Source organism: Ptiloglossa arizonensis, chromosome 8 (assembly GCF_051014685.1).
Source record: "Ptiloglossa arizonensis isolate GNS036 chromosome 8, iyPtiAriz1_principal, whole genome shotgun sequence".
Classification (NCBI taxonomy): domain Eukaryota; kingdom Metazoa; phylum Arthropoda; class Insecta; order Hymenoptera; family Colletidae; genus Ptiloglossa; species Ptiloglossa arizonensis.
Window position 1 is genome coordinate 4,462,391 of NC_135055.1, and position 72,089 is coordinate 4,534,479.

Below are 72,089 nucleotides of genomic sequence, written 5' to 3' on the forward strand. Positions count from 1 at the left end.
CCGTTTCTTTCTTCACTTCTCCGTTTCTTTCTTCGTTTCTCCGTTTCTTTCTTCGATTCTCCGTTTCTTCCTTCGTTTCTCCGTTTCTTTGTTCGTTTCTCCATTTCTTTCTTCGTTTCTTCGTTTCTTTCTTCATTACTCCGTTTCTTTCTTCGTTTCTCTGTTTCTTTGTTCGTCTCTCCGTTTCTATGTTCGTTTCTCCGTTTCTTTGGTCGTTTCTCCTTTTCTTTGTTCGTTTCTCCGTTTCTTTGTTCGCTTCTCCGTTTCTTTCTCCGTTTCTCGGTTTATTTCTTCGTTTCTTTGTTCGTCTGACCGTTTATTTCTTCGTTTCTTTGTTCGTTTCTCCGTTTCTTTCTTCGTTTCTTTTTTCATTTCTCTGTTTCTTTCTTCGTTTCTCCGTTTCTTTCTCCGTTTCTCGGTTTTTTCTTCATTTCTCCGTTTCTTTCTTCGTTTCTTCGATTCTTTCTTCACTTCTCCGTTTCTTTCTTCGTTTCTCCGTTTCTTCCTTCGTTTCATCGTTTCTCCGTTTCTCCGTTTCTTCGTTTCGATTAAATGATTATGATATTTATAATTTCTATTATAAGTCATTCGATCTATAGTTAAATTAGACACTTATACTCTAAATACATATTTAATATATTTTTTAATCTCTTTAGCCTCCAGAAGAATTTTATTTATACTATTTACTATATATAATAATTTACACAGAATCGGAAATAAATCTAATCATTTATTTATAATAATTGTTTTTTTTTCACTTATCTTAAAGATGGGGATGTACTCTTTAAATGTTCGATTCATTTCTTTAATTTATTCATTAAATTGAATTAATCTATTCTTTATAATAACTTTAATAAAATTAATTCCTATAATTATTGTAGAATTCATATTAAAATTTAATAATGAAATTTATTTTATTTGCCTAATTAATGTAATTATTGCCCCTATCATTTGCTTAAACAAAAAAATCAATCATAATAATTATAGGATATTCATTTGTTATACAAACATCTATTATAGATACTTTATTAATAATTAACAAAGATATATTTTTAACATATTTCATTTTATATTCAATAATTTCTTTAATTTTAATTTTTATATTTTTAGATAATAAATATTAACTCTTCCTCCTTATTTAATATATTAATCTCTTATAAAAGAAATATTAATTTATACTGAATGATTATTATGTACACAAATTTCCCACCTATAGCACTCTTTATACAGAAATAAATCGTCCTAGAAACATTAATAAATTCAAGAATAAAATTTACCGTGGAAGGTTTAATTTTACATTTATTCGAAAGATGAAACATACAAAAGTTTGTACAAAAGTATTTATTTATTTTATCGCACGGTAGGGAATATCATACAAATGGATATACTTATCCTTAATGTCGGTAAATTGTACTTGTCGCGCCATCTAGTTGTGGAAATTAGAACAATTCCACGACAAACTTGAGCGTTTCTCCACCAGGTGTTTTCACCCATTAAGTGTAGTTTAACCCTTTATCCAAGAGATGGCAACCCATGTAATTACCACGTTACAGGGATTTGTAATTGCGGGTTCAGAATATATTTGCATACATACAAACTATAATTCCGATATGTAGAGAAATATTCATTTATTTTATCCCACGGCTTCTTCGATCGTATTTGTTCGATCTAACCAAATATTTCAAGAAATTGATGGCTTTTTATACCGACACATTGTCAAAAATTGTTTAATGTACGTTCCAACGATGGTTGTTAATAATTATGATAAATAAATGTCAAGATATTGCGAAGTCTGCGAAGGCGAACGGTTTCAGTGAATGTTTGTCCATTTCAGCGATTGTTATTAACATTTACGCATGTTCCATATATTGATCGAACAATGTGCATCTTATTTATGTATTGCAATTAATTAAGAAACTTATCGAAATTGATTTTGATCGAGACTCCACGTTAAAACGTGTTTCGTAAAGTTTTAAAGCACGGAAAGTTACAATTGTTCATTAGATACATTAATTTAACATTTGTTTAATTCTTATAATTTACACAATACGCGTAGAAGTGGTATTTTTTACACAAAGGTGCCAAAATTCAATTAATCGCTTTTTCAGATAGAAAAATCACCGCGAAGTATACTTGTGAATCGATAATCGATACGTGTAGCCTTGAGAATGTCAGTTGGATCTGAAGGAAAAATTCCTTCCCGAACAAGGAATATTTCAACGAAATGATATTTTAAGCCATTATTTATAATAGGACATTGGTAATAATTGTCTGATGTATGATCCTACGACGGTTGTTAATAATTATGATAAACAAACATCATGATATTGCGAAATCTTCGTGGGCGAATGGTTTCGGTGAATGTTTGTTCATTTCAGCGATTGTTATTAACATTTACGCATGTTCCCTATATTGATCGAACAATGTGCATCTTATTTATGCATTAAAAATGATTGATTCGCCTGTAACAATTGATTTTGATCGAACTTCAATGTAAAGAGATGTTTAAAGTTTTAAAACATGGAAAGTAATAATTGTCTATGAGATATATCAATTTAACATTTGATTAATACACGAAGAATGGAAATTTTTGGTAAAATAAGTGAATAAAAAATAATTATTATAAATAAATAATTAGATTTATTTCCGATTCTGTGTAAATTATTATATACAGTAAATAGTATAAATAAAATTCTTCTGGAGGCTAAAGAGATTAAAAAATACATTAAATATGTATCTAGAGTATTTGTGTATAATTTAACTATAGCTCAAATGATTTATAATAGAAATTATAACTATTATAATCATTTAATCGAAACGGAGAAACAGAGAAACGAAGGAAGAAACGGAGAAACGAAGAATGAAACGGAGAAACGGAGAAACGAAGACACGAAGGAAGAAACGGAGAAACGAACAAAGAAACGGAGAAACGAACAAAGAAACGGAGAAACGAACAAAGAAACGGAGAAACGAACAAAGAAACGGAGAAACGAACAAAGAAACGGAGAAACGAACAAAGAAACGGAGAAACGAACAAAGACACGGCGAAACGAACAAAGAAACGGAGAAACGAACAAAGGAACGGAGAAACGAACAAAGGAGCGGAGAAACGAGCAAAGAAACGGAGAAACGGAGAAATAAATGGAGAAACGAAGAAACAAACAGAGAAACGAAGAAAGAAACGGAGAAACAAAGAAAGAGACGGAGAGATGGAGAAGTAAATGGTGGAACGAAGAAATAAACGGAGAAACGAAGAAAGGAACGGAGAAGCGAACGAAGAAACGGAGAAACGGAGAAACGGACAAAGAAACGGAGAAAATGAGAAATAAATGGAGAAACCAACACATAAACAGAGAATCGAAGAATGAAACGGAGAATCGGAGAAATAAATGGAGAAATGAAGAAATAAACGGAGAAAGGAACAAAGAAACGGAGAAACGAAGAAAGGAACGGAGAAACGAAAAAAGAAACGGAGAAACGATGAAAGAAACGGAGAAACGAACAAAGAAACAAAGAAACTAACAAAGAAACGGAGAAACGAACAAAGAAATAGAGAAACGAACAAAGAAACGGAGAATCGAACAAAGAAACGGAGAAACGAAAAAAGAAATAGAGAAACGAACAAAGAAACGGAGAATCGAACAAAGAAACGGAGAAACGAACAAAGAAACGGAGAAACGACGAAAAAACGGAGAACCGAACAAAGAAACGGAGAAACGAAGAAAGAAACGGAGAGATGGAGAAGTAAATGGAGGAACGAAGGAATAAACGGAGAAACGAAGAAAGGAACGGAGAAACGAAGAATGAAACGGAGAAATGAAGAAAGAAACGGAGAAACGAAGCAAGAAACGGAGAAACGAAGAAAGAAACGGAGGAACGAAGAAAGAAACGGAGAAACGAAGAAAGAATCGGCGAAACGGAGAAATAAATGGGGAAACGAAGAAAGAAATGGAGAAACGAAGAAAGAAACGGAGAAACGAAGAAAGAAACGGAAAAACGTAGAAATAACTGGAAAAACGATGAAATAAACGGAGAAACGAAGAAAGGAGCGGAGAAACGAACAAAGAAGCGGAGAAACGAGCAAAGAAACGGAGAATCGAACAAAGAAACGGAGAAACGAAAAAAGAAATAGAGAAACGAACAAAGAGACGGAGAATCGAACAAAGAAACGGAGAAACGAACAAAGAAACGGAGAAACGACGAAAAAACGGAGAACCGAACAAAGAAACGGAGAAACGAAGAAAGAAACGGAGAGATGGAGAAGTAAATGGTGGAACGAAGAAATAAACGGAGAAACGAAGAAAGGAACGGAGAAGCGAACGAAGAAACGGAGAAACGGAGAAACGGACAAAGAAACGGAGAAAATGAGAAATAAATGGAGAAACCAACACATAAACAGAGAATCGAAGAATGAAACGGAGAATCGGAGAAATAAATGGAGAAATGAAGAAATAAACGGAGAAAGGAACAAAGAAACGGAGAAACAAAGAAAGAAACGGAGAAACAAAGAAAGAAACGGAGAATCGGAGAAATAAATGGAGAAACGAACAAAAAACGGTGAAACGGAGAAACAGAGAAACGGAGAATCGGAGAAATAAATGGAGAAACGAACAAAAAACGGTGAAACGGAGAAACAGAGAAACGGATAAACCGAGAAGCAGAGAAACGGAGAAACGGAGAAACCGAGAAACGGGGAAACGGAGAAACCGTGAAACGGAGAAACCGAGCAGCGGAGAAACGGAGAAACGGAGAAACCGAGAAACGGAGAAACGGAGAAACGGAGAAACCGAGAAACGGAGAAACGGAGAAAACGAGAAACGGAGAAACCGAGAAACGGAGAAACCGAGAAACGGAGAAACCGAGAAACGGAGAAACCGTGGATCGGAGAAACCGAGAAACCGAGAAACGGAGAAACCGAGAAACGGAGAAACGGGGAAACCGATAAACGGAGAAACGTTTCTCCGTTACTTTGTTCGTTTCTCCGTTTCTTTCTTCGTTTCTCCGTTTCTTTCTTCGTTTCTGCATTCATTTCTCCGTTTCTCCGTTTCTTTCTTCGTTTCTCCGTTTCCTTCTTCGTTTCTCCGTTTCTTTCTTCGTTTCTCCGTTTAGTTCTTCGTATCTCTATAAATTTCTCCGTTTCTCGGTTTCTTTCTTCGTTTCTCCGTTTCTTTGTTCGTTTCTCCGTTTCTTTGTTCAATTGTCCGTTTCATTCTTGGTTTCATTCTTCGTTTCTCCGTTTCTTTGTTCGTTTCTCCGTTTCTTTCTCCGTTTCTCGGTTTATTTCTTAGTTTCTCCATTTATTTCTCCGATTCTCCGTTTCTTTCTTCGTTTCTCCGTTTCTTTGTTCAATTCTCCGTTTCTTTCTTCGTTTCTCCGTTTCTTTGTTCGTTTCTCCGTTTCTTTCTCCGTTTCTCGGTTTATTTCTTCGTTTCTCCATTTATTTCTCCGATTCTCCGTTTCTTTCTTCGTTTCTTCGTTTCTTTCTTCGTTACTCCGTTTCTTTCTTCGTTTCTCCGTTTCTTTCTTCGTTTTTCCGTTTCTTTCTTCGTTTCTCCGTTTCTTTCATCGTTTCTTCGTTTCTCCGTTTGTTTCTTCGTTTCTCCGTTTCTTTCATCGTTTCACCGTTTCTTTCTACGTTTCTCCGTTTCTTTGTTCGTTTCTCCGTTTCTTTGTTCGTTTCTCCGTTTCTTTCTTCGTTTCTTCGTTTCTTTCTTCGTTACTCCGTTTCTTTCTTCGTTTCTCCGTTTCTTTCATCGTTTCTCCGTTTCTCCGTTTATTTCTTCGCTTCTCCATTTATTTCTCCGTTTCTCCGTTACTTTCTTCGTTTCTCCGTTTCTTTGTTCGTTTCTCCGTTTCTTTGTTCGTTTCTCCGTTTCTTTCCTCATTTCTCCGTTTCTCTCCTCGTTTCTTCGTTTCTTTGTTCGTTTCTCGGTTTATTTCTTCGTTTCTCCATTTATTTCCCCGTATCTCTGTTTCTTTCTTCGTTTCTCCGTTTCTTTGTTCGTTTCTCCGTTTCATTCTTCGTATCTCCGTTTCTTTCTCCGTTTCTCCGTTTCTTTCTTCGTTTCCCGTTTCTTTCTTCGTTTCTCCGTTTCCTTCATCGTATCTCGGTTTCTTTGTTCGTTTCTCCGTTTCTTTCTTCGTTTCTCCGTTTCTTTCTTCGTTTCTCAGTTTCTTTCTTCGTTTCTCCGTTTATTTCTTCGTTTCTCCATTTATTTCTCCGTTTCTCCGTTTCTTTCTTCGTTTCTTCGTTTCTTTCTTCGTTACTCAGTTTCTTTCTTCGTTTCTCCGTTTCTTTCTTCGTTTCTCCGTTTCTTTCCCCGATTCTCCGTTTCTTTCTTCGTTTCTCCGTTTATTTCTTCGTTTCTCCATTTATTTCTCCGTTTCTCCGTTTCTTTGTTCGTTTCTCCGTTTCTTTGTTCGTTTCTCCGTTTCCTTCTTCGTTTCTCCGTTTCTTTCTTCGTTTCTGCGTTTCTTTGTTCGTTTCTCCGTTTCTTTCTTCGTATCTCCGTTTCTTTCTTCCTTTCTCCGTTTCTTTCTTCGTTTCTCCGTTTCTCTCTTCGTTTCTCCGTTTCTTTCTTCGTTTCTTTCTCCGTTTCTCCGTTTCTTTGTTCGTTTCTCCGTTTCTTTCTTCGTTTCTTTCTCCGTTTCTTCGTTTCTTTCTCCGTTTCTCCGTTTCTTTCTACGTTTCTCCGTTTCTTTGTTCGTTTCTCCTTTTCTTTGTTCGTTTCTCCGTTTCTTTGTTCGTTTCTCCATTTCTTTCTTTGTTTCTCCGTTTCATTCTTCGTTTCTTCGTTTATTTCTTCGTTTCTCCATTTCTTTCTCCGTTTCTCCGTTTGTTTCTTCGTTTCTCCGTTGCTTTCTTCGTTTCTCCGTTGCTTTCTTCGTTTCTCCGTTAATATATCCGTTTCTCCTATTCTTTCTTCGTTTCTCCGTTTCTTTCTTCGTTTCTCCGTTTCTTTCATCGTTTCTCCGTTTCTTTCTTCGTTTCTCCGTTTCATTCTTCGTTTCTCCGTTTATTTCTTCGTTTCTCCGTTTCATTCTTCGTTTCTGCGTTTCTTTGTTCGTTTTACTGTTTCTTTCTTCGTTTCTCCGTTTCTTTCTCCGTTTCTCGGTTTATTTCTTCGTTTCTCAGGTTCTTTCTTCGTTTCTTCGTTTCTTTCTTCATTTCTCCGTTTCTTTCTTCGATTCTCCGTTTCTTCCTTCGTTTAATCGTTTCTCCGTTTCTCCGTTTCTCTGTCTCGATTAAATGATTGTAATATTTATAATATCTATTATAAATCATTTGATCTATAGTTAAATTAGACACTAGTACTATTTAATATATTTTTTATACTCTTTAGCCTCCAGAAGAATTTTATTTATACTATTTACTATGTATAATAATTTACACAGAGTCGGAAATAAATCTAATTATTTATTTATAATAATTATTTTTTTTTCACTTATCTTAAAAATTGGGATGTACTCTTTAAATGTTCGATCCATTTCTTTAATTTATTCATTAAATTGAATTAATCTATTCTTTATAATAACTTTAATAAAATTAATAACCTGAATTATTATAGAACTCATATTAAAATTTAATAATGAAATTTATTTTATTTGCCTAATCAATGTAATTATTGCCCCTATCATTTGCTTAAACAAAAAAATCAATCATAATAATTATAGGATATTCATTTGTTATACAAACATCTATTATAGATACTTTATTAATAATTAACAAAAATACATTTTCAACATATTTCATTTTATATTCAATAATTTCTTTAATTTTAATTTTCATATTTAAAATAATAAAGATTAAGTCTTCATCCTTATTTAATATATTAACCTCTAATAAAAGAAAAACTATTTTATACTCAATAATTATGATGTACACAAATTTCCCACCTATAGCACTCTTTATACTAAAATAAATCGTCCTAGAAACATTAATAAATTCAAGAATAAAATTTACCGTGGAAGGTTTAATTTTACATTTATTCGAAAGATGAAACATACAAAAGTTTGTACAAAGGTGTTTATTTATTTTATCGCACGGTAGGGAATATCATACAAATGGAAATAGTTATCTCTAATGTCGGTAAATTGTACTTGTCGCGCCATCTATTTGTGGAAATTAGAACAATTCCTCGACAAACTTGAGCTTTTCTCCGCCAGGTGTTTTCACCCCTTAAGTGTAGTTTAACCCTTTCTCCAATAGATGGCAACCCATGTAATTACCACGTTACAGGGATTTGTAATTACGGGTTCAGAACATATTTGCATACATACAAACTATAATTCCGATATGTAGAGAAATATTCATTTATTTTATCCCACGGCTTCTTCGATCGTATTTGTTCGCTCTAACCAAATATTTCAAGAAATTGATGGCTTTTTATACCGAAACATTGTCAAAAATTGTTTAATCTACGGTGCAACGACGGTTCTTAATAATTATGATAAATAAATGTCAAGATATTGCGAAGTCTGCGAAGGCGAACGGTTTCAGTGAATGTTTGTTCATTTCAGCGATTGATATTAACATTCACGCATGTTCCCTATATTGATCGAACAATGTGCATCTTATTTATGTATTTCAAGTAATTAAGAAACTTATCGAAATTGATATTGATCGAGACTACACGTTATAAACATGTTTCGTAAAGTTTTAAAGCACGGAAAGTAACAATTGTTCATTACATACATTAATTTAACATTTGTTTAATTCTTATAATTTACACAATACGCGTAGAAGTGGTATTTTTTACACAAAAGTGCCAAAATTCAATTAGACGCTTTTTTAGATAGAAAAATCACCGCGATAAATACTTGTGAATCGATAATCGATACGTGTAGCTTTGAGAATGTCAGTCGGATCTCAAGGAAAAATTCCTTCGCGAACAAGGAATATTTCAACGAAATGATATTTTAAGCCATTATTTAGACTAGGACATTGTTAATAATAGTCTAATGTATGATTCTACGACGGCTGTTAATAATTATAATAAACAAACATCAAGATATTGCGAAATCTTCGAGGGTGAATTGATTCGGTGAATATTTGTTCATTTCAGCAATTGTTATTAACATTTACGCATGTTCCCTATATTGATCGAACAATGTGCATCTTATTTATGCATTAAAAATGATTTATTCGCCTCTAGCAATTGATTTTGATCGAACTCCAAAGTAAAGAAATGTTTCTTAAAGTTTTAAAACATGGAAAGTAATAATTGTCTATGAGATATTCCATTTTAACATTTGATTAATACATGAAGAATCGAAATTTTTGGTGAAATAAGTGAATAAAAAATAATTATTATAAATAAATAATTAGATTTCTTCCCGATTCTGTGTAAATTATTATATACAGTATATAGTATAAATAAAATTATTCTGGAGGCTAAAGAGATTAAACAATATATTAAATACGTATTTAGAGTATTAGTGTATAATTTAACTATAGCTCAAATGATTTATAATAGAAATTATAACCATTATAATCATTTAATCGAAACGGAGAAACGGAGAAACGGAGAAACGGAGAAAGAAACGGAGAAACGAAGAAAGAAACGGAGAAACGAAGAAAGAAACGGCGAAACGGAGAAATAAATGGGGAATCGAACAAAGAAATGGAGAAACGAAGAAAGAAACGGAGAAACGAAGAAATAAATGGAGAAACGAAGAAATAAACGGGGAAACGAAGACAGAAACGGAGAAACGAAGAAACGAAGAAAGAAACGAAGAAACGAAGAAAGAAACGGAGAAACGAAGAATGAAACGGAGAAACGGAGAAAGAAACGGAGAAACGAAAAAAGAAACGGAGAAACGCACAAAGAAACGGAGAAACGGAGAAATAAATGAAGGAACGAAGAAATAAACGGGGAAACGAAGAAAGAAACGGAGAAACGAAGAAATAAATGGAGAAACGAAGAAAGAAACGGAGAAACGAAGAATGAAACGGTGAAACGGAGAAAAAAATGGAGAAACGAAGAAAGAAACGGAGAAACGAACAAAGAAACGGAGAAACGGAGAAATAAATGAAGAAACGAAGAAATAAACGGGGAAACGAAGAAAGAAACGGAGAAACGAAGAAATAAATGGAGAAACGAAGAAAGAAACGGAGAAACGAAGGAAGAAACGGAGAAACGAGGAAAGAAACGGAGAAACGGAGAAATAAATGGAGAAACGAAGAAATAAACGGAGAAACGAAGAAAGAAACGGAGAAACGAAGAATGAAACGGAGAAACCAAGAAAGAAACGGAGAAACGAAGAAAGAAACGGAGAAACGAAGAAAGAAACGGAGATACGAAGAAAGAAACGGAGAAACGAAGAAATAAATGGAGAAACGAAGAAAAAAACGGAGAAACGAAGAAAGAAACGGAGAAATGAAGAAAGAAACGAAGAAACGGAGAAATAAATGGAGAAACGAAGAAACGAACGGAGAAACGGAGAAACGAACAATGAAACGAAGAAACGAAGAAACAAACGGAGGAACGAAGAAAGAAACGGCGAAACGAACAAAGAAACGGAGAAAGGAACAAGTAACGGAGAAACGATGAAAGAAACGGAGAAACGAAGAACGAAACGGAGAAACGAACAAAGAAACGAAGAAATAAATGGAGATACGAAGAAATAAACGGAGAAACGAAGAAAGAAACGGAGAAACGAAGAAAGAAACGGAGAAACGGAGAAATAAATGGAGAAACGAAGTATGAAACGGAGAAACGAAGAAAGAAACGGAGAATCGGAGAAATAAATGGAGAAACGAAGAAATAAACCGAGAAACGGAGAAAGAAACGGAGAAACGGACAAAGAAACGGAGAAACGAACAAAGAAACGGAGAAACGGAGAAATAAATGGAGAAACGAAGGAACAGACAGAGAATCGAACAAAGAAACGGACAACCGAAGAAAGAAACAGAGAAACGTAGAAAGAAACGGAGAAACGAAGAAAGAAACGCAGAAACGAAGAAAGAAACGGAGAAACGAAGAAATAAATGGAGAAACGAAGAAATAAACGGAGAAACGAAGAAAGAAACGGAGAAACGAAGAAAGAAACGGAGAAACGAACAAAGAAACGGAGAAACGAACAAGAAACGGAGAAACGATGAAAGAAACGGAGAAACGAACAAAGAAACGGAGAAACGAACAAAGAAACGAAGAAATAAATGGAGAAACGAAGAAATAAACGGAGAAACGAAGAAAGAAACGGAGAAACGAAGAAAGAAACGGAGAAACGGAGAAATAAATGGAGAAACGAAGTATGAAACGGAGAAATGAAGAAATAAATGGAGAAACGGAGAAATAAATGGAGAAACGAAGGAACAAACAGATAAACGAACAAAGACACGGACAAACGAAGAAAGAAACACAGAAACAGAGAAAGAAACGGAGAAACGAAGAAAGAAACGGAGAAACGAAGAAAGAAACGGAGAAACGAAGAATGAAACGGAGAAACGAAGAAATAAATGGAGAAACGAAGAAATAAACGGAGAAACGAAGAAAGAAACGGAGAAACGAACAAGAAACCGAGAAACGTTGAAAGAAACGGAGAAACGAACAAAGAAACGGTGAAACGAACAAAGAAACGGAGAAACGAACAAAGAAACGGAGAAACGGAGAAATAAATGGGGAAACGAACAAAGAAACGGAGAAACGAGCAAAGAAGCGGAGAAACGGAGAAATAAATGGGGAAACGAAGTAATATACGGAGAATCGAAGAAAGAAACGGAGGAACGATGAAAGAAACGGAGAAACGATGAAAGAAACGGAGAAACAAAGAAAGAAAAGAAGAAACGAAGAAAGAAACGGAGAAACGAAAAAAGAAATGGAGAGTCGGAGAAATAAATGGAGAAACGAACAAAAAAGGTGAAACGGAGAAACGGAGATACGGAAAAACCGAGAAACGGAGAAACGGAGTAACCGAGAAACGGAGATACGGAGAAACGGAGAAACAGAGGTACCGAGAAACGGAGAAACGGAGAAACGTTTCTCCGTTTCTTTGTTCGTTTCTCCGTTTCTTTGTTCGTTTCTCCGTTTCTTTGTTCGTTTCTCCGTTTCTATGTTCGTTTCTCCGTTTCTTTGTTCGTTTCTCCGTTTCTTTGTTCGTTTCTCCGTTTCTTTGTTCGTTTCTCCGTTTCTTTGTTCGTTCCTCCGTTTCTTTGTTCGTTTCTCCGTTTCTTTCTCCGTTTCTCGGTTTATTTCTTCGTTTCTCCATTTATTTCTCCGATTCTCCGTTTGTTTCTTCGTTTCTTCGTATCTTTCTTCGTTACTCCGTTTCTCTCTTCGTTTCTCCGTTTCTTTCTTCGTTTCTCCGTTTCTTTCTTCGTTTCTCCGTTTATTTCTTCGTTTCTCCTTTTATTTCTCCGTTTCTCCGTTTCTTTCCTCGTTTCTCCGTTTCTTTGTTCGTTTCTCCGTTTCTTTCTTCGTTTCTCCGTTTCTTTCTTCGTTTCTCCGTTTCTTTCTTCGTTTCTCCGTTTCTTTCTTCGTTCCTCCGTTTCTTTCTTCGTTTCTTCGTTTCTTTCTTCATTTCTCCGTTTATTTCTTCGTTTCTTTGTTGGTTTCTCCGTTTCTTTCTTCGTTTCTTTCTTCGTTTATCCGTTTCTTTCTCCGTTTCTCGGTTTATTTCTTCGTTTCTCCATTTATTTCCCCGATTCTCCGTTTCCTTCTTCGTTTCTTCGTTTCTTTCTTCGTTACTCCGTATCCTTCTTCGTATCCCCGTTTCTTTCTTCGTTTCTCCGTTTCTTTCTTCGTTTCTCCGTTTCTTTCTTCGTTTCTCCGTTTATTTTTTCGTTTCTCCGTTTCATTCTTCGTTTCTGCGTTTCGTTGTTCGTTTCTCTGTTTCTTTCTTCGTCTCTCCGTTTCTTTCATCGTTTCTGCGTTTCTTTCTTCGTTTCTCCATTTCTTTCTTCGTTTTTCTGTTTATTTCTTCGTTTCCACAATTTATTGCTCCGATTCTCCGTTTCTTTCTTCGTTTCTCAGTTTCTTTCTTCGTTTCTCGGCTTCTTTCTTCGTTTCTCCGTTTCTTTCTTCGTTTCTCCGTTTCTTTCTTCGTTTCTCCGTTTCTTTGTTCGTTACCCCGTTTCTTTCTTCGTTTCTCCGTTTCTTTCTTCGTTTCTCCGTTTCTATCTTCGTTTCTGCGTTCATTTCTTAGTTTCTCCGTTTCATTCTTCGTTTCTGGGTTTCTTTGTTCGTTTCTCCGTTTCTTTCTTCGTTTCTCCGTTTCTTTCTTCGTTTCTCCGTTTCTTTGTTCGTGTCTCCGTTTCTTTGTTCGTTTCTCCTATTCTTTTTTCGTTTCTCCGTTTCTGTATTTGTTTCTCCGTTTCTTTCTTCGTTTCTGCGTTCATTTCTTCGTTTCTCCATTTATTTCTCCGTTTCTCCGTTTCTTTGTTCGTTTCTCCGTTTCTTTGTTCGTTCCTCCGTTTCTTTCTTCGTGTCCCCGTTTCTTTCTTCGTTTCTCTGTTTCTTTCTTCGTTTCTCCGTTTCTTTCTTCGTTTCTCCATTTATTTCTCCGTTTCTCCGTTTCTTTCTTCGTTTCTCCGTTTCTTTGTTCGTTACCCCGTTTCTTTCTTCGTTTCTCCGTTTCTTTCTTCGTTTCTCCGTTTCTATCTTCGTTTCTGCGTTCATTTCTTAGTTTCTCCGTTTCATTCTTCGTTTCTGGGTTTCTTTGTTCGTTTCTCTGTTTCTTTCTTCGTTTCTCCGTTTCTTTCTCCGTTCCTCGGTTTATTTCTTCGTTTCTCCGTTTCTTTCTTCGTTTCTCCGTTTCTTTGTTCGTGTCTCCGTTTCTTTGTTCGTTTCTCCTATTCTTTTTTCGTTTCTCCGTTTCTGTATTTGTTTCTTCGTTTCTTTCTTCGTTTCTGCGTTCATTTCTTCGTTTCTCCATTTATTTCTCCGGTTCTCCGTTTCTTTGTTCGTTTCTCCGTTTCTTTGTTCGTTCCTCCGTTTCTTTCTTCGTTTCTCCATTTCTTTCTCCGTTTCTCGGTTTATTTCTTCGTTTCTCCATTTATTTCTCCGATTCTCCGTTTCTTTCTTCGTTTCTTGGTTTCTTTCTTCGTTTCTCCGCTTCTTTCTCCGTTTCTCCGTTTCTTTCTTCGTTTCTCCGTTTCTTTCTTCGTTTCTCCGTTTCTTTCATCGCTTCTTCGTTTCTCCGTTTCTTTCTTCGTTTCTCCGTTTATTTCTTCGTTTCTCCTTTTATTTCTCCGTTTCTCCGTTTCTTTCCTCGTTTCTCCGTTTCTTTCTTCGTTTCTCCGTTTCTTTCTTCGTTTCTCCGTTTATTTCTTCGTTTCTCCGTTTCTTTCTTCGTTTCTCCGTTTATTTCTTCGTTTCTCCATTTATTTCTCCGTTTCTCCGTTTCTTTCTTCGTTTCTGCGTTTCTTTGTTCATAATAACTATAGGATATTCATCTGTTATACAAACATCTATTATAGTTATATTATTAATAATTAACAAAAATACATTTTTAACATATTTCATTTTATATTCAATAATTTCTTTAATTTTAATTTTTATATTTAAAATAATAAAGATTAACTCTGCCTCCTTATTTAATATATTAACCTCTTATAAAAGAAAAATTATTTTATACCCAATAATTATTGTGTACACAAATTTCCCACCTGTAGCACTCTTTATACTGAAATAAATCGTCCTAGAAACATTAATAAATTCAAGAATAAAATTTACCGTGGAAGGTTTGATTTTACATTTATTCGAAAGATGAAACGTACAAAAGTTTGTACAAAAGTATTTATTTATTTTATCGCACGGTAGGGAATATCATACAAATGGAAATACTTATCTCTAATGTCGGTAAATTGTACTTGTCGCGCCATCTATTTGTGGACATTAGAACAATTCCTCGACAAACTTGAGCGTTTCCCCGCCAGGTGTTTTCACCCCTTAAGTGTAGTTTAACCCTTTCTTCAATAGATGGCAACCCATGTAATTACCACGTTACAGGGATTGGTAATTGCGGGTTCAGAATATATTTGCATACATACAAACTATAATTCCGATATGTAGAGAAATATTCATTTATTTTATCCCACGGCTTCTTCGATCGTATTTGTTCGCTCTAACCAAATATTTCAAGAAATTGATGGCTTTTTATACCGAAACATTGTCAAAAATTGTTTAATCTACGGTGCAACGACGGTTCTTAATAATTATGATAAATAAATGTCAAGATATTGCGAAGTCTGCGAAGGCGAACGGTTTCAGTGAATGTTTGTTCATTTCAGCGATTGATATTAACATTCACGCATGTTCCCTATATTGATCGAACAATGTGCATCTTATTTATGTATTTCAAGTAATTAAGAAACTTATCGAAATTGATATTGATCGAGACTACACGTTATAAACATGTTTCGTAAAGTTTTAAAGCACGGAAAGTAACAATTGTTCATTACATACATTAATTTAACATTTGTTTAATTCTTATAATTTACACAATACGCGTAGAAGTGGTATTTTTTACACAAAAGTGCCAAAATTCAATTAGACGCTTTTTTAGATAGAAAAATCACCGCGATAAATACTTGTGAATCGATAATCGATACGTGTAGCCTTGAGAATGTCAGTCGGATCTCAAGGAAAAATTCCTTCGCGAACAAGGAATATTTCAACGAAATGATATTTTAAGCCATTATTTAGACTAGGACATTGTTAATAATAGTCTAATGTATGATTCTACGACGGCTGTTAATAATTATAATAAACAAACATCAAGATATTGCGAAATCTTCGAGGGTGAATTGATTCGGTGAATATTTGTTCATTTCAGCAATTGTTATTAACATTTACGCATGTTCCCTATATTGATCGAACAATGTGCATCTTATTTATGCATTAAAAATGATTTATTCGCCTCTAGCAATTGATTTTGATCGAACTCCAAAGTAAAGAAATGTTTCTTAAAGTTTTAAAACATGGAAAGTAATAATTGTCTATGAGATATTCCATTTTAACATTTGATTAATACATGAAGAATCGAAATTTTTGGTGAAATAAGTGAATAAAAAATAATTATTATAAATAAATAATTAGATTTCTTCCCGATTCTGTGTAAATTATTATATACAGTATATAGTATAAATAAAATTATTCTGGAGGCTAAAGAGATTAAACAATATATTAAATACGTATTTAGAGTATTAGTGTATAATTTAACTATAGCTCAAATGATTTATAATAGAAATTATAACCATTATAATCATTTAATCGAAACGGAGAAACGGAGAAACGGAGAAACGGAGAAAGAAACGGAGAAACGAAGAAAGAAACGGAGAAACGAAGAAAGAAACGGCGAAACGGAGAAATAAATGGGGAATCGAACAAAGAAATGGAGAAACGAAGAAAGAAACGGAGAAACGAAGAAATAAATGGAGAAACGAAGAAATAAACGGGGAAACGAAGACAGAAACGGAGAAACGAAGAAACAAATGGAGAAACGAAGAAAGAAACGAAGAAACGAAGAAAGAAACGGAGAAACGAAGAATGAAACGGAGAAACGGAGAAAGAAACGGAGAAACGAAAAAAGAAACGGAGAAACGCACAAAGAAACGGAGAAACGGAGAAATAAATGAAGGAACGAAGAAATAAACGGGGAAACGAAGAAAGAAACGGAGAAACGAAGAAATAAATGGAGAAACGAAGAAAGAAACGGAGAAACGAAGAATGAAACGGTGAAACGGAGAAAAAAATGGAGAAACGAAGAAAGAAACGGAGAAACGAACAAAGAAACGGAGAAACGGAGAAATAAATGAAGAAACGAAGAAATAAACGGGGAAACGAAGAAAGAAACGGAGAAACGAAGAAATAAATGGAGAAACGAAGAAAGAAACGGAGAAACGAAGGAAGAAACGGAGAAACGAGGAAAGAAACGGAGAAACGGAGAAATAAATGGAGAAACGAAGAAATAAACGGAGAAACGAAGAAAGAAACGGAGAAACGAAGAATGAAACGGAGAAACCAAGAAAGAAACGGAGAAACGAAGAAAGAAACGGAGATACGAAGAAAGAAACGGAGAAACGAAGAAATAAATGGAGAAACGAAGAAAAAAACGGAGAAACGAAGAAAGAAACGGAGAAATGAAGAAAGAAACGAAGAAACGGAGAAATAAATGGAGAAACGAAGAAACGAACGGAGAAACGGAGAAACGAACAATGAAACGAAGAAACGAAGAAACAAACGGAGGAACGAAGAAAGAAACGGCGAAACGAACAAAGAAACGGAGAAAGGAACAAGTAACGGAGAAACGATGAAAGAAACGGAGAAACGAAGAACGAAACGGAGAAACGAACAAAGAAACGAAGAAATAAATGGAGATACGAAGAAATAAACGGAGAAACGAAGAAAGAAACGGAGAAACGAAGAAAGAAACGGAGAAACGGAGAAATAAATGGAGAAACGAAGTATGAAACGGAGAAACGAAGAAAGAAACGGAGAATCGGAGAAATAAATGGAGAAACGAAGAAATAAACCGAGAAACGGAGAAAGAAACGGAGAAACGGACAAAGAAACGGAGAAACGAACAAAGAAACGGAGAAACGGAGAAATAAATGGAGAAACGAAGGAACAGACAGAGAATCGAACAAAGAAACGGACAACCGAAGAAAGAAACAGAGAAACGTAGAAAGAAACGGAGAAACGAAGAAAGAAACGCAGAAACGAAGAAAGAAACGGAGAAACGAAGAAATAAATGGAGAAACGAAGAAATAAACGGAGAAACGAAGAAAGAAACGGAGAAACGAAGAAAGAAACGGAGAAACGAACAAAGAAACGGAGAAACGAACAAGAAACGGAGAAACGATGAAAGAAACGGAGAAACGAACAAAGAAACGGAGAAACGAACAAAGAAACGAAGAAATAAATGGAGAAACGAAGAAATAAACGGAGAAACGAAGAAAGAAACGGAGAAACGAAGAAAGAAACGGAGAAACGGAGAAATAAATGGAGAAACGAAGTATGAAACGGAGAAATGAAGAAATAAATGGAGAAACGGAGAAATAAATGGAGAAACGAAGGAACAAACAGATAAACGAACAAAGACACGGACAAACGAAGAAAGAAACACAGAAACAGAGAAAGAAACGGAGAAACGAAGAAAGAAACGGAGAAACGAAGAAAGAAACGGAGAAACGAAGAATGAAACGGAGAAACGAAGAATGAAACGGAGAAACGAAGAAATAAATGGAGAAACGAAGAAATAAACGGAGAAACGAAGAAAGAAACGGAGAAACGAACAAGAAACCGAGAAACGTTGAAAGAAACGGAGAAACGAACAAAGAAACGGTGAAACGAACAAAGAAACGGAGAAACGAACAAAGAAACGGAGAAACGGAGAAATAAATGGGGAAACGAACAAAGAAACGGAGAAACGAGCAAAGAAGCGGAGAAACGGAGAAATAAATGGGGAAACGAAGTAATATACGGAGAATCGAAGAAAGAAACGGAGGAACGATGAAAGAAACGGAGAAACGATGAAAGAAACGGAGAAACAAAGAAAGAAAAGAAGAAACGAAGAAAGAAACGGAGAAACGAAAAAAGAAATGGAGAGTCGGAGAAATAAATGGAGAAACGAACAAAAAAGGTGAAACGGAGAAACGGAGATACGGAAAAACCGAGAAACGGAGAAACGGAGTAACCGAGAAACGGAGATACGGAGAAACGGAGAAACAGAGGTACCGAGAAACGGAGAAACGGAGAAACGTTTCTCCGTTTCTTTGTTCGTTTCTCCGTTTCTTTGTTCGTTTCTCCGTTTCTTTGTTCGTTTCTCCGTTTCTATGTTCGTTTCTCCGTTTCTTTGTTCGTTTCTCCGTTTCTTTGTTCGTTTCTCCGTTTCTTTGTTCGTTTCTCCGTTTCTTTGTTCGTTCCTCCGTTTCTTTGTTCGTTTCTCCGTTTCTTTCTCCGTTTCTCGGTTTATTTCTTCGTTTCTCCATTTATTTCTCCGATTCTCCGTTTGTTTCTTCGTTTCTTCGTATCTTTCTTCGTTACTCCGTTTCTCTCTTCGTTTCTCCGTTTCTTTCTTCGTTTCTCCGTTTCTTTCTTCGTTTCTCCGTTTATTTCTTCGTTTCTCCTTTTATTTCTCCGTTTCTCCGTTTCTTTCCTCGTTTCTCCGTTTCTTTGTTCGTTTCTCCGTTTCTTTCTTCGTTTCTCCGTTTCTTTCTTCGTTTCTCCGTTTCTTTCTTCGTTTCTCCGTTTCTTTCTTCGTTCCTCCGTTTCTTTCTTCGTTTCTTCGTTTCTTTCTTCATTTCTCCGTTTATTTCTTCGTTTCTTTGTTGGTTTCTCCGTTTCTTTCTTCGTTTCTTTCTTCGTTTATCCGTTTCTTTCTCCGTTTCTCGGTTTATTTCTTCGTTTCTCCATTTATTTCCCCGATTCTCCGTTTCCTTCTTCGTTTCTTCGTTTCTTTCTTCGTTACTCCGTATCCTTCTTCGTATCCCCGTTTCTTTCTTCGTTTCTCCGTTTCTTTCTTCGTTTCTCCGTTTCTTTCTTCGTTTCTCCGTTTATTTTTTCGTTTCTCCGTTTCATTCTTCGTTTCTGCGTTTCGTTGTTCGTTTCTCTGTTTCTTTCTTCGTCTCTCCGTTTCTTTCATCGTTTCTGCGTTTCTTTCTTCGTTTCTCCATTTCTTTCTTCGTTTTTCTGTTTATTTCTTCGTTTCCACAATTTATTGCTCCGATTCTCCGTTTCTTTCTTCGTTTCTCAGTTTCTTTCTTCGTTTCTCGGCTTCTTTCTTCGTTTCTCCGTTTCTTTCTTCGTTTCTCCGTTTCTTTCTTCGTTTCTCCGTTTCTTTGTTCGTTACCCCGTTTCTTTCTTCGTTTCTCCGTTTCTTTCTTCGTTTCTCCGTTTCTATCTTCGTTTCTGCGTTCATTTCTTAGTTTCTCCGTTTCATTCTTCGTTTCTGGGTTTCTTTGTTCGTTTCTCCGTTTCTTTCTTCGTTTCTCCGTTTCTTTCTTCGTTTCTCCGTTTCTTTGTTCGTGTCTCCGTTTCTTTGTTCGTTTCTCCTATTCTTTTTTCGTTTCTCCGTTTCTGTATTTGTTTCTCCGTTTCTTTCTTCGTTTCTGCGTTCATTTCTTCGTTTCTCCATTTATTTCTCCGTTTCTCCGTTTCTTTGTTCGTTTCTCCGTTTCTTTGTTCGTTCCTCCGTTTCTTTCTTCGTGTCCCCGTTTCTTTCTTCGTTTCTCTGTTTCTTTCTTCGTTTCTCCGTTTCTTTCTTCGTTTCTCCATTTATTTCTCCGTTTCTCCGTTTCTTTCTTCGTTTCTCCGTTTCTTTGTTCGTTACCCCATTTCTTTCTTCGTTTCTCCGTTTCTTTCTTCGTTTCTCCGTTTCTATCTTCGTTTCTGCGTTCATTTCTTAGTTTCTCCGTTTCATTCTTCGTTTCTGGGTTTCTTTGTTCGTTTCTCTGTTTCTTTCTTCGTTTCTCCGTTTCTTTCTCCGTTCCTCGGTTTATTTCTTCGTTTCTCCGTTTCTTTCTTCGTTTCTCCGTTTCTTTGTTCGTGTCTCCGTTTCTTTGTTCGTTTCTCCTATTCTTTTTTCGTTTCTCCGTTTCTGTATTTGTTTCTTCGTTTCTTTCTTCGTTTCTGCGTTCATTTCTTCGTTTCTCCATTTATTTCTCCGGTTCTCCGTTTCTTTGTTCGTTTCTCCGTTTCTTTGTTCGTTCCTCCGTTTCTTTCTTCGTTTCTCCATTTCTTTCTCCGTTTCTCGGTTTATTTCTTCGTTTCTCCATTTATTTCTCCGATTCTCCGTTTCTTTCTTCGTTTCTTGGTTTCTTTCTTCGTTTCTCCGCTTCTTTCTCCGTTTCTCCGTTTCTTTCTTCGTTTCTCCGTTTCTTTCTTCGTTTCTCCGTTTCTTTCTTCGTTTCTCCGTTTCTTTCATCGCTTCTTCGTTTCTCCGTTTCTTTCTTCGTTTCTCCGTTTGTATCTTCGCCTCTCCGTTCCTTTGTTCGATCCTCCGTTTCTTTCTCCGTTTCTCGGTTTATTTCTTCGTTTCTCCATTTATTTCTCCGATTCTCCGTTTCTCCGTTTCTTTCTCCGATTCTCCGTTTCTTTCTTCGATTCTCCGTTTCTTTCTTCGTTTCTCCGTATCTTTCTTCGTTTCTCCGTTTCTTTGTTCGTTCCTCCGTTTCTTTCTTCGTTTCTCCATTTCTTTCTCCGTTTCTCGGTTTATTTCTTCGTTTCTCCATTTATTTCTCCGATTCTCCGTTTCTTTCTTCGTTTCTTGGTTTCTTTCTTCGTTTCTCCGCTTCTTTCTCCGTTTCTCCGTTTCTTTCTTCGTTTCTCCGTTTCTTTCTTCGTTTCTCCGTTTCTTTCATCGCTTCTTCGTTTCTCCGTTTCTTTCTTCGTTTCTCCGTTTGTATCTTCGCCTCTCCGTTCCTTTGTTCGATCCTCCGTTTCTTTCTCCGTTTCTCGGTTTATTTCTTCGTTTCTCCATTTATTTCTCCGATTCTCCGTTTCTCCGTTTCTTTCTCCGATTCTCCGTTTCTTTCTTCGATTCTCCGTTTCTTTCTTCGTTTCTCCGTATCTTTCTTCGTTTCTCCGTTTCTTTGTTCGTTTCTCCGTTTCTTTCTTTGTTTCTCCGTTTCTCTCTTCGTTTCTCCGTTTATTTCTTCGTTACTCCATTTATATCTCCGTTTCTCCGTTTCCTTCTTCGTTTCTCCGTTTCTTTGTTCGTTTCTCCGTTTCTTTGTTCGTATCTCCGTTTCTTTCTTCGTTTCTCCGTTTCTTTCTTCGTTTCTCCGGTTCTTTCTACGTTACTCCGTTTCTTTCCTCGTTTTTCCGTTTCTTTCTTCGTTTCTCCGTTTCTTTCTTCGTTTCTCCGTTTCTTTCTCCGATTCTCCGTTTCTTTCTTCGCTTCACCGTTTGTTTGTTCGTTTCTCCGTTTATTTGTTCATTTCTCCGTTTCTTTCTTCGTTTCTCCGTTCCTTTCTTCGTTTCTCCGCCTCTTTCTTCGTTTCTCCGTTTCTTCCTCCGATTCTCCGTTTCTTTCTTCGTTTCTCCGTTTGTTTGTTCGTTTCTTCGTTTCTTTGTTCATTTCTCCGTTTCTTTCTTCGTTTCTCCGTTTCTTTCTCCGTTTCTCGGTTTATTTCTCCGTTTCTCCGTTTCTTTCTTCGTTTCTTCGTTTCTTCATTTCTTTCTTCATTTCTCCGTTTCTTTCTTCGTTTCTCCGTTTCTTCCTTCCTTTCATCGTTACTCCGTTTCTCCGTTTCTCCGTTTCGATTAAATGATTATAATATTTATAATTTCTATTATAAATCATTTGATCTATAGTTAAATTAGACAGTAATACTCTAAATACATATTTAATATATTTTTTAATCTCTTTAGCCTCCAGAGGAATTTTATTTATACTATTTACTATATATAATAATTTACACAGAATCGGAAATAAATCTAATTATTTATTTATAATAATTGTTTTTTTTCACTTATCTTAAAAATTGGGACGTACTATTTAAATGTTCGATTCAATTCTTTAATTTATTCATTAAATTGAATTAATCTATCCTTTATAATAACTTCAATAAAATTAATCCCTATAATTATTATAGAACTCATATAAAAATTTAATAATGAAATTTATTTTATTTGCCCAATTAATTTAATTATTGCCCCTATCATATGCTTAAACAAAAAAATCAATCATAATAATTATAGGATATACATCTGTTATACAAACATCTATTATAGTTATTTTATTAATAATTAACAAAAATACATATTTAACATGTTTCATTTTATATTCAATAATTTCTTTAATTTTAATTTTTATATTTAGAATAATAAAGATTAACTCTTCTTCCTTATTTAATATATTAACTTCTAATAAAAGAAAAATTATTTTATACTCAATAATTTCTTTGTACACAAATTTCCCACCTATAGCACTCTTTATACGGAAATAAATCGTCCTAGAAACAGTAGTAAACTCAAGAATAAAATTTACCGTGGAAGGTTGAATTTTACATTTGTTCCAAAGGTGAAACATGCAAAAGTTTGTACAAAAGTATTTATTTATTTTATCGCACGGTAGGGAATATCATACAAATGCAAATACTTATCTCTAATGTCGGTAGATTGTACTTGTCGAGCCATCTATTTGTGGAAATTAGAACAATTCCTCGACAAACTTGTGCGTTTCTCCGCCAGGTGTTTTCACCCCTTAAGTGTAGTATAACCCTTTCTCCAATAGATGGCAACCCATGTAATTACCACGTTACAGGGATTTGTAATTGCGGGTTCAGAATATATTTGCATACATACAAACTATGATTCCGATATGTAGAGAAATATTCATTTATTTTTCCCACGGCTTCTTCGATCGTATTTGTTCGATCTAACCAAATATTTCAAGAAATTGATGGCTTTTTATACCGAAACAATGTCAAAAATTGTTTAATCTACGGTCCAACGACGGTTGTTAATAATTATGATAAATAGATGTCAAGATATTGCGAAGTCTGCGAAGGCGAACGGTTTCAGTGAATGTTTGTTCATTTCAGCGATTGTTATTAACATTTACGCATGTTCCCTATATTGATCGAACAATGTGCACCTTATTTATGTATTGCAATTAATTAAGAAACTTATCGAAATTGATTTTGATCGAGACTCCACGTTCAAACGTGTTTCGTAAAGTTTTAAAGCACGGAAAGTCACAATTGTTCATTAGATACATTAATTTAACATTTGTTTAATTCTTACAATTTACACAATACGCGTAGAAGTGGTATTTTTTACACAAAAGTGCCAAAATTCAATTAATCGCTTTTTTAGATAGAAAAATCACCGCGACAAATATTTGTGAATCGATAATCGATACGTGTAGCCTTGAGAATGTCAGTTGGATCTCAAGGAAAAATTCCATCGCGAACAAGGAATATTTCATCGAAATGATATTTTAAGCCTTTATTTATACCAGGACATTGTTAATAACTGTCTAATGTATGATCCTACGAGGGTTGTTAATAATTATGATAAACAAACATCAAGATATTACGAAATCTTCGAGGGCGATTGGTTTCGGTGAATATTTGTTCATTTCAGCGATTGTTATTAACATTTACGCATGTTCCCTATATTGATCGAACAATGTGCATCTTATTTATGCATTAAAACTTATAGATTCGCCTCTAGCAATTGATTTTGATCGAACTTCAAAGTAAAGAGGTGTTTCTTAAAGTTTTGAAGCATGGAAAGCAATAATTGTCTATGAGATATATCAATTTAACCTTTGATTAATACATGAAGAATCGAAATTTTTGGTAAAATAAGTGAATAAAAAATAATTAAAATAAATAAATAATTAGATTTATTTCCGATTCTGTGTAAATAATTATATACAGTAAATAGTATAAAAAAAATTCTTCTGGAGGCTAAAGAGATTAAAAGATATATTAAATATGTATTCAGAGTATTAGAGTATAATTTAACTATAGCTCAAATGGTTTATAATAGAAATTATAACTATTATAATCATTTAATCGAAACGGAGAAACGGAGAAACGGAGAAACGGTGAAACGGAGAAAGAAACGGAGAAACGAACAAAGAAACGGAGAAACGAACAAAGAAACGGAGAAATGAACAAAGAAACGGAGAAACGATGAAAGAAACGGAGAAACGAACAAAGAAACGGAGAAACGGAGAAACGAACACAGGAACGGAGAAACGATGAAAGAAACGGAGAAACGAAGAATGAATCGAAGACGCGAAGAAAGAAATGGAGAAACGGAGAAAGAAACGGAGAATCGGAGAAATAAATGGAGAAACGAAGAAATAAACCGAGAAACGGAGAAAGAAACGGAGAAACGAACAAAGAAACGGATAAACGAACAAAGAAACGGAGAAACGAACTATGAAACGGAGAAACGAACAAAGAAACGCAGAAACGAAGAGTGAATCGGAGAAACGAAGAAATAAACGGAGAAACGGAGAAACGGAGAAACGGAGAAACGGAGAAACGGAGAAACGGAGAAACCGAGAAACGGAGAAACGGAGAAACGGAGAAAGAAACGGAGAATCGGAGAAACCGAGAAACGGAGTAACGGAGAAACGGAGAAACCGAGAAACGGAGAAACCGAGAAACGGAGAAACGGAGAAACTGAGAAACTGAGAAACGGAGAAACCGAGAAACGGAAAAACGGAGAAACCGAGAAACGGATAAACGGAGAAACGGAGAAACGGAGAAACGGAGAAACGGAGAAACGTTTCTTTGTTCGTTTCTCCGTTTCTTTCTTCGTATCTCCGTTTCTTTCATCGTTTCTTCGTTTCTCCGTTTCTCTCTTCGTTTCTTCGTTTCATTCTTCGTTTCTCCGTTTCTTTCTTCGTTTCTCCGTTTCTTTCTTCGTTTCTCCGTTTATTTCTTCGTTTCTCCATTTATTTCTCCGTTTCTCCGTTTCTTTCTTCGTTTCTCCGTTTCTTTGTTCGTTTCTCCGTTTCTTTGTTCGTTTCTCCGTTTCTTTGTTCGTTTCTCGATTTATTTCTCCGTTTCTCCGTTTCTTTCTTCGTTTCTCCATTTCTTTCTTCGTTTCTCCGTTTCATTCTTCGTTTCTCCGTTTCTTTCTTCGTTTCTCCCTTTCTTTCTTCGTTTCTTCATTTCTTCGTCTCTTTCTTCACTTCTCCGTTTTTTTCATCGTTTCTCCGTTTCTTTCTTCGATTCTCCGTTTCTTTCTTCGTTTCCCCGTTTCTTTGTTCGTTTCACCGTTTATTTCTTCGTTTCTCCGTTTCTTTGTTCGTTTCTCCGCTTCTTTCTTCGTTTCTCCGTTTCTTTGTTCGTTTCTCCATTTCTTTGTTCGTTTCACCGTTTATTTCTTCGTTTCTTTGTTCGTTTCTCCGTTTCTTTCTTCGTTTCTTTGTTCGTTTCTCGGTTCCTTTCTTCGTTTCTCCGTTTCTTTGTCCGTTTCTCCGTTTCTTTCTTCGTTTCTCCGTTTCTTTCTCCGTTTCTTCGTTTCTTTCTTCGTTTCTCCGCTTCTTTCTTCGTTTCTCCGTTTCTTTGTTCGTTTCTCCGTTTCTTTGTTCGTTTCACCGTTTATTTCTTCGTTTCTTTGTTCGTTTCTCCGTTTCTTTCTTCGTTTCTTTGTTCGTTTCTCGGTTCCTTTCTTCGTTTCTCCGTTTCTTTGTTCGTTTCTCCGTTTCTTTCTTCGTATCTCCATTTCTTTCTTCGTTTCTCCGTGTCTTTCTTCGTTTCTCCGTTTCTTTCTTCGTTTCTCCGTTTCTTTCTTCGTTTCTCCGTTTCTTTCTTCGTTTCTCCGTTTCTTTCTTCGTTTCACCGTTTATTTCTTCGTTTCTTTGATCGTTTCTGCGTTTCTTTCTTCGTTTCTCCGTTTCTTTGTTCGTTTCACCGTTTATTTCTTCGTTTCTTTGTTCGTTTCTCCGTTTCTTTCTTTGTTTCTTTGTTCGTTTCTCCGTTTCTTTCTTCGTTTCTCCGTTTCTTTGTCCGTTTCTCCGTTTCTTTCTTCGTTTCTCCGTTTCTTTCTTCGTTTCTTCGTTTCTTTCTTCGTTTCTCCGTTTCTTTCATCGTTTCTCCGTTTCTTTGTTCGTCTCTCCGTTTCTTTCTTTGTTTCTCCGCTTCTTTCTTCGTTTCTCCGTTTATTTCTTCGTTTCTCCATTTATTTCTCCGTTTCTCTGTTTCTTTCTTCGTTTCTCCGTTTCTTTGTTCGTTTCTCCGTTTCTTTCTTCGCTTCTCCGTTTCTTTCTTCGTTTCTCCGTTTCTTTCTTCGTTTCTCCGTTTCTTTCTTCGTTTCTCCGTTTCTTTCTTCGTTTCTCCGTTTCTTTGTTCGTTTCTCCATTTATTTCTCCGTTTCTCTGTTTCTTTCTTCGTTTCTGCGTTTCTTTGTTCGTTTCTCTGTTTCTTTCTTCGTTTCTCCGTTTCTTTGTTCGTTTCACCGTTTATTTCTTCGTTTCTTTGTTCGTTTCACCGTTTATTTCTTCGTTTCATTGTTCGTTTCCCCGTTTCTTTGTTCGTTTCACCGTTTATTTCTTCGTTTCTTTGTTCGTTTCTCCGTTTCTTTGTTCGTTTCTCCGTTTCTTTCTTCGTTTCTCCGTTTCTTTCTTCGTTTCTCCGTTTCTTTGTTCGTTTCACCGTTTATTTCTTCGTTTCTTTGTTCGTTTCTCCGTTTCTTTCTTCGTTTCTTTGTTCGTTTCTCGGTTCCTTTCTTCGTTTCTCCGTTTCTTTGTCCGTTTCTCCGTTTCTTTCTTCGTTTCTCCGTTTCTTTCTTCGTTTCTCCGTTTCTTTGTTCGTTTCTCCGTTTCTTTCTTCGCTTCTCCGTTTCTTTCTTCGTTTCTCCGTTTCTTTCTTCGTTTCTCCGTTTCTTTCTTCGTTTCTCCGTTTCTTTCTTCGTTTCTCCGTTTCTTTGTTCGTTTCTCCATTTATTTCTCCGTTTCTCTGTTTCTTTCTTCGTTTCTGCGTTTCTTTGTTCGTTTCTCTGTTTCTTTCTTCGTTTCTCCGTTTCTTCCTTCGTTTCATCGTTTCTCCGTTTCTCCGTTTCTCCGTTTCGATTAAATGATTATAAGATTTATAATTTCAATTATAAATCATTTGATCTATAGTTAAATTAGACACTAATACTCTAAATACATATTTAATATATTTTTGAATCTCTTTAGCCTCCAGAAGAATTTTATTTATACTATTTACTATATATAATAACTTACACAGAATCGGAAATAAATCTAATTATTTATTTATAATAATTATTTTTTTTTCACTTATTTTAAAAATTGGGATGTACTCTTTAAATGTTCGATTCATTTCTTTAATTTATTCATTAAATTGAATTAATCTATTGTTTATAATATCTTTAATCAAATTAATCCCTATAATTATTATAGAACTCATATTAAAATCTAGTAATGAAATTTATTTTATTTGCCTAATTAATGTAATTATTGCCCCTATCATTTGCTTAAACAAAAAAATCAATCATAATAATTATAGGATATTCATCTGTTATACAAACATCTATTATAGTTATTTTTTTAATAATTAACTAAAATACATTTTAAACATATTTCATTTTATATTCAATAATTTCTTTAATATCAATTTTTATATTTAAAATAATAAAGATTAACTCTTCTTCCTTATTTAATATATTAACCTCTAATAAAAGAATAATTATTTTATACTCAATAATTATTATGTACACAAATTTCCCACCTATAGCACTCTTTACACTGAAATAAATCGTCCTAGAAACATTAATAAATTCAAGAATAAAATTTACGGTGGAAGGTTTAATTTTACATTTATTTGAAAGATGAAACATACAAAAGTTTGTACAAAAGTATTTATTTATTTTATCGCACGGTAGGGAATATCATACAAATAGAAATACTTATCTCTAATGTCGGTAAATTGTACTTGTCGCGCCATCTATTTGTGGAAATAAGAACAATTGCTCGACAAGCTTGAGCGTTTCTCCGCCAGGTGTTTACACCCCTTAAGTGTAGTTTAACCCTTTTTGCAATAGATGGCAACCCATGTAATTACCACGTTACAGGGATTTGTAATTGCGGGTTCAGAATATATTTGCATACATGCAAACTACATACATTCCGATATGTAGAGAAATATTCATTTATTTTATCCCACGGCTTCTTCGATCGTATTTGTTCGATCTAACCAAATATTTCAAGAAATTGATGGCTTTTTATACCGAAACATTGTCAAAAATTGTTTAATCTACGGTCCAACAACGGTTGTTAATAATTATGATAAATAAATGTCAAGATATTGCGAAGTCTGCGAAGGCGAACGGTTTCAGTGAATGTTTGTTCATTTCAGCGATTGTTATTAACATTTACGCATGTTCCCTATATTGATCGAACAATGTGCATCTTATTTATGCATTAAAACTGATAGATTCGCCTCTAGCAATTGATTTTGATCGAACTTCAAAGTAAAGAGATGTTTCTTAAAGTTTTAAAGCATGGAAAGTAATAATTGTCTATGAGATATATCAATTTAACCTTTGATTAATACATGAAGAATCGAAATTTTTGGTAAAATAAGTGAATAAAAAATAATTAAAATAAATAAATAATTAGATTTATTTCCGATTCTGTGTAAATAATTATATACAGTAAATAGTATAAATAAAATTCTTCTGGAGGCTAAAGAGATTAAAAGATATATTAAATATGTATTTAGAGTATTAGTGTATAATTTAACTATAGCTCAAATGGTTTATAATAGAAATTATAACTATTATAATCATTTAATCGAAACGGAGAAACGGAGAAACGAAGAAACGGAGAAACGGAGAAAGAAACGGAGAAACGAACAAAGAAACGGAGAAACGAACAAAGAAACGGAGAAATGAGCAAAGAAACGGAGAAACGATGAAAGAAACGGAGAAACGAACAAAGAAACGGAGAAACGGAGAAACGAACACAGAAACGGAGAAACGATGAAAGAAACGGAGAAACGAAGAATGAATCGAAGACGCGAAGAAAGAAATGGAGAAACGGAGAAAGAAACGGAGAATCGGAGAAATAAATGGAGAAACGAAGAAATAAACCGAGAAACGGAGAAAGAAACGGAGAAACGAACAAAGAAACGGATAAACGAAGAAAGAAACGGAGAAACGAACAATGAAACGGAGAAACGAACAAAGAAACGCAGAAACGAAGAATGAGTCGGAGAAACGAAGAAATAAACGGAGAAACGGAGAAACGGAGAAACCGAGAAACGGAGAAACGGAGAAACGGAGAAACGGAGAAAGAAACGGAGAATCGGAGAAACCGAGAAACGGAGTAACGGAGAAACGGAGAAACGGAGAAACGGAGAAACAGAGAAACGTTTCTCCGTTTCTTTCTTCGTTTCTCCGTTTCTTTGTTCGTTTCTCCGTTTCTTTCCTTGTTTCTCCGTTTCTTTCTTCGTTTCTCTGTTTCTTTCTTCGTTTCTCCAATTATTTCTCCGATTCTCCGTTTCTTTCTTCGTTTCTCCGTATCTTTCTTCGTTTCTCCGTTTCTTTCTTCGTTTCTCCGTTTCCTTCTTCGTTTCTCCGTTTCTTTCTTCGTTTCTCCGTGTCTTTGTTCGTTTCTCCGTTTCTTTCGTCCTTTCTCCGTTTATTTCTTCGTTTCTCCGTTTCGTTCTTCGTTTCTGCGTTTCTCTGTTCGTTTCTCCATTTATTTGTTCGTTTCCCCATTTATTTCTCCGTTTCTCCGTTTCTTGCTTCGTTTCTCCGTTTCTTTGTTCGTTTCTCCGTTTCTTTGTTCGTTTCTCTGTTTCTTAGTTCGTTTCTTCGTTTCTTTGTTCGTTTCTCCGTTTCTTTGTTCGTTTCTCTGTTTCTTAGTTCGTTTCTTCGTTTCTTTGTTCGTTTCTCCGTTTGTTTCATCGTTTCTCCGTTTATATCTTCGTTTCTCCGGTTCTTTCTTCGTTTCTCCATTTATTTCTTCGTTTCTCCGTTTCTCCGTTTCTCCGTTTCGATTAAATGATTATAATAGTTATAATTTCGATTATAAATCATTTGTGCTATAGTTAAATTATACACTAATACTCTAAATACATATTTAATATGTTTTTTAACCTCTTTAGCCTCCAGAAGAGTTTTATTTATACTATTTACTGCATATAATATTTTACACAGAATCGCAGATAAATCTAATTATTTATTTATAATAATTTTTTTTTTTCACTTATCTTAAAAATTGGGATGTACTCTTTAAATGTTCGATTCATTTCTTTAATTTTTTCATTATATTGAATTAATCTATTCTTTATAATAACTTTAATAAAGTTAATCCCTATAATTATTATAGAACTCATATTAAAATTTACTAATGAAATTTATTTTATTTGGCTAATTAATGTAATTATTGCCCATATCATTTGCTTAAACAAAAAAATCAATCAAAATAATTATAGGATATTCATCTGTTATCCAAACATCTATAATAGTTATTTTATTAATAATTAACAAAAATACATTTTTAACATATTTCATTTTATATTCAATAATTTCTTTAATTTAAATTTTTATATTTAAAATAATAAAGATTAACTCTTCTTCCTTATTTAATATATTAACCTCTAATAGAAGAAAAATAATTTTATACTCAATAATTATTATGTACACAAATTTGCCACGTATAGCACTCTTTATACTGAAATAGATCGTCCTAGAAACATTAATAAATTCATGAATAAAATTTACCGTGGAAGGTTTAATTTTACATTCATTCGAAAGATGAAACATACAAAAGTTTGTACAAAACTATTTATTTATTTCATCGCACGGTAGGGAATATCATACAAATGGAAATACTTATCCTTAATGTCGGTAAATTGTACTTGTCGCGCCATCTAGTTGTGGAAATTAGAACAATTCCTCGACAAACTTGAGCGTTTCTCCACCAGGTGTTTTCACCCATTAAGTGTAGTTTAACCCTTTATCCAAGAGATGGCAACCCATGTAATTACCACGTTACAGGGATTTGTAATTGCGGGTTCAGAATATATTTGCATACATACAAACTATAATTCCGATATGTAGAGAAATATTCATTTATTTTATCCCACGGCTTCTTCGATCGTATTTGTTTGATCTAACCAAATATTTCAAGAAATTGATGGCTTTTTATACCGAAACATTGTCAAAAATTGTTTAATCTACGGTCCAACGACGGTTGTTAATAATTATGATAAATGAATGACAAGATATTGCGAAGTCTGCGAAGGCGAACGGTTTCAGTGAATGTTTGTTCATTTCAGCGATTGTTATTAACATTTACGCATGTTCCCTATATTGATCGAACAATGTGCATCTTATTTATGTATTGCAATTATTTAACAAACTTATCGAAATTGATTTTGATCGAGACTCCACGTTAAAACGTGTTTCGTAAAGTTTTAAAGCACGGAAAGTTACAATTGTTCATTAGATACATTAATTTAACATTTGTTTAATTCTTATAATTTACACAATACGCGTAGAAGTGGTATTTTTTACCCAAAAGTGCCAAAATTCAATTAATCGCTTTTTCAGATAGAAAAATCACCGCGATATATACTTGTGTTATGCACTAAAAATGAATGATTCGCCTCTAGCACTTGATTTTGATCGAGCTTCAAAGTAAAGAGATGTTTCTTAAACTTTTAAAACATGGAAAGTAATAATTGTCTATGAGATATATCAATTTAACATTTGATTAATACATGAAGAATCGAAATTTTTGGTAAAATAAGTGAATAAAGAATAATTATTATAATTAAATAATTAGATTTATTTCCGACTCTGTGTACATTATTATATACAGTAAATGGTATAAATAAAATTCTTCTGGAGGCTAAAGAGATTAAAAAATATATTAAATATGTATTTAGAGTATTAGTGTATAATTTAACTATAGCTCAAATGATTAATAATAGAAATTATAACTATTATAATCATTAAATCGAAACGGAGAAACAGAGAAACGAAGGAAGAAACGGAGAAACGAAGAAACGAAGGAAGAAACGGAGAAACGAACAAAGAAACGGAGAAACGAACAAAAAAACGGAGAAACGAACAAAGAAACGGAGATACGAACAAAGAAACGGAGAAACGAACAAAGAAACGGAGAAAGGAACAAAGAAACGGAGAAACGAACAAAGAAACGGAGAATCGTAGAAATAACTGGAAAAACGAAGAAATAAACGGAGAAACGAAGAAAGGAGCGGAGAAACGAACAAGGAAGCGGAGAAACGAGCAAAGAAACGGAGAAACGGAGAAATAAATGGAGAAACGAAGAAACAAACAGAGAAACGAACACAGACACGGACAGACGAAGAAAGAGACGGAGAAACGGAGAAAGGAACAAGGAAACGGAGAAACGAAGAAAGAAACGGAGGAACGGAGAAATAAATGGAGAAACGAAGAAATAAACGGAGAAACGAAGAAAGGAACGGAGAAACGAACAAAGAAACGGAGAAACGATGAAAGAAACGGAGAAACGAACAAAGAAACAAAGAAACGAACAAAGAAACGGGGAAACGAACAAAGAAATAGAGAAACGAACAAAGAAACGGAGAATCGAACAAAGAAACGGAGAAACGAAAAAAGAAATAGAGAAACGAACAAAGAAACGGAGAAACGAACAAAGAAACGGAGAAACGAACAAAGAAACGGAGAAACGAACAAAGAAACGGAGAAACGAAGAAAGAAACGGAGAAACGAAAAAGAAACGGAGAAACGAAGAAAGAAACGAAGAAACCAAGAAAGAAACGGAGAAACGAACAAAGAAACGGAGAAACGAACAAAGAAACGGAGAAACGAACAAAGAAACAAAGAAACGGAGAAACGAACAAAGAAATAGAGAAACGAACAAAGAAACGGAGAATCGAACAAAGAAACGGAGAAACGAAAAAAGAAATAGAGAAACGAACAAAGAAACGGAGAATCGAACAAAGAAACGGAGAAACGAACAAAGAAACGGAGAAACGAAGAAAGAAACGGAGAAATGGAGAAGTAAATGGAGGAACGAAGAAATAAACGGAGAAACGAAGAAAGGAACGGAGAAACGAACGAAGAAACGGAGAAACGGAGAAACGGAGAAACCGAGAAACGGAGAAACGGAGAAACCGTGAAACGGAGAAACCGAGCAGCGGAGAAACGGAGAAACGGAGAAACCGAGAAACGGAGAAACGGAGAAACCGAGAAACGGAGAAACCGAGAAACGGAAAAACCGAGAAACGGAGAAACCGTGAATCGGAGAAACCGAGAAACCGAAAAACGGTGAAACGGAGAAGCGGAGAAACTGAGAAACGGAGAAATCGAGAAACGGAGAAACGGAGAAACGGGGAAACCGAGAAACGGAGAAATGGGGAAACCGAGAAACGGAGAAACCGAGAAACGGAGAAACGTTTCTCCGTTACTTTGTTCGTTTCTCCGTTTCTTTGTTCGTTTCTCCGTTTCTTTCTCCGTTTCTCGGTTTATTTCTTCGTTTCTCCATTTATTTCTCCAATTCTCCGTTTCTTTCTTCGTTTCTCCGTTTCTTTGTTCGTTTCTCCGTTTCTTTCTTCGTATCTCCGTTTCTTTCTTCGTTTCTCCGTTTCTTTCTTCGTTTGTCCATTTATTTCTTCGTTTCTGCATTCATTTCTCCGTTTCTCCGTTTCATTCTTCGTTTCTCCGTTTCTTCGTTCGTTTCTCCGTTTCTTTCTTCGATTCTTTCTCCGTTTCTCCGTTTCTTTCTTCGTTTCTCCGTTTCTTTGTTCGTTTCTCCTTTTCTTTGTTCGTTTCTCCGTTTCTTTGTTCGTTTCTCTGTTTATTTCTTCGTTTCTCCATTTATTTCTCCGTTTCTCCGTTTCTTTCTTCGTTTCTCCGTTTCTTTGTTCGTGTCTCCGTTTCTTTGTCCGTTTCTCCATTTATTTCTCTGATTCGCCGTTTCTTTCTTCGTTTTTTCGTTTCTTTCTTCGTTACTCCGTTTCTTTCTTCGTTTCTCCGTTTCCTTCTTCGTTTCTCCATTTCTTTCTTCGTTTCTCCGTTTACTTCTTCGTATCTCTATAAATTTCTCCGTTTCTCCGTTTCTTTCTTCGTTTCTCCGTTAATTTCTTCGTTTGTCCATTTATTTCTCCGTTTCTCCGTTTCCTTGTTCCTTTCTCCGTTTCTCCGTCTCTTTCTTCGTTTGTCCGTGTCTGTGTTCGTTTCTCTGTTTGTTTCTTCGTTTCTCCATTTATTTCTCCGTTCCTCCGTTTCTTTGCTCGTTTCTCCGCTTCTTTGTTCGTTTCTCCGCTCCTTTCTTCGTTTCTCCGTTTATTTCTTCGTTTTTTCAGTTATTTCTACGTTTCTCCGTATCTTTCTTCGTTTCTCCGTTTCTTTGTTCGTTTCTCCATTTCTTTCTTCGTTTCCCCATTTATTTCTCCGTTTCGCCGTATCTTTCTCCGTTTCTCCGTTTCTTTCTTCGTTTCTCCGTTTCATTGCTCGTTTCTCTGTTTCTTTGTTCGTTTCTCCGTTTCTTTCTTGGTTTCTTCGTTTCTTTCTTCGTTTCTCCGTTTCTTTTATCGTTTCTCCGTTTCTTTCTTCGTTTCTCCGTTTCTTTGTTCGTTTCTCCGTTTCTTTGTTCGTTTCTCCGTTTCTTTGTTCGTTTCTCCGTTTCTTTGATCGATTCTCCGTTTCTTTGTTCGTTTCTCCGTTTCTTTGTTCGTTTCTCCGTTTCTTTGTTCAATTCTCCGTTTCTTTCTTCGTTTCTCCGTTTCTTTGTTCGTTTCTCCGTTTCTTTCTCCGTTTCTCGGTTTATTTCTTCGTTTCTCCATTTATTTCTCCGATTCTCCGTTTCTTTCTTCGTTTCTTCGTTTCTTTCTTCGTTACTCCGTTTCTTTTTTCGTTTCTCCGTTTCTTTCTTCGTTTCTCCGTTTCTTTCTTCGTTTCTCCGTTTCTTTCTTCGTTTCTCCGTTTCTCCGTTTCTTTGTTCGTATCTCCGTTTCTTTCTTCGTTTCTTCGTTTCTTTCTCCGTTTCTCCGTTTCTTTCTTCGTTTCTCCGTTTCTTTGTTCGTTTCTCCGTTTCTTTGTTCGTTTCTCCGATTCTTTCTTCGTTTCTCCGTTTCTTTCTTCGTTTCTCCGTTTCTTTCTTCGTTTCTCCGTTTCTTTCTTCGTTTCTTCGTTTCTTTCTTCATTTCTCCGTTTCTTTCTTCGTTTCTCCGTTTATTTCTTCGATTCTCCATTTATTTCTCCGTTTCTCCGTTTCTTTCTTCGTTTCTCCGTTTCTTTGTTCGTTTCTGCGTTTCGTTCTTCGTTTCTCCGTTTCTCCGTTTCTTTGTTCGTTTCTCCGTTTCTTTCTTCGTTTCTTCGTTCCTTTCCCCGATTCTCCGTTTCTTTCTTCGTTTCTCCGTTAATTTCTTCGTTTGTCCATTTATTTCTCCGTTTCTCCGTTTCTTTGTTCGTTTCTCCGTTTCTTTGTTCGTTTCTTCGTTTCTTTCTTCGTTTCTTCGTTTCATTCTTCGTTTCTCCGTTTATTTCTTCGTTTCTCCATTTATTTCTCCGTTTCTCCGTTTCTTTCTTCGTTTCTCCGTTTCTTTCTTCGTTTCTCCGTTTCTTTCTTCGTTTCTCCGTTTATTTCTTCGTTTCTCCTTTTATTTCTCCGTTTCTCCGTTTCTTTCCTCGTTTCTCCGTTTCTTTATTCGTTTCTCCGTTTCTTTCTTCGTTTCTCCGTTTCTTTCTTCGTTTCTCCGTTTCTTTCTTCGTTTCTCCGTTTCTTTCTTCGTTTCTCCGTTTATTTCTCCGTTTCTCCGTTTCTTTCTTCGTTTCTGCGTTTCTTAGTTCGTTTCTCCGTTTCTTTCTTCGTTTCTCCGTTTCTTTGTTCGTTTCTCCGTTTCTTTCTACGTTTCTCCGTTTCTTTGTTCGGTTCTCCGTTTCTTTCTCCGTTTCTCGGTTTATTCCTTCGTTTCCCCATTGATTTCTCCGTTTCTCCGTTTCTTTCTTGGTTTCTTCGTTTCTTTCTTCGTTACTCCGTTTCTTTCTTCGTTTCTCCGTTTCTTTCTTCGTTTCTCCGTTTCTTTCTTCGTTTCTCCGTTTCTTTCATCGTTTCTTAGTTTCTCCGTTTCTTTCTTCGTTTCTCCGTTTATATCTTCGTTTCTCCATTTATTTCTCCGTTTCTTTCTTCGTTTCTCCGTTTGTTTGTTCGTTTCTCCGTTTCTTTCTTTGTTCCTCCGTTTCTTTGTTCATTTCTCCGTTTATTTCTTCTATTCTCCGTTTCTTTCTTCGTTTCTCCGTTTGTTTCTCCGTTTCTCGGTTTATTTCTTCGTTTCTCCATTTATTTCTCCGATTCTCGGTTACTTTCTTCGTTTCTTCGTTCCTTTCTTCGTTACTCCGGTTCTTTCTTCGTTTCTCCATTTATTTCTCCGTTTCTCCGTTTCTTTGTTCGTTTCTCCGTTTCTTTGTTCGTTTCTCCGTTTCTTTGTTCGTTTCTCCGTTTCTTTATTCGTTTCTCCGTTTCTTTCTTCGTTTCTGCGTTTCTTTGTTCGTTTCTCCGTTTCTTTCTTCGTACCTCCGTTGCTTTCTTCGTTTCTCCATTTCTTTCTCCGTTTCTCCGTTTGTTTCTTCGTTTCTCCGTTGCTTTCTTCGTTTCTCCGTTGCTTTCTTCGTTTCTCCGTTAATATATCCGTTTCTCCTATTCTTTCTTCGTTTCTACGTTTCTTTCTTCGTTTCTCCGTTTCTTTCATCGTTTCTCCGTTTCTTTCTTCGTTTCTCCGTTTCACTCTTCATTTCTCCGTTTATTTCTTCGTTTCTCCGTTTCATTCTTCGTTTATGCGTTTCTTTGTTCGTTTTACTGTTTCTTTCTTCGTTTCTCCGTTTCTTTCCCCGTTTCTCGGTTTATTTCTTCGTTTCTCAGGTTCTTTCTTCGTTTCTTCGTTTCTTTCTTCATTTCTCCGTTTCTTTCTTCGATTCTCCGTTTCTTCCTTCGTTTAATCGTTTCTCCGTTTCTCCGTTTCTCTGTCTCGATTAAATGATTGTAATATTTATAATATCTATTATAAATCATTTGATCTATAGTTAAATTAGACACTAGTACTATTTAATATATTTTTTATACTCTTTAGCCTCCAGAAGAATTTTATTTATACTATTTACTATGTATAATAATTTACACAGAGTCGGAAATAAATCTAATTATTTATTTATAATAATTATTTTTTTTTCACTTATCTTAAAAATTGGGATGTACTCTTTAAATGTTCGATCCATTTCTTTAATTTATTCATTAAATTGAATTAATCTATTCTTTATAATAACTTTAATAAAATTAATAACCTGAATTATTATAGAACTCATATTAAAATTTAATAATGAAATTTATTTTATTTGCCTAATCAATGTAATTATTGCCCCTATCATTTGCTTAAACAAAAAAATTAATCATAATAATTATAGGATATTCATTTCTTATACAAACATCTATTATAGATACTTTATTAATAATTAACAAAAATACATTTTCAACATATTTCATTTTATATTCAATAATTATTATGTACACAAATTTCCCACCTATAGCACTCTTTATACTAAAATAAATCGTCCTAGAAACATTAATAAATTCAAGAATAAAATTTACCGTGGAAGGTTTAATTTTACATTTATTCGAAAGATGAAACATACAAAAGTTTGTACAAAGGTGTTTATTTAATTTATCGCACTGTAGGGAATATCATACAAATGGAAATAGTTATCTCTAATGTCGGTAAATTGTACTTGTCGCGCCATCTATTTGTGGAAATTAGAACAATTCCTCGACAAACTTGAGCGTTTCTCCGCCAGGTGTTTTCACCCCTTAAGTGTAGTTTGACCCTTTCTCCAATAGATGGCAACCCATGTAATTACCACGTTACAGGGATTTGTAATTACGGGTTCAGAACATATTTGCATACATACAAACTATAATTCCGATATGTAGAGAAATATTCATTTATTTTATCCCACGGCTTCTTCGATCGTATTTGTTTGATCTAACCAAATATTTCAAGAAATTGATGGCTTTTTATACCGAAACATTGTCAAAAATTGTTTAATCTACGGTCCAACGACGGTTGTTAATAATTATGATAAATGAATGACAAGATATTGCGAAGTCTGCGAAGGCCAACGGTTTCAGTGAATGTTTGTTCATTTCAGCGATTGTTATTAACATTTACGCATGTTCCCTATATTGATCGAACAATGTGCATCTTATTTATGTATTGCAATTATTTAACAAACTTATCGAAATTGATTTTGATCGAGACTCCACGTTAAAACGTGTTTCGTAAAGTTTTAAAGCACGGAAAGTTACAATTGTTCATTAGATACATTAATTTAACATTTGTTTAATTCTTATAATTTACACAATACGCGTAGAAGTGGTATTTTTTACCCAAAAGTGCCAAAATTCAATTAATCGCTTTTTCAGATAGAAAAATCACCGCGATATATACTTGTGTTATGCACTAAAAATGAATGATTCGCCTCTAGCACTTGATTTTGATCGAGCTTCAAAGTAAAGAGATGTTTCTTAAAGTTTTAAAATATGGAAAGTAATAATTGTCTATGAGATATATCAATTTAACATTTGATTAATACATGAAGAATCGAAATTTTTGGTAAAATAAGTGAATAAAGAATAATTATTATAATTAAATAATTAGATTTATTTCCGACTCTGTGTACATTATTATATACAGTAAATGGTATAAATAAAATTCTTCTGGAGGCTAAAGAGATTAAAAAATATATTAAATATGTATTTAGAGTATTAGTGTATAATTTAACTATAGCTCAAATGATTAATAATAGAAATTATAACTATTATAATCATTAAATCGAAACGGAGAAACAGAGAAACGAAGGAAGAAACGGAGAAACGAAGAAACGAAGGAAGAAACGGAGAAACGAACAAAGAAACGGAGAAACGAACAAAAAAACGGAGAAACGAACAAAGAAACGGAGATACGAACAAAGAAACGGAGAAACGAACAAAGAAACGGAGAAAGGAACAAAGAAACGGAGAAACGAACAAAGAAACGGAGAAACGTAGAAATAACTGGAAAAACGAAGAAATAAACGGAGAAACGAAGAAAGGAGCGGAGAAACGAACAAAGAAGCGGAGAAACGAGCAAAGAAACGGAGAAACGGAGAAATAAATGGAGAAACGAAGAAACAAACAGAGAAACGAACACAGACACGGACAGACGAAGAAAGAGACGGAGAAACGGAGAAAGGAACAAGGAAACGGAGAAACGAAGAAAGAAACGGAGGAACGGAGAAATAAATGGAGAAACGAAGAAATAAACGGAGAAACGAAGAAAGGAACGGAGAAACGAACAAAGAAACGGAGAAACGATGAAAGAAACGGAGAAACGAACAAAGAAACAAAGAAACGAACAAAGAAACGGGGAAACGAACAAAGAAATAGAGAAACGAACAAAGAAACGGAGAATCGAACAAAGAAACGGAGAAACGAAAAAAGAAATAGAGAAACGAACAAAGAAACGGAGAAACGAACAAAGAAACGGAGAAACGAACAAAGAAACGGAGAAACGAACAAAGAAACGGAGAAACGAAGAAAGAAACGGAGAAACGATAAAAGAAACGGAGAAACGAAGAAAGAAACGAAGAAACCAAGAAAGAAACGGAGAAACGAACAAAGAAACGGAGAAACGAACAAAGAAACGGAGAAACGAACAAAGAAACAAAGAAACGGAGAAACGAACAAAGAAATAGAGAAACGAACAAAGAAACGGAGAATCGAACAAAGAAACGGAGAAACGAAAAAAGAAATAGAGAAACGAACAAAGAAACGGAGAATCGAACAAAGAAACGGAGAAACGAACAAAGAAACGGAGAAACGAAGAAAGAAACGGAGAAATGGAGAAGTAAATGGAGGAACGAAGAAATAAACGGAGAAACGAAGAAAGGAACGGAGAAACGAACGAAGAAACGGAGAAACGGAGAAACAGACAAAGAAACGGAGAAAATGAGAAATAAATGGAGAAACCAACACAAACGGAGAATCGAAGAAAGAAACGGAGAATCGGAGAAATAAATGGAGAAACGAACAAAAAACGGTGAAACGGAGAAACGGAGAAACGGATAAACCGAGAAACAGAGAAACGGAGAAACGGAGAAACCGAGAAACGGAGAAACGGAGAAACCGTGAAACGGAGAAACCGAGCAGCGGAGAAACGGAGAAACGGAGAAACCGAGAAACGGAGAAACGGAGAAACCGAGAAACGGAGAAACCGAGAAACGGAAAAACCGAGAAACGGAGAAACCGTGAATCGGAGAAACCGAGAAACCGAAAAACGGTGAAACGGAGAAGCGGAGAAACTGAGAAACGGAGAAACCGAGAAACGGAGAAACGGAGAAACGGGGAAACCGAGAAACGGAGAAATGGGGAAACCGAGAAACGGAGAAACCGAGAAACGGAGAAACGTTTCTCCGTTACTTTGTTCGTTTCTCCGTTTCTTTGTTCGTTTCTCCGTTTCTTTCTCCGTTTCTCGGTTTATTTCTTCGTTTCTCCATTTATTTCTCCAATTCTCCGTTTCTTTCTTCGTTTCTCCGTTTCTTTGTTCGTTTCTCCGTTTCTTTCTTCGTATCTCCGTTTCTTTCTTCGTTTCTCCGTTTCTTTCTTCGTTTGTCCATTTATTTCTTCGTTTCTGCATTCATTTCTCCGTTTCTCCGTTTCTTTCTTCGTTTCTCCGTTTCCTTCTTCGTTTCTCCATTTCTTTCTTCGTTTCCCCGTTTACTTCTTCGTATCTCTATAAATTTCTCCGTTTCTCCGTTTCTTTCTCCGTTTCTCCGTCTCTTTCTTCGTTTGTCCGTGTCTGTGTTCGTTTCTCTGTTTGTTTCTTCGTTTCTCCATTTATTTCTCCGTTTCTCCGTTTCTTTGCTCGTTTCTCCGCTTCTTTGTTCGTTTCTCCGCTCCTTTCTTCGTTTCTCCGTTTATTTCTTCGTTTTTTCAGTTATTTCTACGTTTCTCCGTATCTTTCTTCGTTTCTCCGTTTCTTTGTTCGTTTCTCCATTTCTTTCTTCGTTTCCCCATTTATTTCTCCGTTTCGCCGTATCTTTCTCCGTTTCTCCGTTTCTTTCTTCGTTTCTCCGTTTCTTTGCTCGTTTCTCTGTTTCTTTGTTCGTTTCTCCGTTTCTTTCTTGGTTTCTTCGTTTCTTTCTTCGTTTCTCCGTTTCTTTTATCGTTTCTCCGTTTCTTTCTTCGTTTCTCCGTTTCTTTGTTCGTTTCTCCGTTTCTTTGTTCGTTTCTCCGTTTCTTTGTTCGTTTCTCCGTTTCTTTGATCGATTCTCCGTTTCTTTGTTCGTTTCTCCGTTTCTTTGTTCGTTTCTCCGTTTCTTTGTTCAATTCTCCGTTTCTTTCTTCGTTTCTCCGTTTCTTTGTTCGTTTCTCCGTTTCTTTCTCCGTTTCTCGGTTTATTTCTTCGTTTCTCCATTTATTTCTCCGATTCTCCGATTCTTTCTTCGTTTCTTCGTTTCTTTCTTCGTTACTCCGTTTCTTTTTTCGTTTCTCCGTTTCTTTCTTCGTTTCTCCGTTTCTTTCTTCGTTTCTCCGTTTCTTTCTTCGTTTCTCCGTTTCTCCGTTTCTTTGTTCGTATCTCCGTTTCTTTCTTCGTTTCTTCGTTTCTTTCTCCGTTTCTCCGTTTCTTTCTTCGTTTCTCCGTTTCTTTGTTCGTTTCTCCGTTTCTTTGTTCGTTTCTCCGATTCTTTCTTCGTTTCTCCGTTTCTTTCTTCGTTTCTCCGTTTCTTTCTTCGTTTCTCCGTTTCTTTCTTCGTTTCTTCGTTTCTTTCTTCATTTCTCCGTTTCTTTCTTCGTTTCTCCGTTTATTTCTTCGATTCTCCATTTATTTCTCCGTTTCTCCGTTTCTTTCTTCGTTTCTCCGTTTCTTTGTTCGTTTCTGCGTTTCGTTCTTCGTTTCTCCGTTTCTCCGTTTCTTTGTTCGTTTCTCCGTTTCTTTCTTCGTTTCTTCGTTTCTTTCCCCGATTCTCCGTTTCTTTCTTCGTTTCTCCGTTAATTTCTTCGTTTGTCCATTTATTTCTCCGTTTCTCCGTTTCTTTGTTCGTTTCTCCGTTTCTTTGTTCGTTTCTTCGTTTCTTTCTTCGTTTCTCCGTTTCTTTCTTCGTTTCTCCGTTTCTTTCTTCGTTTCTCCGTTTATTTCTTCGTTTCTCCTTTTATTTCTCCGTTTCTCCGTTTCTTTCCTCGTTGCTCCGTTTCTTTATTCGTTTCTCCGTTTCTTTCTTCGTTTCTCCGTTTCTTTCTTCGTTTCTCCGTTTCTTTCTTCGTTTCTCCGTTTCTTTCTTCGTTTCTCCGTTTATTTCTCCGTTTCTCCGTTTCTTTCTTCGTTTCTGCGTTTCTTAGTTCGTTTCTCCGTTTCTTTCTTCGTTTCTCCGTTTCTTTGTTCGTTTCTCCGTTTCTTTCTACGTTTCTCCGTTTCTTTGTTCGGTTCTCCGTTTCTTTCTCCGTTTCTCGGTTTATTCCTTCGTTTCCCCATTGATTTCTCCGTTTCTCCGTTTCTTTCTTGGTTTCTTCGTTTCTTTCTTCGTTACTCCGTTTCTTTCTTCGTTTCTCCGTTTCTTTCTTCGTTTCTCCGTTTCTTTCTTCGTTTCTCCGTTTCTTTCATCGTTTCTTAGTTTCTCCGTTTCTTTCTTCGTTTCTCCGTTTATATCTTCGTTTCTCCATTTATTTCTCCGTTTCTTTCTTCGTTTCTCCGTTTGTTTGTTCGTTTCTCCGTTTCTTTCTTTGTTCCTCCGTTTCTTTCTTCATTTCTCCGTTTATTTCTTCAATTCTCCGTTTCTTTCTTCGTTTCTCCGTTTGTTTCTCCGTTTCTCGGTTTATTTCTTCGTTTCTCCATTTATTTCTCCGATCCTCCGTTTCTTTCTTCGTTTCTTCGTTTCTTTCTTCGGTACTAAGTTTCTTTCTTCGTTTCTCCGTTTCTTTCTTCGTTTCTCCGTTTGTTTGTTCGTTTCTCCGTTTCTTTCTTTGTTCCTCCGTTTCTTTCTTCATTTCTCCGTTTATTTCTTCAATTCTCCGTTTCTTTCTTCGTTTCTCCGTTTCTCTCTACGTTTCTCCGTTTCTTTCTTCGTTTCTCCGTTTCTTTCTTTGTTCCTCCGTTTCTTTCTTCATTTCTCCGTTTATTTCTTCAATTCTCCGTTTCTTTCTTCGTTTCTCCGTTTGTTTCTCCGTCTCTCGGTTTATTTCTTCGTTTCTCCAATTATTTTTCCGATTCTCCATTTCTTTCTTCGTTTCTCCGTTTCTTTCTTCGTTACTAAGTTTCTTTCTTCGTTTCTCCGTTTCTTTCTTCGTTTCTTCGTTTCTTTCTTCGTTACTCCATTTCTTTTTTCGTTTCTCCGTTTCTTTCTTCGTTTCTCCGTTTCTCCGTTTCTTTGTTCGTATCTCCGTTTCTTTCTTCGTTTCTTCGTTTCTTTCTCCGTTTCTCCGTTTCTTTCTTCGTTTCTCCGTTTCTTTGTTCGTTTCTCCGTTTCTTTGTTCGTTTCTCCGATTCTTTCTTCGTTTCTCCGTTTCTTTCTTCGTTTCTCCGTTTGTTTCTCCGTTTCTCGGTTTATTTCTTCGTTTCTCCATTTATTTCTCCGATCCTCCGTTTCTTTCTTCGTTTCTTCGTTTCTTTCTTCGTTACTCCGTTTCTTTCTTCGTTTCTCCGTTTCTTTCTTCGTTTCTCCGTTTATTTCTTCGTTTCTCCTTTTATTTCTCCGTTTCTCCGTTTCTTACCTCGTTTCTCCGTTTCTTTCTTCGTTTCTCCGTTTCTTTCTTCGTTTCTCCGTTTATTTCTTCGTTTCTCCGTTTCTTTCTTCGTTTCTCCGTTTATTTCTTCGTTTCTCAATTTATTTCTCCGTTTCTCCGTTTCTTTCTTCGTTTCTGCATTTCTTTGTTCATTATAATTATAGGATATTCATCTGTTATACAAACATCTATTATAGTTATATTATTAATAATTAACAAAGTACATTTTTAACATATTTCATTTTATATTCAATAATTTCTTTAATTTTAATTTTTATATTTAAAATAATAAAGATTAACTCTTCTTCCTTATTTAATATATTAACCTCTAATAGAAGAAAAATAATTTTATACTCAATAATTATTATGTACACAAATTTGCCACGTATAGCACACTTTATACTGAAATAGATCGTCCTAGAAACATTAATAAATTCAAGAATAAAATTTACCGTGGAAGGTTTAATTTTACATTCATTCGAAAGATGAAACATACAAAAGTTTGTACAAAACTATTTATTTATTTCATCGCACGGTAGGGAATATCATACAAATGGAAATACTTATCTCTAATGTCGGTAAATTGTACTAGCGGCACCATCTATTTGTGGAAACAAGAACAATTCCTCGACAAACTTGAGCGTTTCCCCGCCAGGTGTTTTCACCCCTTAAGTGTAGTTTAACCCTTTCTTCAATAGATGGCAACCCATGTAATTACCACGTTACAGGGATTGGTAATTGCGGGTTCAGAATATATTTGCATACATACAAACTATAATTCCGATATGTAGAGAAATATTCATTTATTTTATCCCACGGCTTCTTCGATCGTATTTGTTCGCTCTAACCAAATATTTCAAGAAATTGATGGCTTTTTATACCGAAACATAGTCAAAAATTGTTTAATCTACGGTGCAACGACGGTTCTTAATAATTATGATAAATAAATGTCAAGATATTGCGAAGTCTGCGAAGGCGAACGGTTTCAGTGAATGATTGTTCATTTCAGCGATTGATATTAACATTCACGCATGTTCCCTATATTGATCGAACAATGTGCATCTTATTTATGTATTTCAAGTAATTAAGAAACTTATCGAAATTGATATTGATCGAGACTACACGTTATAAACATGTTTCGTAAAGTTTTGAAGCACGGAAAGTAACAATTGTTCATTACATACATTAATTTAACATTTGTTTAATTCTTATAATTTACACAATACGCGTAGAAGTGGTATTTTTTACACAAAAGTGCCAAAATTCAATTAGTCGCTTTTTTAGATAGAAAAATCACCGCGATAAATACTTGTGAATCGATAATCGATACGTGTAGCCTTGAGAATGTCAGTCGGATCTCAAGGAAAAATTCCTTCGCGAACAAGGAATATTTCAACGAAATGATATTTTAAGCCATTATTTAGACTAGGACATTGTTAATAATTGTCTAATGTATGATTCTACGACGGCTGTTAATAATTATAATAAACAAACATCAAGATATTGCGAAATCTTCGAGGGTGAATCGATTCGGTGAATATTTGTTCATTTCAGCAATTGTTATTAACATTTACGCATGTTCCCTATATTGATCGAACAATGTGCATCTTATTTATGCATTAAAAATGATTTATTCGCCTCTAGCAATTGATTTTGATCGAACTCCAAAGTAAAGAAATGTTTCTTAAAGTTTTAAAACATGGAAAGTAATAATTGTCTATGAGATATATCAATTTAACATTTGATTAATACATGAAGAATCGAAATTTTTGGTGAAATAAGTGAATAAAAAATATTTATTATAAATAAATAATTAGATTTCTTCCCGATTCTGTGTAAATTATTATATACAGTATGTAGTATAAATAAAATTATTCTGGAGGCTAAAGAGATTAAACAATATATTAAATACGTATTTAGAGTATTAGTGTATAATTTAACTATAGCTCAAATGATTTATAATAGAAATTATAACCATTATAATCATTTAATCGAAACGGAGAAACGGAGAAACGGAGAAAGAAACGGAGAAACGAAAAAAGAAACGGAGTAACGAAGAAAGAAACGAAGAAACGAAGAAAGAAACGGCGAAACGGAGAAATAAATGGGGAATCGAACAAAGAAATGGAGAAACGAAGAAATAAATGGAGAAACGAAGAAAGAAACGGAGAAACGAAGAATGAAACGGTGAAACGAAGAAATAAATGGAGAAACGAAGAAAGAAACGGAGAAACGAACAAAGAAACGGAGAAACGGAGAAATAAATGAAGAAACGAAGAAATAAACGGGGAAACGAAGAAAGAAACGGAGAAACGAAGAAATAAATGGAGAAACGAAGAAAGAAACGGAGAAACGAAGAATGAAACGGAGAAACGAAGAAATAAATGGAGAAACGAAGAAAGAAACGGAGAAACGAAGAATGAAACGGAGAAACCAAGAAAGAAACGGAGAAACGAAGAAAGAAACGGAGAAACGTAGAAAGAAACGGAGATACGAAGAAAGAAACGGAGAAACGAAGAAATAAATGGAGAAACGAAGAAAAAAACGGAGAAACGAAGAAAGAAACGGAGAAACGAAGAAAGAAACGAAGAAACGGAGAAATAAATGGAGAAACGAAGAAACGAACGGAGAAACGGAGAAACGAACAATGAAACGAAGAAACGAAGAAAGAAACGGGGGAACGAAGAAAGAAACGGCGAAACGAACAAAGAAACGGAGAAAGGAACAAGAAACGGAGAAACGATGAAAGAAACAGAGAAACGAAGAACGAAACGGAGAAACGAACAAAGAAACGAAGAAATAAATGGAGATACGAAGAAATAAACGGAGAAACGAAGAAAGAAACGGAGAAACGAAGAAAGAAACGGAGAAACGGAGAAATAAATGGAGAAACGAAGTATGAAACGGAGAAACGAAGAAATAAATGGAGAAACGGAGAAATAAATGGAGAAACGAAGGAACAAACAGAGAAACGAACAAAGAAACGGAGAAACGAACAAAGAAACGGAGAAACGAAGAAAGAAACGGAGAAACGGAGAAATAAATGGGAAAACGAACAAAGAAATGGAGAAACGAAGAAAGAAACGGAGAAACGAAGAAGAAACGAAGAAACGAACAAAGAAACGGAGAAACGAACAAAGAAACGGAGAAACGAACAAAGAAATACAGAAACGAACAAAAAAACGGAGAAACGAAGACAGAAACGGAGAAACAGAGAAGTAAATGGAGAAACGAAGAAATAAACGGAGAAACGAAGAAAGGAACGGAGAAACGAACAAAGAAGCGGAGAAAGGAACAAGAAACGGAGAAACGATGAAAGAAACGGAGAAACGAAGAAAGAAACGGAGAAACGAACAAAGAAACGAAGAAATCAATGGAGAAACGAAGAAATAAACGGAGAAACGAAGAAAGGAACGGAGAAACGAACAAAGAAGCGGAGAAAGGAACAAGAAACGGAGAAACGATGAAAGAAACGGAGAAACGAAGAAAGAAACGGAGAAACGAACAAAGAAACGAAGAAATCAATGGAGAAACGAAGAAATAAACGGAGAAACGAAGAAAGAAACGTAGAAACGAAGAAAGAAACGGAGAAACGGAGAAATAAATGGAGAAACGAAGTATGAAACGGAGAAACGAAGAAATAAATGGAGAAACGGAGAAATAAATGGAGAAACGGAGAAACGGACAAAGAAACGGAGAAACGGAGAAATAAATGGAGAAACGAACAAATAAACAGAGAAACGAAGAAACAAACGGAGAATCGGAGAAATAAATGGAGAAATGAAGAAAGAAACGGAGAAACGAAGAATGAAACGGAAAAACGAAGAAATAAATGGAGAAACGGAGAAATAAATGGAGAAACGAAGGAACAAACAGATAAACGAACAAAGACACGGAAAAACGAATAAAGAAACACAGAAACGGAGAAAGAAACGGAGAAACGATGAAAGAAACGGAGACGCGAAGAAAGAAACGGAGAAACGAACAAAGAAACGGAGAAACGAGCAAAGAAATGGAGAAACGGAGAAATAAATGGAGAAACGAAGGAACAAACAGAGAAACGAACAAAGAAACGGACAAACGAAGAAAGAAACCGAGAAACGAAAAAGAAAGAACGAACAAAGAAACGGAGAAACGAGCAAAGAAACGGAGAAACGGAGAAATAAATGGAGAAACGAAGGAACAAACAGAGAAACGAACAAAGAAACGGACAAACGAAGAAAGAAACAGAGAAACGAAGAAAGAAACGAAGAAAGAAACGGAGAAACGGAGAAAGAAACGGAGAAACGAAGAAAGAAACGGAGAAACGGAGAAATAAATGGAGAAACGAAGTATGAAACGGAGAAACGAAGAAATAAATGGAGAAACGGAGAAATAAATGGAGAAACGAAGGAACAAACAGAGAAACGAACAAAGAAACGGAGAAACGAACAAAGAAACGGAGAAACGAAGAAAGAAACGGAGAAACGGAGAAATAAATGGGAAAACGAACAAAGAAATGGAGAAACGAAGAAAGAAACGGAGAAACGAAGAAGAAACGAAGAAACGAACAAAGAAACGGAGAAACGAACAAAGAAACGGAGAAACGAACAAAGAAATACAGAAACGAACAAAAAAACGGAGAAACGAAGACAGAAACGGAGAAACAGAGAAGTAAATGGAGAAACGAAGAAATAAACGGAGAAACGAAGAAAGGAACGGAGAAACGAACAAAGAAGCGGAGAAAGGAACAAGAAACGGAGAAACGATGAAAGAAACGGAGAAACGAAGAAAGAAACGGAGAAACGAACAAAGAAACGAAGAAATCAATGGAGAAACGAAGAAATAAACGGAGAAACGAAGAAAGAAACGTAGAAACGAAGAAAGAAACGGAGAAACGGAGAAATAAATGGAGAAACGAAGTATGAAACGGAGAAACGAAGAAATAAATGGAGAAACGGAGAAATAAATGGAGAAACGGAGAAACGGACAAAGAAACGGAGAAACGGAGAAATAAATGGAGAAACGAACAAATAAACAGAGAAACGAAGAAACAAACGGAGAATCGGAGAAATAAATGGAGAAATGAAGAAAGAAACGGAGAAACGAAGAATGAAACGGAAAAACGAAGAAATAAATGGAGAAACGGAGAAATAAATGGAGAAACGAAGGAACAAACAGATAAACGAACAAAGACACGGAAAAACGAATAAAGAAACACAGAAACGGAGAAAGAAACGGAGAAACGATGAAAGAAACGGAGACGCGAAGAAAGAAACGGAGAAACGAACAAAGAAACGGAGAAACGAGCAAAGAAATGGAGAAACGGAGAAATAAATGGAGAAACGAACAAAGAAACGGACAAACGAAGAAAGAAACAGAGAAACGAAGAAAGAAACGAAGAAAGAAACGGAGAAACGGAGAAAGAAACGGAGAAACGATGAAAGAAACGGAGACGCGAAGAAAGAAACGAAGAAACGAAGAAACGAAGAAAGAAACGGAGAAACGAAGAAAGAAATGGAGAAACGGAGAAACGAACAATGAAACGAAGAAACGAAGAAAGAAACGGGGGAACGAAGAAAGAAACGGCGAAACGAACAAAGAAACGGAGAAAGGAACAAGAAACGGAGAAACGATGAAAGAAACAGAGAAACGAAGAACGAAACGGAGAAACGAACAAAGAAACGAAGAAATAAATGGAGATACGAAGAAATAAACGGAGAAACGAAGAAAGAAACGGAGAAACGAAGAAAGAAACGGAGAAACGGAGAAATAAATGGAGAAACGAAGTATGAAACGGAGAAACGAAGAAATAAATGGAGAAACGGAGAAATAAATGGAGAAACGAAGGAACAAACAGAGAAACGAACAAAGAAACGGAGAAACGAACAAAGAAACGGAGAAACGAAGAAAGAAACGGAGAAACGGAGAAATAAATGGGAAAACGAACAAAGAAATGGAGAAACGAAGAAAGAAACGGAGAAACGAAGAAGAAACGAAGAAACGAACAAAGAAACGGAGAAACGAACAAAGAAACGGAGAAACGAACAAAGAAATACAGAAACGAACAAAAAAACGGAGAAACGAAGACAGAAACGGAGAAACAGAGAAGTAAATGGAGAAACGAAGAAATAAACGGAGAAACGAAGAAAGGAACGGAGAAACGAACAAAGAAGCGGAGAAAGGAACAAGAAACGGAGAAACGATGAAAGAAACGGAGAAACGAAGAAAGAAACGGAGAAACGAACAAAGAAACGAAGAAATCAATGGAGAAACGAAGAAATAAACGGAGAAACGAAGAAAGAAACGTAGAAACGAAGAAAGAAACGGAGAAACGGAGAAATAAATGGAGAAACGAAGTATGAAACGGAGAAACGAAGAAATAAATGGAGAAACGGAGAAATAAATGGAGAAACGGAGAAACGGACAAAGAAACGGAGAAACGGAGAAATAAATGGAGAAACGAACAAATAAACAGAGAAACGAAGAAACAAACGGAGAATCGGAGAAATAAATGGAGAAATGAAGAAAGAAACGGAGAAACGAAGAATGAAACGGAAAAACGAAGAAATAAATGGAGAAACGGAGAAATAAATGGAGAAACGAAGGAACAAACAGATAAACGAACAAAGACACGGAAAAACGAATAAAGAAACACAGAAACGGAGAAAGAAACGGAGAAACGATGAAAGAAACGGAGACGCGAAGAAAGAAACGGAGAAACGAACAAAGAAACGGAGAAACGAGCAAAGAAATGGAGAAACGGAGAAATAAATGGAGAAACGAAGGAACAAACAGAGAAACGAACAAAGAAACGGACAAACGAAGAAAGAAACCGAGAAACGAAGAAAGAAACGAACAAAGAAACGGAGAAACGAGCAAAGAAACGGAGAAACGGAGAAATAAATGGAGAAACGAAGGAACAAACAGAGAAACGAACAAAGAAACGGACAAACGAAGAAAGAAACAGAGAAACGAAGAAAGAAACGAAGAAAGAAACGGAGAAACGGAGAAAGAAACGGAGAAACGATGAAAGAAACGGAGACGCGAAGAAAGAAACGAAGAAACGAAGAAACGAAGAAAGAAACGGAGAAACGAAGAAAGAAATGGAGAATCGGAGAAATAAATCGAGAAACGAACAAAAAACGGTGAAACGGAGAAACGGAGATACGGAAAAACCGAGAAACGGAGAAACCGAGAAACGGAGAAACCGAGAGAAGGAGAAACGGTGAATCCGAGAAACGGAGAAGCGGAGATACGGAGAAACGGAGAAACGTTTCTCCGTTTCTTTGTTCGTTTCTCCGTTTCTTAGTTCGTTCCGCCATTTCTTTGTTCGTTTCTCCGTTTCTTTCTCCGTTTCTCGGTTTATTTCTTCGTTTCTCCATTTATTTCTCCGATTCTCCGTTTGTTTCTTCGTTTCTTCGTTTCTTTCTTCGTTACTCCGTTTCTTTCTTCGTTTCTCAGTTTCTTTCTTCGTTTCTCCGTTTCTTCCTTCGTTTCTCCGTTTATTTCTTCGCTTCTCCATTTATTTCTCCGTTTCTCCGTTTCTTTCTTCGTTTCGCCGTTTCTTTCTTCGTTTCTCCGTTTCTTTCTTCGTTTCTCCGTTTCTTTCTTCGTTTCGTCGTTTCTTTCTCCGTTTCTCGGTTTATTTCTTCGTTTCTCCCTTTATTTCTCCGATTCTCCGTTTCTTTCTCTGTTTCTCCGGTTCTTTCTTCGTTTCTCCGTTTCTTTCTTCGTTTCTCCGTTTCTTTCTTCATTTCTCCGTTTCTTTGTTCGTTTCTCCGTTTCTTTCTCCGTTTCTCGGTTTATTTCTTCGTTTCCCCATTTACTTCTCCGATTGTCCGTTTCTTTCTTCGTTTCTTCGTTTCTTTCTTCGTTACTCCGTTTCTTTCTTCGTTTCGCCGTTTCTTTCATCGTTTCTCCGTTTCTTTCTTCGTTTCTCCGTTTCATTCTTCGTTTCTGCGTTTATTTCTTCGTTTCTCCGTTTCATTCTTCGTTTCTGCGTTTCTTTGTTCGTTTTACTGTTTCTTTCTTCGTTTCTCCGTTTCTTTCTCCGTTTCTCGGTTTATTTCTTCGTTTCTCAGGTTCTTTCTTCGTTTCTTCGTTTCTTTCTTCATTTCTCCGTTTCTTTCTTCGATTCTCCGTTTCTTCCTTCGTTTAATCGTTTCTCCGTTTCTCCGTTTCTCTGTTTCGAGATAATGATTGTAATATTTATAATATCTATTATAAATCATTTGATCTATAGTTAAATTAGACACTAGTACTATTTAATATATTTTTTATACTCTTTAGCCTCCAGAAGAATTTTATTTATACTATCTACTATGTATAATAATTTACACAGAGTCGGAAATAAATCTAATTATTTATTTATAATAATTTTTTTTTTTTCACCTATCTTAAAAATTGGGATGTACTCTTTAAATGTTCGATCCATTTCTTTAATTTATTCATTAAATTGAATTAATCTATTCTTTATAATAACTTTAATAAAATTAATAACCTGAATTATTATAGAACTCATATTAAAATTTAATAATGAAATTTATTTCATTTGCCTAATTAATGTAATTATTGCCCCTATCATTTGCTTAAACAAAAAAATCAATCATAATAATTATAGGATATTCATTTGTTATACAAACATCTATTATAGATACTTTATTAATAATTAACAAAAATACATTTTCAACATATTTCATTTTATATTCAATAATTTCTTTAATTTTAATTTTCATATTTAAAATAATAAAGATTAACTCTTCATCCTTATTTAATATATTAGCCTCTGATAAAAGAAAAATTATTTTATACTCAATAATTATTATGTACACAAATTTCCCACCTATAGCACTCTTTATACTGAAATAAATCGTCCCAGAAACATTAATAGATTCAAGAATAAAATTTACCGTGGAAGGTTTAATTTTACATTTATTCGAAAGATGAAGCATACAAAAGTTTGTACAAAGGTATTTATTTATTTTATCGCACGGTAGGGAATATCATACAAACGGAAATAGTTATCTCTAATGTCGGTAAATTGTACTTGTCGCGCCATCTATTTGTGGAAATTAGAACAATTCCTCGGCAAACTTGAGCGTTTCCCCGCCAGGTGTTTTCACCCCTTAAGTGTAGTTTAACCCTTTCTCCAATAGATGGCAACCCATGTCATTACCACGTTACAGGGATTTGTAATTACGGGTTCAGAATATATTTGCATACATACAAACTGTGATTCCGATATGTAGAGAAATATTCATTTATTTTATCCCACGGCTTCTTCGATCGTATTTGTTCGATCTAACCAAATATTTCAAGAAATTGATAGCTTTTTATACCGAAACATTGTCAAAAATTGTTTAATCTACGGTCCAACGACGGTTGTTAATAATCATGATAAATAAATGTCAAGATATTGCGAAGTCTGCGAAAGCGAACGGTTTCAGTGAATGTTTGTTCATTTCACCGATTGTTATTAACATTTACGCATGTTCCCTATATTGATCGAACAATGTGCATGTTATTTATGTATTGCAATTAATTAAGAAACTTATCGAAATTGATTTTGATCGAGACTACACGTTATATACGTGTTTCGTAAAGTTTTAAATCACGGAAGTAACAATTGTTCATTAGATACATTAATTTAACATTTGTTTAATTCTTATAATTTACACAATACGCGTAGAAGTGGTATTTTTTACACAAAGGTGCCAAAATTCAATTAATCGCTTTTTTAGATAGAAAAATCACCGCGATATATACTTGTGTTATGCACTAAAAATGATTGATGCGCCTCTAGCACTTGATTTTGATCGAGCTTCAAAGTAAAGAGATGTTTCTTAAAGTTTTAAAACGTGGAAAGTAATAATTGTCTATGAGATATATCAATTTAACATTTGATTAATATATGAAGAATCGAAATTTTTGGTAAAATAAGTGAATAAAGAATAATTATTATAATTAAATAATTAGATTTATTTCCGATTCTGTGCAAATTATTATATACAGTAAATAGTATAAATAAAATTCTTCCGGAGGCTAAAGAGATTAAAAAATATATTAAATATGTATTTAGAGTATTAGTGTATAATTTAACTATAGCTCAAATGATTTATAATAGAAATTATAACTATTATAATCATTAAATCGAAACGGAGAAATGGAAAAACGGAGAAACGGAGAATCGGAGAAACGGAGAAACGGAGAAACGTAGAAGCGAAGGAAGAAACGGAGAAAGAAACGGAGAAACGAAGAAAGAAACGGAGAAACGAAGAAAGAAACGGAGAAACGAAGATATAAATGGAGAAACGAAGAAATAAAAGGAGAAACGAAGAAAGAAACGGAGCAACGAAGAAAGAAACGGAGAAACGGAGAAATAAATGGAGAAACGAAGAAACAAACGGAGAAACGAACAAAGAAACGGAGAAACGAACAAAGAAACGAAGAAACGATGAAACGAAGAAAGAAACGGAGAAACGAAGAAAGAAACGAAGAAACGATGAAACGAAGAAAGAAACGGAGAAACGAAGAAAGAATCGGAGGAACGAAGAAAGAAACGGAGAAACGAAGAAAGAAACAGAGAAACGGAGGAATAAATGGAGAAACGAAGAAACAAACGGAGAAACGAACATAGAAACGGACAAACGAAGAAAGAAACGGAGAAACGGAGAAAGAATCGGAGAAACGAACAAAGAAACGGAGAAACGAACAAAACAAACGGAGAAACGAACAAGGAAACGGAGAAACAGAGAAATAAATGGAGAAACGAAGAAATAAACGGAGAAACGAAGAAAGGAACGGAGAAACGAACAAAGAAACAGAGAAACGATGAAAGAAACGGAGAAACGAAGAAGCCGAGAAACGGAGAAACGGAGAAACCGAGAAACGGAGAAACCGAGTGACGGAGAAACGGAGAAACCGAGGAACGGAGATACGGTGATACGGGGAAACGGAGAAACGGAGAAACGGAGAAACGGAGAAACGGTGAAACCGAGAAACCGAGAAACGGAGAAATAAATGGAGAAACGAAGAAATAAACGGAGAAACGAAGAGAGAAACGGAGAAACAAAGAAAGAAACGGAGGAACGAACGAAGAAACGGAGAAACGAACAAAGAAACGGAGAAACGAAGAAAGAAACGGAGAAACGAACAAAGAAACGGAGAAACGAAGAAATAAATGGAGAAACGAAGAAATAAAAGGAGAAACGAAGAAAGAAACGGAGAAACGAAGAAAGAAACGGAGAAACGGAGAAATAAATGGAGAAACGAAGAAACAAACGGAGAAACGAACAAAGAAACGGAGAAACGAACAAAGAAGCGAAGAAACGATGAAACGAAGAAAGAAACGGAGAAACGAAGAAAGAAACGAAGAAACGATGAAACGAAGAAAGAAACGGAGAAACGAAGAAAGAATCGGAGGAACGAAGAAAGAAACGGAGAAACGAAGAAAGAAACAGAGAAACGGAGGAATAAATGGAGAAACGAAGAAACAAACGGAGAAACGAACATAGAAACGGACAAACGAAGAAAGAAACGGAGACACGGAGAAAGAATCGGAGAAACGAACAAAGAAACGGAGAAACGAACAAAACAAACGGAGAAACGAACAAGGAAACGGAGAAACGGAGAAATAAATGGAGAAACGAAGAAATAAACGGAGAAACGAAGAAAGGAACGGAGAAACGAACAAAGAAACAGAGAAACGATGAAAGAAACGGAGAAACGAAGAAACCGAGAAACGGAGAAACGGAGAAACCGAGAAACGGAGAAACCGAGAGACGGAGAAACGGAGAAACCGAGGAACGGAGATACGGTGATACGGGGAAACGGAGAAACGGAGAAACGGTGAAACCGAGAAACCGAGAAACGGAGAAACGGAGAAACGAACAAAGAAACGGAGAAACGGAGAAACGTTTCTTTGTTCGTTTCTCCGTTTCTTTGTTCGTTTCTCCGTTTCTTTGTTCGTTTCTCCGTTTCTTTGTTCGTTTCTCCGTTTCTTTGTTCGTTTCTCCGTTTCTTCGTTCGTTCCTCCGTTTCTTTCTTTGTTTCTCCGTTTCTCTCTTCGTTTCTCCGTTTATTTCTTCGTTTCTCCATTTATTTCTCCGTTTCTCAGTTTCTTTGTTCCTTTCTCCGCTTCTTTGTTCCTTTCTCCGTTTCTTTCTTCGTTTCTCCGTTTCTCTCTTCGTTTCTCCGTTTCTTTCTTCGTTTCTGTGTTTCTTTGTTCGTTCCTCCGTTTCTTTCTTAGTTTCTTCGTTTCTTTCTTCGTTACTCCGTTTCTGTCTTCGTTTCTCCGTTTCTTTGTTCGTTTCTCTGTTTCTTTCTTCGCTTCTCCGTTTCTTTCTTCGTTACTCAGTTTCCTTCTTCGTTTCTCCGTTTCTTTGTTCGTTTCTCCGTTTCTTTGTTCCTTTCTCCGTTTCTTTCTTCGTTTCTCCGTTTCTCTCTTCGTTTCTCCGTTTCTTTCTTCGTTTCTCCGTTTCTTTGTTCGCTTCTCCGTTTATTTCTTCGTTTCTCCGTTTCTTTGTTCGCTTCTCCGTTTATTTCTTCGTTTCTCCATCTATTATATTTCTCCGATTCTCCGTTTCGTTCTACGTTTCTTCGTTTCTTTCTTCGTTTCTCCATTTATTTCTCCGTTTCTCCGTTTCTTGCTTCGTTTCTCCGTTTCTTTGTTCGTTTCTCCATTTATTTCTGCGTTTCTCCGTTTCTTTCTTCGTTACTCCGTTTCTTTCTTCGTTTCTCCGTTTGTTTGTTCGTTTCTCCGTTTCTTTGTTCGTTTCTCCGTTTCTTTGTTCGTTTCTCCGTTTCTTTGTTCGTTTCTCCGTTTATTTCTTCGTTTCTCCATCTATTTCTCCGATTCTCCGTTTCGTTCTACGTTTCTTCGTTTCTTTCTTCGTTTCTCCATTTATTTCTCCGTTTCTCCGTTTCTTGCTTCGTTTCTCCGTTTCTTTGTTCGTTTCTCCATTTATTTCTGGGTTTCTCCGTTTCTTTCTTCGTTACTCCGTTTCTTTCTTCGTTTCCCCGTTTCTTTCTTCGTTTCTCCGTTTCCTTCTTCGTTTCTCCGTTTCTTTCTTCATTTCTCGGTTTCTTTCATCGTTTCTCCGTTTCTCCGTTTCTTTCTTCGTTTCTCCATTTATATCTTCGTTTCTCCATTTATTTCTCCGTTTCTTTCTTCGGTTCTCCGTTTCATTCTTCGTTTCTCCGTTTGTTTCTTCGTTTCTCCGTTTAGTACTCCGTTTCACCGTTTCTTTCTTCGTTTCTCCGATTCTTTGTTCCTTTCTCCGTTTCTTTCTTCGTTTCTCCGTTTCTCTCTTCGTTTCTCCGTTTCTTTCTTCGTTTCTCCGTTTCTTTGTTCGCTTCTCCGTTTATTTCTTCGTTTCTCCATCTATTATATTTCTCCGATTCTCCGTTTCGTTCTACGTTTCTTCGTTTCTTTCTTCGTTTCTCCATTTATTTCACCGTTTCTCCGTTTCTTGCTTCGTTTCTCCGTTTCTTTGTTCGTTTCTCCATTTATTTCTGCGTTTCTCCGTTTCTTTCTTCGTTACTCCGTTTCTTTCTTCGTTTCTCCGTTTCTTTCTTCGTTTCTCCGTTTCTTTCTTCGTTTCTCCGTTTGTTTGTTCGTTTCTCCGTTTCTTTGTTCGTTTCTCCGTTTCTTTGTTCGTTTCTCCGTTTCTTTGTTCGTTTCTCCGTTTATTTCTTCGTTTCTCCATCTATTTCTCCGATTCTCCGTTTCGTTCTACGTTTCTTCGTTTCTTTCTTCGTTTCTTTCTTCGTTTCTCCATTTATTTCTCCGTTTCGCCGTTTCTTTCTCCGTTTCTCCGTTTCTTTGTTCGTTTCTCCATTTATTTCTGCGTTTCTCCGTTTCTTTCTTCGTTACTCCGTTTCTTTGTTCGTTTCTCCGTTTCTTTCTTCGTTTCTCCGTTTCTTTGTTCGTTTCTCCGTTTCTTTCTACGTATCTCTGTTTATTTCTTCTTTTCTCCATTTATTTCTCCGATTCTCCGTTTCTTTCTTCGTTTCTCAGTTTCTTTCTTCGTTTCTCCGTTTCTTTCTTCGTTTCCCCGTTTCTTTCTTCGTTTCTCCGTTTCTTTCTTCGTTTCTCCGTTTCTTTCTTCATTTCTCGGTTTCTTTCATCGTTTCTCCGTTTCTCCGTTTCTTTCTTCGTTTCTCCATTTATATCTTCGTTTCTCCATTTATTTCTCCGTTTCTTTCTTCGGTTCTCCGTTTCATTCTTCGTTTCTCCGTTTGTTTCTTCGTTTCTCCGTTTCTTTCTTCGTTTCTTCGTTCCTTTCTTCATTTCTCCGTTTCTTTCTTCGTTTCTCCGTTTCTTTCTTCGTTTCTTCGTTCCTTTCTTCATTTCTCCGTTTCTTTCTTCGTTTCTCCGTTTCTTCCTTCGTTTCATCGTTTCATCGTTTCTCCGTTTCTCCGTTTCTCCGTTTCGATTAAATGATTATAATATTTATAATTTCTATTATAAATCATTTGATCTATAGTTAAATTAGACACTAATACTCTAAATACATATTTAATATATTTTTTAATCTCTTTAGCCTCCAGAAGAATTTTATTTATACTATTTACTATATATAATAATTTACACAGAATCGGAAATAAATCTAATTATTTATTTATAATAATTATTTTTTTTCACTTATCTTAACAATTGGGATGTACTCTTTAAATGTTCGATTCATTTCTTTAATTTACTCATTAAATTGAATTAATCTATTCTTTATAATAACTTTAATAAATTTAATCCCTATAATTATTATAGAACTCATATTAAAATTTAATAATGAAATTTATTTTATTTGCCTAATTAATGTAATTATTGCCCCTATCATTTGCTTAAACAAAAAAATCAATCATAATAATTATAGGATATTCATCTGTTATACAAACATCTATAATAGTTATTTTTTAATAATATAAAAAATACATTTTTAATATATTTCATTTTATAATGAATAATTTCTTTAATTTTAATTTTTATATTTAAAATAATAAAGATTAACTCTTCTTCCGTATTTTATATATTAGCCTCTAATAAAAGAAAAATTATTTTATACTCAATAATTATTATGTACACAATTTTCTCACCTATAGCACTCTTTATACTGAAATAAATCGTCCCAAAAACATTAATAAATTCAAGAATAAAATTTACCGTGGAAGGTTTAATTTTACATTGATTCGAAAGATGAAACATACAAAAGTTTGTACAAAAGTATTTATTTATTTTATCGCACGGTAGGGAATATCATACAAATGGAAATACTTATCTCTAATGTCGGTAAATTGTACTTGTCGCTCCATCTATTTGTGGAAATTAGAACAATTCCTCGACAAACTTGAGCGTTTCTCCGCCAGGTGTTTTCACCCCTTAAGTGTAGTTTAACCCTTTCTCCAATAGATGGCAACCTATATAATTACCACGTTACAGGGATTTGTAATTGCGGGTTCAGAATATAATTGCATACATACAAACTGTAATTCCGATATGTAGAGAAATATTCATTTATTTTATCGCACGGTGTCTTCGATTGTATTTGTTCGATCCAACCAAATACTTCAAGAAATTGATGGCTTTATAGCCATTATTTATACCGGAACATTGTGAAAAATTGTTTAATCTACGGTCCAACGACTGTTGTTAATAATTATGGTAAATAAACGTGAAGATATTGCGAAATCTGCGAAGGCGAAAGGTTTCGGTGAATGTTTGTTCATTTCCGCCATTGTTACTAACATTTATGTATGTTCCCAATATTAATCGAACAATGTGCATCCTATTTATGCATTGAAAATGATTAAGTACCTCATAGAAATTAATTTGGATCGAGATTCAAAGTAAAACGTGTTTCGCAAAGTTTTATAGCAGGGAAAGTAACAATTGTTTATTAAATGCATTAATTTAACATTTGCTTAATTCTTATAATTTACACAATACGCGTAAGAGTTGCATTTTTTATTTAAAAGCGCTGAAATTCAATTAATCGCTTTTCTAGATACAACAATCATAGCGATGAACGCTTGTGAATCGATCATCGATACGTGTAGCCTTGAGAATGTCAGTTTGATCTCAACGAAAAATTCCATCGCAAGCAATGAATATTTCGATGAAATGATATTTTAAGCCTTTATTTATACTAGGGCATTGTTAATAATTATTTAAACTATGGTACTACGACAATTGTTAATAATTATGATAAATAAACGTCAAGATATTGCAAAATCTGCGAAGGCGAATAGTTTCGGTGAATGTTTATTCATTTCCGCGAGTTTTACTAACATTCATGCATGTTCCCAATATTAATCGAACAATGTTCATCGTATTGATGCATTACAAATGATTAAGAACTTATAGAAATTAATTTTGATCAAGCTTCGAAGTAAAGAGATGATTCTTAAAGTTTTAAAATAAAAAGTGAAGTAATTTATTACTATAATTTGATTTAAAAAATCAATTCTGTTGTCAGACATCTAATGATTTGATTTAATTAAGTATTATATGAGTAGGTTAAAATTTAATTTTGGTTGTTAATTCAATTAATAAAGTTTGAATAATTAGTTCTTTCCACAACAATTGGCATAAATCTGTGAGTAGCTCCGCAGATTTCAGAACATTGTCCGAAAAATACTCCAGGTCGATTAGTAATTAAATTTATTTGGTTAATTCGCCCTGGTACTGAGTCCATTTTTAAGCCTAAAGACGGAACAGTTCAAGAGTGAATTACGTCGTTTGATGTAGTTAATATTCGAATTAGTGCATTAGATGGAATAATTATTCGATTATCTACATCTAGGAGACGAAAAATGTAAATATTATTTAAATCTTTATCTATATAGGGGTCAAAATTTAAATTATTAAATTCTGGGTATTCATAGGATCAATATCATTGGTGCCCAATTGATTTGATTGTTAAGTATACGGGTATTCATAGTTCATCAATAAAATATAGGGTTTTTAAAGAAAGAAGTGCAATTACTCCTAAAATTATTATTGGGAGTAAAGTTCATACAATTTCAATATGATGATTTTTAAGTAAAAATCGATTGATAAATTTATTAGTAAAAATATCTAATATAATTATAAGAGTTAATGAAGAGATTATAATCATTATAATTATTGTGAAGTTGTGAAAAAGATTTAAATTATCGGCATATGGCGAATTGGGGTCTTGGAAATTAATTATTTTTCAATGGGACATTTTTAATAAAAATATTAAATTTTATAAATGAATCTTAAATTCATGCACTAATCTGCCATATTAAGATTTGTTTTTAATAATTAGAGGAATAGAGAGGAATGAGTGGTCTTTTGGGGAAAAGTTTTGGGGTCATTCTAGTGATGATTGATTAAATTTAAATATAGCTAGACGTTTAGTTATAAATCTCTCCAATATAATAAACAAGAGTAAAATTATTCTTTTGAATGAAATTATTGAGCCAATAGATGATAATAAATTTTCACAGTAGTAGGAATCCGGGTAATCTGAATAACGTCGAGGTATTCCTATCATTCCTAAAAAATGCTGAAGGAAAAAAGTTATATTTACCCCAATAAATATTATATAAAATTGAGTTTTAAGATAAAATTGATTTAGGGTAAATCCTGTGAATAAAGGGAATCAATGAATTAATGAAGCAATAATAGAAAATACTGCTCCTATTGACAGTACATAGTGGAAATGAGAGACAACATAGTATGTATCATGTAGTATAATATCAATAGATGAGTTTGATAATATAATTCCTGTTAATCCTCCTATTGTAAATAAAAAAATAAAGCCAAATTATCAAATAATAGAAGGATTAATAATAAGTTTTGACCCGTAGTACGTAGCTAGTCATCTAAATACTTTGATTCCTGTGGGAATTGCAATGATTATAGTTGCCGAAGTGAAATAAGCTCGTGTGTCTACATCTAAGCCTACTGTGAATATGTGATGTGCTCACACAATAAATCCTAGAAATCCAATTCCGAGTATTGCATAAACTATCCCTAGGTTCCCAAAAGTTTCCTTTTTCCCTCTTTCATTGAAAATGATATGGGAGATTAATCCAAACCCGGGTAAAATTAAAATATAGACTTCAGGATGCTCAAAAAATCAAAATAAATGTTGAAATAAAATTGGGTCCCCTCCCCCAGTAGGATCAAAGAAGGAAGTATTTAAATTTCGGTCTGTTAATAATATAGTAATAGCTCCGGCTAATACAGGTAGTGAGAGAAGAAGCAAAATTGTAGTAATTAATACTGACCAAGCAAATAAGGATATTTGATCGAATTTTAAAGCATTATTTTTTATTTTAAGAATTGTAACAATAAAATTAATTGATCCGATAATTGAAGAGATACCTGCAATATGCAAAGAAAAAATTGTTAAGTCTATAGATGAAGATGGGTGATAAAGATTTGATGACAAAGGAGGGTAGATTGTTCATCCAGTTCCCGAGCCTGGGAATAATAGTGTTGTAAGAATTAAAAGTAATAATGAAGGGGGGATTAGTCACAATTTTATATTATTTATTCGGGGAAATGCTGTATCAGGGGATCCAATTATTAAGGGAATTATTCAGTTTCCGAATCCTCCGATTATAAATGATAAAACTATAAAAGAATTATTACAAAAGCATGTGATGTTACAATTGAGTTATAAATTTTGTCGTTATTAAGTCAAGTTCCTGGCCTATTTAATTCTATTCGAATTAGTATCCTTAAAGAAGAACCAATTATACCAGATCATATAGCTGATATGAAATATAATATCCCAATATTTTTGTGATTTGTTGAATACATATATTAATTCTGTTAAAAATTAATATAACCAGTATATCATAAATATAAATATAAATATTAAAAAAACTATAAATAGATAATAGTTTAGAAAATTAAGGTTAATTTTGTTATATATTTTTTATTTAATTGAAGGGAAATATATAAGAAGGATATATTTAAATAATTTCATGATGTAATTAATCTTATAAAAAGATATACAATTATTAAAAGTATAAATCTTATTCTTGAATTTATTAATGTTTCTAGGACGATTCATTTCAGTATAAAGAGTGCTATAGGTGGGAAATTTGTGTACATAATAATTATTGAGTATAAAATAATTTTTCTTTTATTAGAGGTTAATATATTAAATACGGAAGAAGAATTAATCTTTATTATTTTAAATATAAAAATTAAAATTGAAGAAATTATTGAATATAAAATGAAATATGTTAAAAATGTATTTTTGTTAATTATTAATATAATAACTATAATAGATGTTTGTATAACAGATGAATATCCTATAATTATTTTGATTGATTTGTTATTTAAGCAAATGATAGGGGCAATAATTACATTAATTAGGCAAATAAAATAAATTTCCTTATTAAATTTTAATATGAGTTCTATAATAATTATAGGGATTAATTTTATTAAAGTTATTATAAAGAATAGATTAATTCAATTTAATGAATAAATTAAAGAAATGAATCGAACATTTAAAGAGTACATCCAAATTTTTAAAATGAGTGAATAAAAAATAGTTATTCTAAATAAATAATTAGATTTATCTCCGATTCTGTGTAAAATATTATATACAGTAAATAGTATTAATAAAATTCTTCTGGAGGCTAAAGAGATTAAAAAATATATTAAATATGTATTTAGAGTATTAGTGTATAACTTAACTATAGCACAAATGATTTATAATCGAAATTATAACTATTATAATCATTTAATCGAAACGGAGAAACGCAGAAACGGAGAAACGAAGAAACGAAGGAAGAAACGGAGAAACGAAGAAATAAATGGAGAAACGAAGAAAGAAACGGAGAAACAAATGGGGAAACGAAGATATAAACGGAGAAACGATGAAAGGAACGGAGAAACGAACAAAGAAACGGAGAAACGGAGAAACGGACAAAGAAACGGAGAAACGGAGAAATAAATGGAGAAACGAACAAATAAACAGAGAAACGAAGAAAGAAACGGAGAATCGGAGAAATAAATGGAGAAATGAAGAAAGAAACGGAGAAACGAAGAAAGAAACGGAGAAACGGAGAAACGAACAAAGAAACGAAGAAACGGAGAAACGAACAAAGAAACGGAGAAACGAACAAAGAAACGAAGAAACGAACAAAGAAACGGAGAAACGAACAAAGAAACGGAGAAACGGAGAAAGAAACGGAGAAACGGAGAAATAAATGGGGAAACGAACAAAGAAATGGAGAAACGAAGAAAGAAACGGAGAAACGAAGAAAGAAACGAAGAAACGAACAAAGAAACGGAGAAACGAACAAAGAAATAGAGAAACGAAGAAAGAAACGGAGAAACGAAGAAAGAAACGGAGTAACGAAGAAAGAAACGAAGAAACGAAGAAAGAAACGGAGAAACGGAGAAATAAATGGGGAAAGGAACAAAGAAATGGAGAAACGAAGAAAGAAACGGAGAAACGAAGAAAGAAACGGAGAAACGAAGAAAGAAACGGAGTAACGAAGAAAGAAACGAAGAAACGAACAAAGAAACGGAGAATCGGAGAAATAAACGAAGAAACGAACAAAGAAACGGAGAAACGAACAAAGAAACGGAGAAACGAACAAAGAAACGGAGAAACGAACAAAGAAACGGAGAAACGGAGAAATAAATGGGGAAAGGAACAAAGAAATGGAGAAACGAAGAAAGAAACGGAGAAAAGAAGAAAGAAACGAAGAAACGAACAAAGAAACGGAGAAACGAACAAAGAAATAGAGAAACGGAGAAACGGACAAAGAAACGGAGAAACGGAGAAATAAACGGAGAAACGAAGAAAGGAACGGAGAAACGAACAAAGAAACTGAGAAACGGAGAAACGAACAAAGAAACGGAGAAACGGAGAAATAAATGGAGAAGCGAACAAATAAACAGAGAAACGAAGAAACAAACGGAGAATCGGAGAAATAAATGGAGAAATGAAGAAAGAAACGGAGAAACGAAGAAAGAAACGGAGAAACGGAGAAACGAACAAAGAAACGAAGAAACGGAGAAACGAACAAAGAAACGGAGAAACGAACAAAGAAACGAAGAAACGAACAAAGAAACGGAGAAACGAACAAAGAAACGGAGAAACGGAGAAAGAAACGGAGAAACGGAGAAATAAATGGGGAAACGAACAAAGAAATGAAGAAACGAAGAAAGAAACGGAGAAACGAAGAAAGAAACGAAGAAACGAAAAAGAAACGGAGAAACGAACAAAGAAATAGAGAAACGAAGAAAGAAACGGAGAAACGAAGAAAGAAACGGAGTAACGAAGAAAGAAACGAAGAAACGAAGAAAGAAACGGAGAAACGGAGAAATAAATGGAGAAACGAAGAAACGAACGGAGAAACGGAGAAACGAACAATGAAACGAAGAAACGAAGGAAGAAACGGAGGAACGAAGAAAGGAACGGCGAAACGAACAAAGAAACGGAGAAAGGAACAAGAAACGGAGAAACGTTGAAAGAAACGGAGAAACGAAGAACGAAACGGAGAAACGAACAAAGAAACGAAGAAATCAATGGAGAAACGAAGAAATAAACGGAGAAACGAAGAAAGAAACGTAGAAACGAAGAAAGAAACGGAGAAACGGAGAAATAAATGGAGAAACGAAGTATGAAACGGAGAAACGAAGAAATAAATGGAGAAACGGAGAAATAAATGGAGAAACGGAGAAACGGACAAAGAAACGGAGAAACGGAGAAATAAATGGAGAAACGAACAAATAAACAGAGGAACGAAGAAACAAACGGAGAATCGGAGAAATAAATGGAGAAATGAAGAAAGAAACGGAGAAACGAAGAATGAAACGGAAAAACGAAGAAATAAATGGAGAAACGGAGAAATAAATGGAGAAACGAAGGAACAAACAGATAAACGAACAAAGACACGGAAAAACGAAGAAAGAAACACAGAAACGGAGAAAGAAACGGAGAAACGATAAAAGAAACGGAGACGCGAAGAAAGAAACGGAGAAACGAAGAATGAAACGGAGAAACGAAGCAAGAAACGGAGAATCGGAGAAATAAATGGAGAAACGAAGAAATAAACAGAGAAACGGAGAAAGAAACGGAGAAACGAACAAAGAAACGGAGAAACGAGCAAAGAAACGGAGAAACGGAGAAATAAATGGAGAAACGAAGGTACAAACAGAGAAACGAACAAAGAAACGGACAAACGAAGAAAGAAACAGAGAAACGAAGAAAGAAACGAAGAAAGAAACGGAGAAACGGAGAAAGAAACGGAGAAACGATGAAAGAAACGGAGACGCGAAGAAAGAAACGGAGAAACGAAGAAAGAAACGGAGAAACGAAGAAAGAAACGGAGAATCGGAGAAATAAATGGAGAAACGAAGAAATAAACCGAGAAACGGAGAAAGAAACGGAGAAACGAGCAAAGAAACGGAGAAACGGAGAAATAAATGGAGAAACGAAGGAACAAACAGAGAAACGAACAAAGAAACGGACAAACGAAGAAAGAAACAGAGAAACGAAGAAAGAAACGAAGAAAGAAACGGAGAAACGGAGAAAGAAACGGAGAAACGATGAAAGAAACGGAGACGCGAAGAAAGAAACGAAGAAACGAAGAAAGAAACGGAGAAACGAAGAAAGAAATGGAGAATCGGAGAAATAAATCGAGAAACGAACAAAAAACGGTGAAACGGAGAAACGGAGATACGGAAAAACCGAGAAACGAAGAAACCGAGAAACGGAGAAACCGAGAGAAGGAGAAACGGAGAATCCGAGAAACGGAGAAACGGAGATACGGAGAAACGGAGAAACAGAGGAACCGAGAAACGGAGAAACGGAGATACGGAGAAACGGAGAAACAGAGGAACCGAGAAACGGAGAAACGGAGAAACGTTTCTCCGTTTCTTTGTTCGTTTCTCCGTTTCTCCGTTTCTTTGTTCGTTTCTCCGTTTCTTTGTTCGTTTCTCCGTTTCTTAGTTCGTTCCGCCATTTCTTTGTTCGTTTCTCCGTTTCTTTCTCCGTTTCTCGGTTTATTTCTTCGTTTCTCCATTTATTTCTCCGATTCTCCGTTTGTTTCTTCGTTTCTTCGTTTCTTTCTTCGTTACTCCGTTTCTTTCTTCGTTTCTCAGTTTCTTTCTTCGTTTCTCCGTTTCTTTCTTCGTTTCTCCGTTTCTTTCTTCGTTTCTCCGTTTCTTTCTTCAATTCTCCGTTTCTTTCTTCGGTTCTCCGTTTCTCGGTTTATTTCTTCGTTTCTCCATTTATTTCTCCGATCCTCCGTTTCTTTCTCCGTTTCTTCGTTTCTTTCTTCGTTACTCCGTTTCCTTCTTCGTTTCTCCGTTTCTTTCTTCGTTTCTCCGTTTCTTTCTTCGTTTCTCCGTTTATTTCTTCGTTTCTCCATTTATTTCTCCGTTTCTCCGTTTCTTTCTTCTTTTCTGCGTTTCTTTGTTCGTTTCTCTGTTTCTTTCTTCATTTCTCCGTTTATTTCTTCGTTTCTTTGTTGGTTTCTCCGTTTCTTTCTTCGTTTCTTTCTTCGTTTATCCGTTTCTTTCTCCGTTTCTCGGTTTATTTCTTCGTTTCTCCATTTATTTCCCCGATTCTCCGTTTCTTTCTTCGTTTCTTCGTTTCTTTCTTCGTTACTCCGTTTCCTTCTTCGTATCCCCGTTTCTTTCTTCGTTTCTCCGTTTCTTTCTTCGTTTCTCCGTTTCTTTCTTCGTTTCTCCGTTTATTTTTTCGTTTCTCCGTTTCATTCTTCGTTTCTGCGTTTCGTTGTTCGTTTCTCTGTTTCTTTCTTCGTCTCTCCGTTTCTTTCATCGTTTCTGCGTTTCTTTCTTCGTTTCTCCATTTCTTTCTTCGTTTTTCTGTTTATTTCTTCGTTTCCACATTTATTGCTCCGATTCTCCGTTTCTTTCTTCGTTTCTCAGTTTCTTTCTTCGTTTCTCGGCTTCTTTCTTCGTTTCTTGTTTCTTTCTTAGTTTCTCCGTTTCTTTCTTCGTTTCTCCGTTTCTTTGTTCGTTACCCCGTTTCTTTCTTCGTTTCTCCGTTTCTTTCTTCGTTTCTCCGTTTCTATCTTCGTTTCTGCGTTCATTTCTTAGTTTCTCCGTTTCATTCTTCGTTTCTGGGTTTCTTTGTTCGTTTCTCTGTTTCTTTCTTCGTTTCTCCGTTTCTTTCTCCGTTCCTCGGTTTATTTCTTCGTTTCTCCGTTTCTTTCTTCGTTTCTCCGTTTCTTTGTTCGTGTCTCCGTTTCTTTGTTCGTTTCTCCTATTCTTTTTTCGTTTCTCCGTTTCTGTATTTGTTTCTCCGTTTCCTTCTTCGTCTCTGCGTTCATTTCTTCGTTTCTCCATTTATTTCTCCGTTTCTCCGTTTCTTTGTTCGTTTCTCCGTTTCTTTGTTCGTTCCTCCGTTTCTTTCTTCGTGTCCCCGTTTCTTTCTTCATTTCTCTGTTTCTTTCTTCGTTTCTCCGTTTCTTTCTTCGTTTCTCCATTTATTTCTCCGTTTCTCCGTTTCTTTGTTCGTTTCTCCGTTTCTTTGTTCGTTTCACCGTTTCTTTCTTCGTTTCTTCCTTTCATTCTTGGTTACTCCGGTTCTTTTTTCGTTTCTCCGTTTCTTCCTCCGTTTCTACGTTTATTTCTTCGTTTCTGTATTTATTTCTCCGTTTCTCCGTTTCTTTCTTCGTTTCTCCGTTTGTTTGTTCGTTTCTCCGTTTCTTTCTTCGTTTCTCCGTTTCTTTGTTCGCTTCTCCGTTTCTTTCTCCGTTTGTCGGGTTATTTCTTCGTTTCTCCATTTATTTCTTCGTTTCTTCGCTTCTTTCTTCGTTACTCCGTTTCTTTCTTCGTTTCTCCGTTTCTTTCTTCGTTTCTCCGTTTCTTTCTTCGTTTCGCCGTTTATTCCTTCGTTTCCCCATTTATTTCTCCGTTTCTCCGCTTCTTTGTTCGTTGCTCCGTTTCTTTCTCCGTTTCTCGGTTTATTTCTTCGTTTCTACATTTATTTCTCCGTTTCTCCGATTCTTTCTTCGTTTTATCGTTTCATTCTTCGTTTCTCCGTTTCTTTGTTCGTTTCTCCATTTCTTTCTCCGTTTCTCGGTTTATTTCTTCGTTTCTCCATTTATTTCTCCGATTCTCCGTTTCTTTCTTCGTTTCTTGGTTTCTTTCTTCGTTTCTCCGCTTCTTTCTCCGTTTCTCCGTTTCTTTCTTCGTTTCTCCGTTTCTTTCTTCGTTTCTCCGTTTCTTTCATCGCTTCTTCGTTTCTCCGTTTCTTTCTTCGTTTCTCCGTTTGTATCTTCGCCTCTCCGTTCCTTTGTTCGATCCTCCGTTTCTTTCTCCGTTTCTCGGTTTATTTCTTCGTTTCTCCATTTATTTCTCCGATTCTCCGTTTCTCCGTTTCTTTCTCCGATTCTCCGTTTCTTTCTTCGATTCTCCGTTTCTTTCTTCGTTTCTCCGTTTCTTTGTTCGTTTCTCCGTTTCTTTGTTCGTTTCTCCGTTTCTTTCTTTGTTTCTCCGTTTCTCTCTTCGTTTCTCCGTTTATTTCTTCGTTACTCCATTTATATCTCCGTTTCTCCGTTTCCTTCTTCGTTTCTCCGTTTCTTTGTTCGTTTCTCCGTTTCTTTGTTCGTATCTCCGTTTCTTTCTTCGTTTCTCCGTTTCTTTCTTCGTTTCTCCGGTTCTTTCTACGTTACTCCGTTTCTTTCTTCGTTTTTCCGTTTCTTTCTTCGTTTCTCCGTTTCTTTCTTCGTTTCTCCGTTTCTTTCTCCGATTCTCCGTTTCTTTCTTCGCTTCACCGTTTGTTTGTTCGTTTCTCCGTTTATTTGTTCATTTCTCCGTTTCTTTCTTCGTTTCTCCGTTCCTTTCTTCGTTTCTCCACCTCTTTCTTCGTTTCTCCGTTTCTTCCTCCGATTCTCCGTTTCTTTCTTCGTTTCTCCGTTTGTTTGTTCGTTTCTTCGTTTCTCCGTTTGTTTGTTCGTTTCTTCGTTTCTTTGTTCATTTCTCCGTTTCTTTCTTCGTTTCTCCGTTTCTTTCTCCGTTTCTCGGTTTATTTCTCCGTTTCTCCGTTTCTTTCTTCGTTTCTTCGTTTCTTCATTTCTTTCTTCATTTCTCCGTTTCTTTCTTCGTTTCTCCGTTTCTTCCTTCCTTTCATCGTTTCTCCGTTTCTCCGTTTCTCCGTTTCGATTAAATGATTGTAATATTTATAATATCTATTATAAATCATTTGATCTATAGTTAAATTAGACACTAGTACTATTTAATATATTTTTTAATCTCTTTAGCCTCCAGAGGAATTTTATTTATACTATTTACTATATATAATAATTTACACAGAATCGGAAATAAATCTAATTATTTATTTATAATAATTTTTTTTTTCACTTATCTTAAAAATTGGGACGTACTATTTAAATGTTCGATTCAATTCTTTAATTTATTCATTAAATTGAATTAATCTATCCTTTATAATAACTTCAATAAAATTAATCCCTATAATTATTATAGAACTCATATAAAAATTTAATAATGAAATTTATTTTATTTGCCCAATTAATTTAATTATTGCCCCTATCATATGCTTAAACAAAAAAATCAATCATAATAATTATAGGATATACATCTGTTATACAAACATCTATTATAGTTATTTTATTAATAATTAACAAAAATACATATTTAACATGTTTCATTTTATATTCAATAATTCCTTTAATTTTAATTTTTATATTTAGAATAATAAAGATTAACTCTTCTTCCTTATTTAATATATTAACTTCTAATAAAAGAAAAATTATTTTATACTCAATAATTTCTTTGTACACAAATTTCCCACCTATAGCACTCTTTATACGGAAATAAATCGTCCTAGAAACAGTAGTAAACTCAAGAATAAAATTTACCGTGGAAGGTTGAATTTTACATTTGTTCCAAAGGTGAAACATGCAAAAGTTTGTACAAAAGTATTTATTTATTTTATCGCACGGTAGGGAATATCATACAAATGCAAATACTTATCTCTAATGTCGGTAGATTGTACTTGTCGAGCCATCTATTTGTGGAAATTAGAACAATTCCTCGACAAACTTGTGCGTTTCTCCGCCAGGTGTTTTCACCCCTTAAGTGTAGTTTAACCCTTTCTCCAATAGATGGCAACCCATGTAATTACCACGTTACAGGGATTTGTAATTGCGGGTTCAGAATATATTTGCATACATACAAACTATGATTCCGATATGTAGAGAAATATTCATTTATTTTTCCCACGGCTTCTTCGATCGTATTTGTTCGATCTAACCAAATATTTCAAGAAATTGATGGCTTTTTATACCGAAACAATGTCAAAAATTGTTTAATCTACGGTCCAACGACGGTTGTTAATAATTATGATAAATAGATGTCAAGATATTGCGAAGTCTGCGAAGGCGAACGGTTTCAGTGAATGTTTGTTCATTTCAGCGATTGTTATTAACATTTACGCATGTTCCCTATATTGATCGAACAATGTGTACCTTATTTATGTATTGCAATTAATTAAGAAACTTATCGAAATTGATTTTGATCGAGACTCCACGTTCAAACGTGTTTCGTAAAGTTTTAAAGCACGGAAAGTCACAATTGTTCATTAGATACATTAATTTAACATTTGTTTAATTCTTACAATTTACACAATACGCGTAGAAGTGGTATTTTTTACACAAAAGTGCCAAAATTCAATTAATCGCTTTTTTAGATAGAAAAATCACCGCGACAAATATTTGTGAATCGATAATCGATACGTGTAGCCTTGAGAATGTCAGTTGGATCTCAAGGAAAAATTCCATCGCGAACAAGGAATATTTCATCGAAATGATATTTTAAGCCTTTATTTATACCAGGACATTGTTAATAACTGTCTAATGTATGATCCTACGAGGGTTGTTAATAATTATGATAAACAAACATCAAGATATTGCGAAATCTTCGAGGG